The sequence below is a fragment of the Phaseolus vulgaris genome, chromosome 1 (genome assembly GCF_000499845.2).
Source record: "Phaseolus vulgaris cultivar G19833 chromosome 1, P. vulgaris v2.0, whole genome shotgun sequence".
Taxonomy (NCBI): domain Eukaryota; kingdom Viridiplantae; phylum Streptophyta; class Magnoliopsida; order Fabales; family Fabaceae; genus Phaseolus; species Phaseolus vulgaris.
Window position 1 is genome coordinate 42,276,299 of NC_023759.2, and position 72,089 is coordinate 42,348,387.

Below are 72,089 nucleotides of genomic sequence, written 5' to 3' on the forward strand. Positions count from 1 at the left end.
TAACCTCTCAAATTCAATATATGTAATAAAAGCAAAATCATGTCTTTCTACCAAAATTTGATTAGGCAAAGTAGATATCATATCAATATCAACCAACACTCTAGCAAAAAAAAGTCTCTACATTTATTCATGGTGCAATCATAAAGAGAAAGAGGAGTACCAATCTCTCTCGCTATAGAGAAAATTGCTTTTTGTTATCAATATTCCATAGAAAGACTATGGATCTTGATCCAACATTCAACTTTGGTGAGCTTCATGGAATATGACACAAAGGAAGAAAAAGTAAATTCATAAAATGTTTTTCCCATAGGAATATTTTTCCAATATCCTAAAGATTTCCAACATCCTAGATATTTCTAAGCAAGATCCAGTTTTTTGCACCCGTCCATATGAGTAAGAGGTTTGTCACCTTTAGATTTTCATGAAGGTGATTTTTACAATCTCCAAGACCATGAATATTTTTACAATCTTCCATGTAGATATTTACAATCTACGTGAAGGTAAAAAATTTACAATTTTTGCCACTCTTGACTAACCCGCTTAAAAGTATTATTTGAATAACAGTCACTATTGACTAATCAGGTGGTATTATTTTCCAAACAACACTATTGACATAGATAAATAAGTTATTTGAATAATATTCACAATCCACAGGGTTATTTGCTGGAGAGGGATAACATCTTTCTACATATACAAGATTTATGCACTTTCTTTTAATTTGCTAAGTGAACACGAGTAATGTTTTTATGAAGCTTTTTGGGTCCCATAAATTTGACTTTATTTCAATATTATGTATCATGGTCGGAGTGATTCCTCTCATTGATGAATGACTTTAAATAGACATTGAATGTTATAGTTGTTACAAATATGTTTATGTCCATTGGGTAGCTTTAATCTCACTTGAATGTCGTACTTACATTTATTGAGCTTGATTGTGAATGATGCATCAAAAAATGAACTTCATGCAGTATTAATTGCTCTTTTTTAATATCCCAATAATTGCACGCACTTATCTCTTGTTGAACAATGTGCATTTGCTTGAATTTTTGTAGAGGTCATAGTCATACAAAACATACCATCTTTCCAAAGTTGACAATGTTAGTGTGAGGGGGATTTTGAAGAAGAAAAAAATTAACTCCTCATACAAGAGATCATTGATCTGATTTGTGTTTAGTTGGTTTTCGAGTACGTGTAAATCATATGAGCATATCAAATGCTTATCATATGTAAACTAAAACTAAACAATGTTATATCATTTGATAGATGAAACACTTGGGTCTTACATGACCATATTTCACATAATGTTGAACTTTTCCCAGACAATCATAAATTTAATTGAAATTCTAAATGATAGAGTTGTATAACAAAAATCAAATTACACTTCACTGAAAAAATGTATTAGTCATAAATTAAAATAAGAAAATAAATTGAGTTAAAAGTTATTGGATCAAAGAGTTACTTTAAACTGTAAAGAAATATGTTAAAGAACAATAAAAAGTAAAAAGACCATGAATTTTAAGACAATTATGAAAAGGGGTTTTTTACCATGATGGGGTTATTTTTTTCACTTTTTACCAAAATGGGGTCCGTTTAAAAAAAATTACAAATTTAGGCAAGTCGTGCCAATTCGGCACTATTTCATATGCACAAATCGTTCCAATTTGACATGACTCTGCCATGTCATACTAAAGTCGTGCCAACTTGGCACGACTTCTGCCACGTCATAATTTTTTTTTTTAATTTTTATTGTTTATATATTGGGTAGTAAGTTATGTAATGTTAAAAACTAATTTGATACATAATTTTCTAAGAGTGTTAATTTTAAGGAACAAAAAATTGGATAATCATGTATGGATCATGTTTGAATTGAACGAATAAATACATAGATAAAGAAAATGAATGTTCTAAGAGTGTTATGAATGAATAAATACATAAATAAAGAAAATGGGAAAATTAATAATCAAACTTGAATTGAATTTATTATTAAGCTTCTATGTGCGGGCAATTGCTTCTATTGTGACCTTCCGTTCTACAATATGAACATTTTGTTGGCTTATTTGGATTTGAATCATCCATTTTGTTACGAATGCGTTGAGTGTTAGGTCTTCCCGATTGATGTCGACGCATGATGGGGTCAGGTAAGAAATTTTGTCCCGTGTAAGTAGACCAATAATCCTGATTTCAAACTGGATTAAATTGGACCTCATAAGCCTTTAAAATATTGTGCAGACTGTATATTGGGCCACAAATGTCGTTACCTGTAAATGACAAAATGAGCAAACAGTAATTACATGTGAACAGGGCAGATGTAAAGCTTGAAATTCCCCACAATCACACCACCATTCATTTAATTTAACTGTGTATGTCATTGGGTAGCGTCGATGTTCGATAGTTAGCATATCTTCAACGTCAAAGACTGAATTTTCTCGGTCATATCTTTGCACATGACACATAGCAGATTGTGCTTCATTCTTTCATAGCAAATTAATTTTTAACATTACATAATTTACTACCCAATATAAACAATAATTTTTTTAAAAAAATAAAAAATATGACGTGGCAGAAGTCGTGCCAAGTTGGCACGACTTCAGTATGACAGGGCAGAAGTCGTGCCAAGTATGACATGGCAGAGTCGTGTCTAATTGGGACGATTTGTGCATATGAAGTCGTGCCGAATTGGCACGACTTGCCTAAATTTGTAATTTTTTTTAAACGGAACCCATTTTGGTAAAAAGAAAAAAAATATGATGGTCAAAACCCTTGTGAAAAGTGTATTAATAATGAAACTAAATTCAAGTCACAGTAAAAAAAACTTGTATTTATAGTGTATAATAGTAAAAAAGTTGTACAAAGTTAGTCAAGAAAGTTTAGTCAATTTTGAGTTTGTTATCAACTTTTTCACATATTTATTAACTAACTAAATTGGTTATTGTTCCTTAAAATATTCTCTTTAGGTAAAATTATATTCACTAAACTAAGTAACAATTGTAAAATCAAACAAAACAACATATAATTATATTATCTATCAGTTAAACAAACTCTGTTATCTATTAATGTATTTTTGTTTTTTTCATGTACTCTATAAAATACTATATTTATTAGGAATGACAATGCGGGTTAACGGGTTAACTCACCCCGTATAGGTTTGTCCCGCGTTTGGTCCACAAAATGCGAACTAGGTTGTCCTGTCCCGCATAAGGTTAAGCCTGTGGGTTTGTAAGTCAGTCCGCATACAATTTTCTTTTTTTAAGAAATTCAATAAAAATGTTTGTTACTGAAAAAATGAATATAAAATAATTTAACTAAAATATTTAATACTTTTTGCATTGCTATTGAGAAATTAAATAATAAAATTGAATAATTATAAAAAAATTTGAATATAAATTGATTATAATTGAATAAAAAATTGAACTTATGTTAACATTAAACATCAATATTCTTTTCTTCCATTTCAAACATAGTCAAACATCAATAATTCAATTAAGATAAAACATCAAATATCAATATTATTCCATTTCAAACCATACCCAAACATCAAACAACTACATCACTACATTAAACATAGCCAATTCAAAAACATCAATATTTTGTCATTTGAATAACATTGGATGAATGTTAGTACATTCTTCATCCATTCCAATTCAATTTGCAAATTAAAATTCTGTTGAAAATATATAATAAACATAGAATTAAAATTAATGATTCACTCAATATGGTCATTGTACAAAATAAATGGTTATCATATAAATTAAAACATGATATTAAGGGAGAAAAAAATGATGGTAAACTAGTTCAATCCAATTTGAAGAAACATTATTGACTTTATATTTTGAATGTATTCAAACATAGTTCTTGCGATAAGTACTCCACATTTAATTCATTGTCAACCATTCAATATGTACTACCAAAATCTTTAGAATCATAAAGGCATATTTCAATCAAATTTTGTTTTCATAAGATGTGATACCACGAGGTCATGTTTTCCGTTGTTTAACTGATTATGTAAATTAAAATTAATGTTTCAATCAATATGGTCGTCCTACAAAATAAATGGTTGTTACCGTACAAAATAAAATATGATCTTACTCCCACAATAAACGGGGAGAAAGAAATAATGGTTCAACTATTGACAGGTTAAATTATTGAGCCCTCTCGAGCTTTTTACTAGCAAGCTAAAGGTCGGCCCCACATGACCTGTTCCGCATTGTCATCTAATACTACAACCTCTACTGCAAACACTGCATCACATGTTTTCCGTCCCCGTATCTTTGCCAAACCCATTCATTTCAAACTTGATCATGATAATTACCTAATCTCAAAATAATAGGTGTTAGCCACAATTCATAGTCTTAATCTTTCATCATTCTTGGAACCTCCCATTGCTCCTTCCTTATCCACGGACGTACCCTCTCTTTCTCCCGTTTGTCATCAGCAAGATCAAGCCATAGTCGCTTGGCTTCTTTCTTCCATGACTCATTCGATGCTGACCAAAATGGTTGGTCTCAAAACTTCGTATGAAATATGGCACAATCTCACGGTATACCGCTCCTCTTAAACACGTGCTCGAGTTAAAAAACTCAAAATTCAGCTTCGCACACCAAAGCGTGATTGAACAATGTCTGCATATCTTCTTAATCTTAACACAAAATTGTTGATACTCTCGTTATTGTTGGTTACCCTATCTCTTTTAAAGACCATATTGAAGCAATCTTGGACGACTTGTCTGATGACTATGACTCCTTCATCACCTCCGTTACCTCAAGACTAGACCCATACACAGTTGAAGATCTTGAACCTCTTCTTTTGGCTCTTGAAGAACGTTTTGAGAAAAAAAATTGTCTTTCTACTGAACATCTTATTCAAAGCCATAATACCTTTGTCTCCTTCCGTTTTTGTTCTTATAATAAACAAGGTAGTGAACAGTCTCGTTCGTCTTCTTCCAAACCACCTCAACGTTCTTCTCTCAACACCCATATCATTCCAAGAATACATTGTTGTCTCTTTCTACTTTTTTCAATTTTCCCAAAATCATGTGTCAGATATGCAAGAAATTGGGTCACTCTGTTGACGAATGTTGGCAAGTCAATATGATTATCGTACAAAATAAAACATGATCCTACTCCCACAATAAACAGGGAGAAAGAAATGATGAGTTTAGTCCAAAACATTATTGACGTTATATATATTTTGAATGTATTCAAACATAGTTCTTGACATAAGTACTTCACAATTAATTCATTGTCAATCATTCAATATGTACTACTGTTGGAGATCCCACATCGACTAGAGATTAGAGCATTTCATTGTATATAAGTGGGTGCAAACCTCAACCCTATGAGCCGGTTTTATGGGGTTGAGTTAGACTTAAAGTCCACTTTGTAATATGGTATCAAAGCCATTTCGAGCCTATCCTAGCGAGTGTTTGTGTTGGGCCTATCGTGTCACCCGCTATCGGACCACCCAAAATATATAGTCCCACGCACGAGTTGGCAGTCTCGGCGTAGAATTTGAAAAGAATGCTACTGCACCGAACAGAATTGGAAACTAAGCTAGAAAACACAAGGAAACACTAAGCATTAAGCAACTACCGAATGAAATTGACAAGGGATCACGCCACTTGGAGCCTTGTTCCAAGATAAGTGAAGAAATGTCACTACTTGAAGCTCACAATTGGCACACAAGATAAGGCAAAGGAAGAAGAAGACAACAAGACTCACAATTTCTCTCTAAATTTGAGTATAGTCTCTCTACTACTAATTTCCAAATCTGATTTGTACAAGGGCAGCACCTTTATTTATAGCCTATAAGGTGCTGAAATGCAAAGCCAAATGTGCCTCAAATGACACTCAAATTCGGTGCCAACTAGTGCACGAAGGAAGTGTGACTTTCCTTCCTAGTTTGGCACCTCCTAACTCCTATCTACACTCCCCCTAGCATCCCTTACTACTTACACACCTATTTATTACATCCGCACCCCTACTCTATACAAGAAATAAGAAGAGCCATCTTTTGATACTCTTGTCCCAAAACTCTTGCCATGCTCCTAGTGATTCGTTGGGCTTGGGTCCCTTGTTGGGCTTGGGCTTCATGAGCTTGAGCATCCTCTACTTGGTTTTCATCAAGTGAGGACTGTTTTGGTGGTTCAGGGGTGGAAGTTTATTCTCAAAATGAGAACGAGTTCTTAACTGATCCAGGAGAGACGTGAAGGTAAAATGAAGGTGATTGTGTTTGAATGTTGTTGATGACCTCTTCTAGGATTTTGGAGGCTGGTGTGGGAGGCATGATCGTGAATGAAAGCACCATTGTTATAATAGTAAATATGTTTTACGGTGATTAAGTATCTCTAAGTTGTACTACTACTAAAAACTAGGGTTTACTAACAATTTTTCTTCCTCATTCTACTTTCAAAATTCTCTCACTTATATATCTGAGAATTAGGTTAATATAGTTGTTGGGCCTATATGCTATTGGGCCTTCTACCAGGATACTCATGTTGTTGTTGGTTGCTCTATTTCTTTTAAAGAAAATATTGAAGCAATATTGGACGGCTTGTCTGATGACTATGATTCCTTCCTCACCTCCGTTACCTCAAGACTAGACCCATACACCGTTGAAGATCTTGACCTTTTTTTTTTACTCATGAAGAACGTTTTTAGAGAAAAATCGTCTTTCTACTGAACATCTTATTCAAGCCCATAATACCTTCGTCTCCTCCCGTTTTTGTTCTTACAATAAATAAGGTAATGGACAGTCTCGTTCGTCTTCTTCTAAACCACCTCAATGTTCTTCTCAACACACATATCATTCCAAGAATACATTGTCTCTTTCTACTTCTTTCAATTTTCTCAAAATCATGTGTCAGATATGCAAGAAATTGGATCACTCTGTTGATGGGGTTGGCAAGCCAATATGGTTATCGTACAAAATAAATAGTCATCGTACAAAATAAAACATGATTCTACTTCCACAATAAACAGGGAGAAAGAAATGATGATAAACAAGTTTAGACCAATTTGAAGAAACATTATTGACCTTATATTTTTTAATTTATTCAAACATAGTTCTTGACATAAGTACTCCACAATTAATTCATTATCAATCATTCAATATGGACTACCTACATCTTTTGTATCATAAGGGCATATTCCAATCAAATTTTGTTTTGATAAGTAATGATAGCACATCACAAGGTTGTTATCAGTTGTTCAACTGACTATGTAAATTAAAATTAATGGTTCAACCTATATGGTCGTCGTACAAAATATGATCATATTCCAACAATAAACCGTGTAAAAGAAATAATGATTCTAACTATTTCAGTTTAATTTGAAAAAATATGATTGCCTTATTTATCTTTTTATATTTCTATATTTTGAATGTATTCAAACATAGGTGTTTAACATAAGTACACAACTTTGCTTTTTTTTTTGTGCGAGTCAACGGGCCAATCCGCCCTTTCCCGTTGTTGGCCCGCACGGGATGCGAGTTATATGGACGGGCTTAAGCGGGTCGACAGGTTAAATTACTGAGCCCATCCATGCCTTTTGCTAGCAGGTTGAAGGCCGACCCACATGACATGTTTCGCATTGTCATCCCGTACTACAACCTCTATTGCAGACATTGCATCACATGTTTCCCGTCCCCGTATCTTTGCCACACCCATTCATTCATAGTCTCAATCTTGCATCATTCTTGGAACCTCCCGTTGTTTCTTCCTCATCCACGGACTTACCCTCTCTCTCCTGACTGTCATCAGTAAGATCAAGCCATAATCTTCCTTCCTCCATGACTCCTTCATTGTTGACCAAAATGGTTGGTTTCAAAACTTCGTATGTAATATGGCACAATCTCATGGTATATTACTCCTCTCAAACACATGCTCGAGTTAAAAACCTCAAAATCCAGCTTCGTACACCAAAGTGTGATCGAACAGTGTTGGGATATCTTATTAATCTTAACACAAAATAAACATTGGATACTCTTGTTGTTTGTTGTCCTATCTCTTTTGAAGACCATATTGAAGCAATCTTGGACGACTTGTCTGATGACTATGACTCCTTCATCACCTCCGTTACCTCAAAGCTGGACCTATACACCCTTGAAGATCTTGACGCTCTTCTTTTGGCTCGTGAATAATGTTTTGAGAAAACCCGTCTTTCTAGTGAGCTTCTTATTCAAGCCCATAATACCTTCGTTTCTTCCCGTTTTTATTCCTACAATAAACAAGGTAGTGGACAGTCTCGTTCAGCTTCTTCCAAACCACCTCAACGATTCTTCTCAACACCCATATCATTCCAATAATACATTGTTGTCTCCTTCTACTTCTTTCAATTTTCCCAAAATCATGTGTCAGATATGCAAGAAACTGGACCACTTTGTTGACAGGTGTTGGCACATGTACTATAGGTCCTCTTAATCTGTGATAAGTGCTAATACCTCTCACTTTGCTCCTTCAGTTTGTGATGATAGCGAACCCTCCATTCATTCTTAGTGTACCATCGCTTGTTCCAAACAATCTCTGGTATCCGAACAGTGGTGCAACGCATCTTCTCGCTCATGAAGAATCATCCTTCACAAAAAAGACACCCTACACAGGTTATGATTCTGTAACCATAGGTAATGATGTTGCCTTGTCCATCAAACACATTGACTCCGCTACCTATAATGATTTCTCCCTCTTATTCAAATCTTTTTTCTCTAAATCAATTTTTACATTTTCCTCATATCACAAAAAAATCTTTAAGCGTTTCTTAATTTGCTCGTGACAATAATGTCTTTCTTGAATTTCATTCTAACGTATGTTATGTCAAAAAGCAGGAAACAAATGAAATATTACTTCAAGAAAACCTTAAAGAGAGTTTCCGTGTGTTTGATGACTTTGTTCCTCTTTCTCAGTGTTTTGCTAACATTTCCTCTGTTCAATATTTGCCACAAACTTTTACTTTATGACATCATCGTTTTGGCCATGCACATGCTAATATCATTCATAGAATATTGAAACATTGTAATGTTTCTCACAATATTAATCACAAATTTTGTGACTCCTGCGTGCTTGGCAATATGCATCAACTACCATTTTCTAATTCTACTAATGTTTTCTATGCACCTCTTCAACTTGTTTATCTTGATATTTGGGGTCTTACATCTGGGTTTGCTTCTAATCCTTCTTTCTACTACATTACTTTTTTAGATGCTTATTCCATATATGTATGGCTATATCTTCTTCAACATAAATCTCAAGCATATACTGTTTTTCAAACTTTTCACAAATTTGTTGAAAAACAAACTGGTTCTCAATTCAAATGTATTTAGTCTAACAATGCTAAAGAATTTCTTTGTTTTAAACCTTATCATGCTACTCATGGCATTCTTCATCACCTTACACGTCCTCACACCCATGAGTAAAATGGCTCTATTTCAAGAAAGCACCACCATATAATTGATATGGGTCTTACTCTGCTCACCACTCCATCTCTTCCAATGACATTCAGGGGTGAAGCCTTCACCACAACAACATCTATAATCAATGTTCTACCTTCTTCTACCATTCACTATGACAATCCATATCATAAGCTTTTCAATAAACAACCTAACTACAATTTCTTTAAAAAAAAATTATTATGCATGTTATCCTTTACTTCGTCCATATAACAAACATAAGCTTGCTTTTCGTTCCACTATTTGCATGTTTATTGGTTACAATCATGCACATAAAGGCTACCTATGCTTATCACCCATTGGTAAAATTTATATTAGTCATCATGTTTTATTTAATGAAAATGTTTTTCCTTTTCTCTCATATTTTTCTCCTATATCTCCTACTGAACATGATATGCTTTATTCTTCTCCTACAACTCCTGCTTTAATACCATCTTCTACTCATATTTCTTCTTCTGTTGTCACTCTTGATATCACTCATCCTCTATATGCATCTCCATCTCTAACCTCTTATGCTCATTCACCATCTTCTCCTCGCATTCAAAATAACCATCCCATGATTACACGTGGGAAATCTGGCATATTCAAACCCAGAACACACAATACATATGTCAATTCTTTTTTTGTTCCCACAACAGTTAAAAATGCTATTCACCAACCTCATTGGTATGCAGTCATGCATGAAGAATACAAAGTTCTATGCGCCAACCAAACCTGGAAATTGACTACTTTACCTCCTAGCATTCAACCCATTGGTTGCAAGTGGGTTTTTAAAAATAAATACAATCCTGATGGCACCTTACACAAACATAAAGCGAGGTTGGTTTCCAAAGGTTTTCATCAACTTAAAGGTTTGGATTACTCTGAAACATTTAGTTCGGTAGTTAAACCAACTACAATACACATTATTCTCACCCTAACTTTATCATATAATTGGCATATTAATCAAATAGATAGTAATAATGCTTTTCTTTGTGGTGCTTTACAAAAACACGTCTTCATGCTTCATCCACCTAGTTTTGAATATGCAAATTCCAATCTTGTTTGTAAGCTCAAAAAAGTTATTTATGATCTCAAACAAGAACCACGATCATGGTTTTAAAAGTTAAGTTATGTTCTTTCATCCTTTGGGTTTTCATCTACTAAATTTGTTTCATCACTCTTCATCAAGTCTCAAAATAACGTTACCTTATTTGTCCTCATTTATGTGGATGATATTATCATCACAGGAAGTTCGTATACTCCTATCTAATCTCTTATTCCCTCCCTTCAATAACATTTTGGCCTAAAGGATCTTGGTAAGCTTCGTTACTTTCTTGGTGTAGAAACTTCGTGGACAACTGATGACTCTCTTCATCTTTCACAAAATAAATATACTGAAGATCTCCTACATAAATCTAGCATGCTTCTGTCAAAATCTCAACCCACACCCATGGTCTCTTCTCCTCGTTTATCTCGGGATGGCACCACTTCGTTTGACAATGCCTCGCCCTATCGCTTTGTTGTTGGCTCCCTTCAATATATTCTTACCACACATTTTGAACTCTCATATAATGTCAATAAGGTTTGCCAATTTATGCATCATCCTCAACAACATCATTGGAAGGATGTGAAACAAATTCTACGCTACCTTGCAGACTCTCAGACTCGTGGTCTTCTCCTTTGCAAGTCTTCACACCTTCATCTTCAAGCCTATGATGATGTTGATTGGGGTTCAAATCTAGATGGTAAAAAATCCACCACTGGGTAAACAATTTTTCTTGGTCTCAATCCTCTAACTTGGTAATCTTGTCATGAACTCCAAACACAAAACATTTTGATTTAGACCTTCACTTTGTATATGACTCTATTCAATAGAAACACCTTCATTTTACTCATATTCCTGAAACCACTCAAATCACTAATATTCTCACCAAGTCACTAACTACTACTTCCTTTCATTCCTCATAGTTATTCCCTATCCAACCATTAGTTTAAGGGGACATTAGTTAACAACAACAAACTTTGTTATCTTTTAACATGTTTATCTTTCCATGCAACTATAAAACACTATATTTATATTTCTTGTTAATAATAATACATACTCTATTTTCAGCTCTCAGTCTCATCTTCTTTGCCTTTTGCATACCACTCCTTCTCCTCTGTTATTTCTTACGTTATCAATACATCATTGTTAAGAACCACATTAATATCTAATAATACACAATCAAAATATATTTATTATTCAATAAAATAACTAAGTAAACAAATTATATTTACTATACTTAAAACTTAATTTAAATTCATAGTTTTAATCGTGATAACCAAAAGTTTAATTAAAACAGTATAGCTTAATGTTGAGTTATTCATATGATAAACTTTATCGAGAAATCAATCTTTAACACGTAACATCATTAATAAACCCACTTAAATTTAAATTTGAAGCATACAAAATCGCTTTTATACCTCAAATTTTAGTTGTGTAATTAGTTTGACTATAGTTGAACCCTTTGAAAATCTTAAAACTGCTAGACGTAATTTGGTTTTAATATAATGTATTTAGTTATTTTATGTTTCTATATTATTACACAAGTTTTATGTAAAAAAATTAAAATTTAATTCTAATAAGTAGACACATCAAATGGTCAACCCACATCTATCTTTAGAAAAAAATTGTAATAAAGTTTTATATTATCTATTCAACTACTTCTTCTAAAGTTAACATCTTATTTTAAGAGTATATTTGTGTAGGTATTCTTAAATTGATATGTGGAAGTCCTGAAAGGGCAGTGTAGTGATGAATGTAATCAAGAATAAAAGAATTAAGATAGTGATGATGGACCATGAGTCTTCTTTGATAAATGACATAATGATGTGGAAAATGTAGATTTAGTTGATATACATCATGTTGTATGTAGTATTATTATATGATGTTGTGACATTTATGAATGTGGACATTGAAAATCCATTACGTCATATTATTTTTAAAAGACTTACACTTATTTATTTTAATGTGTAAAATATTAAAATAAAAATTGTGGTATAATTTTTATATGAATAAAATTGTGACCACAAAGTAATTAAGACAACATTTTATAATCCCCACCTAATTTTTATTTGAAATTAAATAAAAAAAAAAAAAGCAGGGTAATATTGTTATTATTATACGGTACATGACAAGGAGAGTCCCACCACGAAGAGATGTTCCCCAATGGCGCGGTTTGAGGAGAGGAATTGAGAATTGAGAAGCGAATGAAACGGCGGGGGGCAGTGTCGTTTCGTTAAATAACCCTTTTGTCTTCCGCACGCTACGTGCGGAAGACATGCGCGAAGGAGTGTGTGTGTGAATGAGTGATGAAGTTGAACAACACAAAAACTGAATGCATCATCGCTCACTGTATCACTGTCAACAACACTCCCACAAGCATTAAAAGCTCTCAACTCCCCCACCCCACTCTTCTTCCTCTTCCCTTCTCCACTCACCTTCTTCTTCTCTTCCGTTTCAAAACCCTCTCTCGAGATCTCTCTCTCTCTCTAACTCTCCGCATGCACACCGCTTCCCTCGGCTAGATCTTCCACCGCGTTTCATGGATCCGGAAACGCACCCTCCTGCATTGTCTTCTCTCTCCTAGGGTTTCGCGTTTCACGTTTCGCGCTTTCAAGCGATGCGTTCTCTCCCTCGCGCTTCGGCCTGCTGCCGTATCCGTCATGACCGCCGTTGCCGGATGCCCTGCCCGAAGCTCGCCGTTTGCCACTCGCTCTTTCAGCCTTCTCTCTCCTCCTGACGATGCTCAGCGCCGGTGTCGCCTGCGGCTAAAGAGAATGCCGGTGTCGGTCCTCTTCTTCCTTGCTTTTCTCAACTTGCTTTTCTCTTCCCAGGGTACTTTACTTTCACTTCCTTCCTCTTTCACTCTCTTCACGCTCTACCAATTAAAATTGAAGTTAATGTTGAGTAATGGAAGAACAGCTTAACTTAAGGAGTTTTTCTTATATGGTTCTTTAGCTCTAATTCTGTGCTACTGTTGTTTTTTTTACTTCGTTGCTGCCACGTGTGCTTTGTTGATGAGATGCTAATGCTTTCTCTGGGCTCACTGGTAATTAATATGTAGCACTACCTGCCAGACTGGATTTGTACATTTTTGCTCGTTGTAGTATGGCGGCAACTGAATTCTTGAATGTTATACCTTTTTTGTGCTGTGTTGTTTGAATTTTAGCAGGTGGTTGTTTTTTGCTAAATCAGTTATTAATTTAGGCTTTGTTTCAATCCACTTATCCACAAGCACTTGTAGAAGAAAATAATAAAGTTGAGCTTTTATCATAAGCTAAAATCAACCTTTTGGAAAAGTGAAATGGGAGAGTCTCTGTGAAAGTTAAGTGTATAAGTTTGTTTTAGCTTGAGAGAGAAGCTCAAATCATTTTGCTTTCATTCTGTTCATCTGGCATATCATTGTTTCACCTTAGCATCTCATATGTCGACACAACCTGGACTTCACTTGCCAAACCTAATTCTTTAATGTAGCATTATGTCAGATTCTTTTTATTTGATCACTGTATATTTTTTCCTTCATTAGGTACGTAGTTCATTTAGTATTTTAATCCAATGGCTCCTTTCCATTAAAGCTGAGCTATAACAATTTCATCCACATGCTAATATACCCTCATGACGTCTATCTTCTCTATGTTATACGCTACTAAACCGGGCATTGAATTGCACAATCAAGTAACACATCTTATCCGCTTCTCAAATCTTGAAGAATGAATTGAGTGATCTAATCCCTTTTAATAACTATTTCTTTGTGACTAATCTGGTTATTATGTGTTCAGTCCCTGTTATTAATTGTACAAAAAGGTCCTTTTGTGAATTGGTTCTTTTATAGTATGTTGTGAAGTATACTTGAGTATTGGTTGACGGAATACTGTAAAAAATCTTTGCCTCTTTGGTTGATAAGCTTCTGTCAGAATGAGTCCAATGCGGTATTTATGTGTGCGAATGCTCCAGCATATGTTGAATTTTACTCTTTTTTGGTTGTACAAATGGTAAGAGAAAGAAAAGTAATCTCAATGTAACTACTAACTACAACCAGGAAAATCCATGGAAAACATTCTCTCATACCCAGATTGTCCAAGACACATCATGTTGAGCCCCTCATTTAGCTAGAAAATGTATAAACTGATTGTTTTCCTAGAAAACATTATTCAAACTCACTATTTATCACACTTTCTGTTATAAATGAAAAGAATTATCAGTTACCATTTTATTTTCAGGACATTCCTAAAGGTCCTCTATGGATGTTAGTGTTGAGTGTAATGTCTGACATAATAGGTTCTTTGCATGCAGTGAAGTCCTTTTCTTTGAGTGTGTCATTTGCTTCATCAGAACAAGCTAAAATGTGGTTCGTTAAACCTTCTTCTGGACCTTCTTCTGCACCCATTCCATCTCCAAATCATCAAGGTATATTGTTTTATCATATATTTGAATAGCTTCATGTTTTAACCATAAATTAGCTTTGTGTATAAGGGATAATATTCTCTTATTTTAGGTCCTTACATGACTCCAAGACAGAGACATCGTTATCGTCACCATCACCATCACAGCACGAGACCTTATGCAGTGGCTCCACCCCCTTCAAAAGACCAAGGTAGCTTTTGGAATTTAGACAATCATCCCCCCTTCCCCTTACACTTTTTAGGGCAGAAATAGTTTTAAGGTAATATCCCCACCTTTGCAGTGGTGGTCTTCTCTTTTCCTTAAAAAGAGAAGCTGGTCAATGGCCAAACAGAATTCTGGAGAATCTCTAATATTAAAATAGAATTTCTTAATGAAGTTTAAAGCCAAAAGCAGAAAAGTAGAGAATGTTTTTTGTCCAAACACTACTTTATTTTATAATATTTAAACAACTATTGTTCTTTACATTTTTGTGTTTATTATATTTTTTCTCTATATGTTTTTCTGAACTCTCTATTTACTCAAATAAGATGATCAACAGAAGTGACTCTTAATTATGTATGTAGTAATATAAATTCTATGATTATGTTGCTTTCTTAGTTTTTTTAGTGTATGTAAACCATGGTAAGATTAGGGCTGGCAAAGTGGGCTGAGCCACCAGCCCACCACTAATTTGGTGGGGCAGGTTGACATTTTGAACCAGCCAGCCGCTTTGACTGGTGGGACAGAGGTAGGATGGGGTAGGCTATCCCACCTGTCCGTTTTTTATATGAAAAGTTAAATAAAAATACAGTTTAACATATTGCATTTTTTTATATTGTATTATTTGAAGGATGTGAATATGCAATAATATTATAATTTAAATCATAACTTACAAAATTAAGTTCCAATTATTAGTTATAAATTATAATGGAGTAATTCAACATGTAAATGTTATAATTCTATTAATTTATCCAATTAGAGACATTAATTAACCAATTAAAAACTTAGAAAATGTTACATGATTAAGTGTTTTTTATTAAACAGTATATATATATATATATATATATATATATATGCGTGTGTGTATGTATAACATTTAAAAAACAAATTAAAAAATAAGAAAAAAACTAGCAGGCTGACCTGCCTGCTCATCCTCTTGTGGGACAGTTCAGGACTCTCTGCCTGCCTAACCCTAGTGGGCCATCGTGCCCTGTCCTGGTTTTCATTGCTCCCAGGTGGACCTAATCGGGCTGGGCTGGTTAGTTTTGCCATCCCTAGGTAATACACTATAAACAGAAATGATTTCTAGAACATAATATTTGGTAGAAAATTCTTACTGGATCAGTTTTACTTTTCGATTAGACACATCTTATGTTAGGAAAATTTTATACAATATTTGCCTCTTGATGTTTTTGAAATTGTCTTGGTGTGTGATAATGATTGCTCAGCTCCCCCTCCCCCCATTTTACTGTAAAAATGAATTTATATGGTTTTTAATTTTGGATGTAGAGTAGCCCCCTTGCAATGTGAAAATTATGCTCTAGTTCTCAAAGTTGTAGGATGGTTTAATGATTTAACTAATACCATAGGCCTCATTTTTCGTGCAAACTCAAATTAGTGATTTCTGTTAAATAAAGCCTTTCACTGATTGATTTGGAGTTCTGAACTTAATGTTTGATGTTTTTGGCTCTCCCTTTTAGTGTCTCATACTATATACTCATTTATACTGAAATCTCTGGCAGCTTGTGACCAAATCTGTACTGAACCGCTTACATCAACTCCCTTTGGTTCACCTTGTGGTTGTGTATTTCCCATGAAGGTCCGGCTTACACTGGATGTAGCACCTTATGCTGTTTTTCCAGTAATGACTGAGTTAGAGAATCAAATTGCATTAGGCACGTATCTAGAGCAGAGTCAGGTGAAGATAATGGGTGCCACTGCTGACAGTCAAAATCAGGGAAGAACTGTTGTTGATATTAACTTGGTTCCGCTGGGAGAGAAATTTGACAATACAACTGCAGCTTTGACATATGAGAGGTTTTGGCACAAGAAGGTTCCTCTAAATAGGAGCCTTTTTGGTGATTATGCTGTTGTGTACATTACTTATCCAGGTATTTGTGTTTCTCCTCACAACATTTTACTTTAATAGTATCATGTTTCTGTTTGAGTCTAAAGCTGTTGGTATCAGGAATGCCATCTTCGCCCCCATATGGATCTTTTGTTGGGAGTGGTCCCAGCCAAAGTGTTGAGGGCATTCTTCCGGTCAGTGCCAACTTTGTTAGCAAGAACCAGAAAATGAATGTCAAGACCATAATCATCATTGCTTTATCTTCATTTGTACTCTTGCTGGTTTTGGTGGGAGCATTTTCAATTATTTTGAAATGGAGGAAGACTAGGAGACCATCGAGTGCTGTTGGCCCTGCATTCACATCATCTCTGAACAAGAGATCAGGTATACTTTTGAAAATATTTTCACATTTAAAAATAGTTGTATGATGTTTAAATTGGCAGATTGGCCGAATTTTTTGTTTGGTTATTAATAATTTGTTGTTTACACAACTATGCCTTTTGCCTGAATACTTTTTCTCTGGTTGATTGTTGCTGCTTTTGTAGTTTTTTTTTCTTACTTTCTATGCTACTCTTGTAATGTGAAAACAATTACATTTTAAGCTCTATTTTGGCCAAGTGAATTTATGTGATTTGAATACAATACGAGTTTGAAGTGTGGTGATCTGTTTTACCCGCAAGATTTTCTACTGTCATTTGTGTTACATTTGTACTACACATCAATTAGGTTGATTTATGCCTTAATTTCTGTATGTGTTTTAATTTTTAATATGAAAATTGGACAGCTGTAAATTAGACTTGTCATACCAAATTCATCCTATTATTGTCGTGTACAGAATCAATACTACTAATAATTTTCTCTGCCCTTGGTGGTTGCTGGTTTATATACATATCTGCTGCTCAAATATAGTAGCAAAGCAATGAAACATTTTATGTTTGCAAATTCCTTTTTCTCTAGTTATTAAACTTGTATTATGAGTGCAAGTCTGGTATTTACTTGTCCTTGTGTAATATTTAGTAATTTTATTATTTTCTTAGCTATATATATTCTGTTAGTTATAACATAGATTTAAACATAAATGGGTTGATGCATGCACTGCAGGCTTGGGGTCTATGTTGTCAAGCAGTATTACAAGCTCAACATCAGTGTCACTTATGTCCACAATGGCTACTTCCATTCTCTCTGTTAAAACATTTTCACTTTCTGAGCTTGAGAAAGCAACAGATAAGTTTAATTCAAAGAGAGTACTGGGCGAAGGAGGATTTGGACGTGTTTATAGTGGAACATTGGAAGATGGGGCTGAAGTTGCAGTTAAGCTGCTAACAAGAGATAATCAGAATGGAGACCGGGAATTTATTGCAGAGGTTGAGATGCTAAGCCGTTTGCATCACCGCAATCTAGTGAAACTGATTGGTATATGCATTGAGGGTCGCAGGCGTTGCTTGGTGTATGAGCTTGTTCGCAATGGCAGTGTCGAGTCCCATCTGCATGGTAGCATTTTCATCAGCTCATAACACTCAGCCCATGTACTAGTGTTGTGTTATCTGTTAAATAATTTAAATGCTTGTTAATGATCTTATAGGTGATGACAAGATGAAGGGGATGCTAGATTGGGAAGCACGGATGAAAATTGCCCTAGGAGCTGCAAGAGGATTGGCCTATCTTCACGAGGATTCCAATCCCCGTGTAATTCATCGAGACTTCAAAGCTAGTAACGTGTTACTAGAAGATGACTTTACTCCCAAAGTTTCTGATTTTGGATTGGCAAGAGAAGCAACTGAAGGAAGTAATCATATTTCAACACGAGTGATGGGAACTTTTGGGTAAGTAGTGTATGGACAGACTTTGTCTGCAGCATTTTGATGAAGTACAGTCCTAAACATTTTTTAGTGCCAAATTGTAAAGTTCTTCAATGATTTCCAGTGTCAATATTCTATTAGTTAACACAAATCTTCTACATACTTCATATTAACCATGTGGAGATTTATCTCTTTAAATAATTTAGCTTTATGAACTATAGTTCATTCGTCTAATAAATTGGGGTACAGTGCATTCTTTTTTCGTTCATTTCAAATTCCAGACTTTAATTTTGATGCCTTTTCTATCTGATGTGTTCATTTTTGTAGGTATGTTGCCCCAGAATATGCAATGACAGGGCATTTACTCGTCAAAAGTGATGTTTATAGTTATGGTGTTGTGCTGCTTGAACTTCTCACAGGCAGAAAACCAGTGGATATGTCTCAACCTCAGGGACAGGAAAATCTTGTAACTTGGGCACGGCCAATGTTGACCAGTAGAGAAGGTCTAGAACAGCTGGTGGATCCATCTTTGGCTGGAAGTTACAACTTTGATGACATGGCAAAGGTTGCTGCAATCGCTTCAATGTGTGTTCACACGGAGGTTACACAGAGACCTTTTATGGGTGAAGTTGTGCAAGCTCTTAAGTTAATATACAACGACACAGATGAGACATGTGGAGATTGTTGTAGTCAGAAGGATTCCTCTGCTCAGGAGTCCGATTTTAGAGGTGACCTTGCCCCTTCTGATAGCAGTTGGTGGAATGCGGGAGGGTTAACCCCTCGATTAACTTATGGGCAAGCATCTTCCTTCATCACTATGGAATACAGTTCTGGTCCACTTGAAGAAATGGAAAACAGACCGTTTTCAACATCAAGCTTGATTGGAGATGAAATATCTTTAGCATTTAGGCATGGGAATAGATCAGGCCCCTTAAGAACAGTCCGAAGCAAGCTGTCCTTACATAGATTTACAGGAAGTCGGAGTGAGCATGGAGGACCTTCTTCCAAGCGTAATTGGAATGATGGTTACTGGGTTTAAGAGGTTTGGGGGATTTTCCAGTGTTTTTTAAATGTACAGTTTCTAAAGGGATCAGAACTAATGATTGAGTGACTGATTTAGCTTAGGCATCTCAAATTTCTGCAGTTTTCATGTTATGGTTGGGGAGATACAGAGACTGACAAATTTTGAAATATTGATTCATTATACAAGGAGGAAATGTAATTTAAACTGTGTTGTAAATGCCTTGAATTGTATCTCATGGCGTCTTTCCATTTCCATGTCTATCAGAAAGGACGTTCCATGTAGTCAAAATGAACTCACTACGACAATTCCTTAATACCTATTCCATTTTCATTTGAACTCTCCTCTATCTCTAATACTAAATGTTACAATCTAATTTAACTTCTTAATTCTTTTATTGGCTCTTTTATTCCTAAACAGGATTCAATTATACATATTAATTTCTATTTCAATGATATAATATTTGGATTCTTATCTTATTATCAGCGAGTTATATTTCTTTTACTTGTGCTGTGTAGGAACTCTAATTTTATTTAACATTAATAATTTATATCAGTTTGGCACCTTCATTTCATCTCTGCACCTCTAATCATCCTCAATTCAGTTTCTTCTACTACTATATATATTTATATATATAATCTCACTAATTAAGAAAATGTTGAAGTTAATTTTTAAATATTTTTTATATAATTTTTAATTTGTATGTAAATTAATTTTATCTTATGAAATTCGTTTATTCTTTTATTTTTAAATATATTTATAGAGGAACTTATTTTCTAAATTGTCTTAGTCTTTTAAATTTTCGTTGTCTTGTCTTTTACCCTTTATTTTTTTTGTCTTTTTTATAAGAATCTTATTAGGAAATTCTCTTTTTAAGTTTAGAGTGTCAATTCTATCTTTTACACATATAAATAACCTAAAAATATTAATATAATATTATTTATTAATATAATATTTTATGTTAATTCTTATACAATTAAATTTGAGTAATTATTTTTTAAGTTAAAATATTTTTCAATTCTTGTTCTAAATATAAATTAGTCATATCTTTTAGTTTAATTAAAATAATTATTTATATAGTGTATGGTATAAAAAGTTTTAATTATAATAATTAACGTTTAAAAATATTAAAGCAATAAATATATATATATATAAATTTACGTCTATAATAGAAGGTTCCCTTTATAGTAGTTAACGTTTCAAAATATTATAACAATAATTTTATCTACTTCTCGAAAATGGTTAATATTAACATTCATACGGAATAATTATAATGATTTTATATGTTGAATTACTTAAATCAACATTTATCTTAGCTTATCAATATTTGTCTCTTCTCCTTGTTAATTATTAAAACATTTACTATGTCGTTATTCTTGTTAATTAATTAGTAAAAGATGATTTCAATTGGAATTCATTAAAAAAAAAGCACAATGGAATATATAATCATATATGATGAATATTTTTACATTAGTATAAAAAGTTTGAGGTAACAATGACGGGCAAATATTTTAAAGGAAACTGATGGTGACTTTGAACAATAGAAATTGGTCAATAAATAGCTTTCAGCATTTGAGATTCAGTTGGAGCCAACTAAGAGTGCCTCCCAAACAAAACCATGTCCCGTGACTGCGAAAACACCGTTGTTGTTCGTCTTCTTTCTTTACTCTACGTCTACCCTTTCATTTTAGAAGCTGAAAAAATGGAATCTTGGTTTGTAACTGTGTGTGTGTGCAGGTGGGGTGTGGAGCGGTGTCGGTGGATTTCTTGGCTACTGTTGCAGCTTATCCAAAACCAGATGACAAAATCAGAAGCACTTCCTTCAAGGTCTTTTCAGTTTTATCTTCACCTATCTTATTTACCAATAATCTCATCCTGTCATCATAATCAATAGCTATATATAGCACCTCTTTCTTTCTTTGGAGTTGAATATGTGCGTTTTTGTTTAGGTTCAAGGAGGTGGCAATGCAGGCAATGCCTTAACCTGTGCCTCTCGCTTAGGACTCAAACCAAGAATAATTTCCAAGGTTTTTATCTAACACACACAATGTGGGCATGTCTTTTTCTTTTCTTTTCCTTTTTCCTTTTTTGTATTATGTTGTTTCATTTCCACAAGGTTGCAGATGATACTCAAGGAAGGGAAGTATTACGTGAGCTAGAGGCTGATGGGGTAGATACATCCTTCATGGCTGTAATTTTCTCACGCTTTCAATCTTCTCATTTTTTCTTTTTTCGCAATACAGTACCGGGGTTCGCACAGTTTGACTTTCACATGAGACTTTTTGAGTGGAGATGTTCACTGTTGAACATGTATTAACCTTTTAATGCTTGTAGAGTTTTGACCATACTGTTCACTCAATAGTAAAGAATGTAATGAACTGAAGAGTGTTTTTGTTTTATCGCTTGTTGTTAGAAATTGTTTGCATTGAATTTGCTATCATTGCTATAGGAGCCACTCTGTGATCCGAAAACTCCTTGCAGTTGCTTTTTTCATCTATTCACACAATCAGCATCTCAAAATCATTGGATGAAAGGTCAGAAGACTAATATTTTAGCTCACAAAAAGAACTTAGCTTTTGCAATATCAGCTGTGCGGTTTTCATCCAATAGTTAAATATGCTGACTGTGTGAATGTATGGAAAAGCTGACTACACCTATCTGATTCCTTCTATAATCTGCTGCACCAATATAGCCTTTTTTGAAGCTTACTGCACTGAGCTACTATATGGAATTGACTATGTGTGATCTTAAATTTTTAAACACGCTGTGGTCAAAGTTTACTGTTTGGCTCTTTTCCTATTTCTGTTTGTTTTTATATATATTTTTCATGTATATATTAGTGTTCACTTATTGCCATCAATATTATTTTATCCATTTACAGTGCTTGCTCTTATGCGCAGGTTTCTCAGGAGGGCACTTCACCATTTACGTATGTCATTGTGGACAGTCAAACGTAATGATCATTGACTTATTGTTCCTCTTATTTTGATGTCTATATTTTCATTCGTTATGTGAAAATCACCTGACATGAGGTTCCTGCTCTGGTTGTTTCTTTCTTTATACTTGTTTAGCCCATGCTTTTAACTATATTTTCCTTTTCCTTTTCAGTATTGTGGTTCATGAATGATTTTTTCTCTATAATACAGCGAGTTTTTTACTCTCTCCTGTGTGCAGTTTAATTCATAGTATCCCATGCATACATGGTTTCATCATCTTCCCTGTCTCCATTGAGTAATATAATTATCCAAATTTCAGAAGTAAAGGGAAATAGATTAGGTAGAGTGGATCTACTTGAGATTCTGGCTACAATCTCCTGCTTGGCATTGAACATAGAAGAGTGGATACTGCAGTATAATTTTTAAAAAAAAACTAAATGAACTAAACCTCTTAATCCATACTTCTCTATTTCCCCCTTTTTTGTCTGCTCGTCAACTTGAATACCTGAGACTATTGTTTTACTCCGCAGTCAGTGCATGCATGAGAAGGAAAGTAGTTAATCCTTAGTAAGGATAAAATATAATGGTTCATAATAGTAAGGATCTTCAAGCATTTTCTGATAATGAGAAATTATATTTGTAACTTGACTAACTTTTATTCTAATTTTTCAGTAAGTCCCGTACTTGTATACATACCCCAGGATATCCACCGATGAAGCCAGTTGATCTTTCCGAGTCAAGTTTATTAACTGCATTGAATGGAGCAAAAATTGTTTATTTTGATGGGAGACTGCATGAAACGGCTCTAGTTGTTGCACATGAGGTTATTCATTTTATATTGTGAACTCCAACTCTAATCATCACCATATGAAGTTTCTAATCCTCAATTCTCTTGAAAATAAGAAAAATAAAAGTAAGAAGGTGAAGCGTGCAAAATTTCTATATTGAATTCAGTGAAAAATCAACTTCGGTAACTTCTAATAATATTTTATTAAAATGGTTCCAATCATTATATCACTATTGCTTGACCATGATATAACGACAGCTTATATGATGGACAAATTTATAAGGTGAAAACACTGCAAGGGATAATAGATTTTTGCAAGTCCATCAATTGCTATAACATGTTTTGTTGTTTCAATTGTGTTGTATGTTGAAATTTCCACTTAATGTCTTTTAGTTTGTTTTCATCCGGTAAAGGAGATTCAGAATGAAAGAGAACATCATCTGATGGGAAATAAACAAATTCTCATATTTTTCAGTACAGGCAGTTAAGAAGAATATACCTATCTTAATGGATGCAGAAAGGCTGAGAGAAGGGTTGGATGATCTCCTGAAATTAGCAGATTATGTTGTGTGCGCTGCACAGTTTCCACAGGTATGTGCATTTTTTTCTCTGGAAGTCGTATACAATAAGAATGTGCAATATAGAGGTCTCCCATGAACCTTGTATTTGATGTTCAGAAATGAACTGATTTTAATATGCTGCCTTTTTTCATTTTAATTGTCAATCAATAAGTGTGTTTTTAGCCGAGTCATATATTAACTCAGTCTTAGCAGCCAACGTCTTTAAGTTGTCTTCTGAAATTGTGTTGTGTATTCTTCTATAGACATATTCTTGCATAAGCTATGTTTTCCTTAATCGTATTTTCCTTTTTGTGAAGATGAAGGGATATCACTTTCTGATACCAAGGATAAATGGATGTTCCTTTTCTACTTGCTTTAACTAGTATATACTATAGTTTTGGACAAACATCTCTCCCTTACTTTTGCTGAAACCTTGTTTCATTTTCCTTTGAGCATCACTATACACGTCTGATGTACCTTTCTTTATGACAGGCATGGACAGAGGCATCAACAGTTCCTAAAGCATTAGTTTGTATGCTTTTAAGGTTGTCGAACATCAAATTTGTGATTGTAACTTTGGGAAAAGATGGTTGCATAATGCTGGAGAGAAGTTTTAATGGTACATTCCCATTTCTTCCATTTTTTATTTTCTTTTAATGTTAGGTTTTCAAGGGTGAAGGGTGTTTAAAAGGTTATCTTGAAGAACCTGATCTTATGCTAACACTGGACAGAATTAGAATGTTTACATTGCATATTAAGTGAATGTTGTGTTTTCTTTTAATTTAAACAACTTCACACTTACTATGATTTATTTTTTTTCTGACAGAGGGTCCTTCCACTGAAGAAATGGATGTTGACCAATTACTGGAATCCCTGGAGATGAGAAAGAACAGAAGGACACACATCCCAACCTGCATATCATCAGTATTCACAATGAAACTTTAAACACTTTTAAAGTTTGGTATTAGTACTACTGAAGTAAAATCCAGTTTGCAAATAATGCAGCAGATACTCGAAACTGTGACCATTACCGATATGTTTTCTGTGGACAGGAATGAGGTCCTCATGGGTGTCTTAGGCCCTTAAGCACTAACAGACCCCTTTTTCAATAAACTAATCTTATAATAACCTGTGTAACTCATTATTTGTTTCTTTATGGTACTAAAAGAAAAGTCTATTTTAGTTGAAAATATAGAGGTTAATGATCTAGCAAATTCGAAAGACATTCAAGTGATACCAGTAAAACCTTTGCAAAAATAGTTGGTCCTTTTAACAGTCCTGCATTCATTTGCCAATATTTGACATGTATTCTGAAATTTGTGAACAGCTAAGGAAATCGTTTTAGAAAAATGTAAACATCATATGCAAGCTTAAGGAAATCCTTGTATAAATTAGCATTTATTTTTCCCTGTTATGGTCTTTGTTTTAGTATATCAATCGATTACAATTACAACTGTTTAACTTAATTATATAAATTATTTTTCCGAGCCAAATAGTCAACTACCTAAACTGATGAATGAGTGCATGACAAGAGCAAAATCAATCTTCTGGGTATTAGTTGTGATATTGTGGATTACTTGCATTTTTAAAACTATGGAAGGGGTTGTAATTTGTAACTTGAACATTATGTGCCTATGTGTTTGGTAAAAAATTTATTTATATCTTTCTTTTCCATTTACTTTCCAGTCAGTGACAAAATTGCATGCAGAAGGTATAGGAACAGTTTTTGGGAAGTTATACGTTGGAACAGCTGAGAATGTACCTCCATCAGAGCTTATTGATACAACTGGTGCTGGAGATGCATTTATTGGATCTATTCTCTATGGTAATTTACCAAATTTATTCTATATCTTTTCCTTGTGTCCTTCAAAGGGACACGTGCAAATTCTATACTTGCCATTCTTGCTACATCCTTTACCTTTTGATAGTAACTTGTCAGTCTTCATTAAGGTTTTCTGGTTCTAAAAGGTTGATTTGGAAATAGATGGATTCTTTCTTCCCCTTTGGTCACAGTGCTGTAAAATAAGTAGTTCAATTTTTTATATTAAAAATACAATAAACTGTTCTGCTTAAACATATATACTTGCTCAATACCATTTCAGTAATTGTGGTTCATTTGGTTTTGCTTTTATATCCTTTCCAATTTCTGTTCTCCAAATTCTCCACCACCTCCTCCCCAACATTTTGTTATTTGATTTTCAAAGTGGTTACAAGAACCATGATAATTAGTGAAATAATGTGTGCTGTTTTCTACTGGTTTCAGCTATCTGTGCCAACTTCACGCCAGAGAAAATGCTGTGCTTTGCTGCTACTGTGGTAAATACTCATGTACTCAAGTAATAAATAATTAATAGAAATGGATAGTACATGCCTATTAAGTTTATTGCAAGAGGCTTATGCATTCATGTTGTTGGTAATTACAGGCAGCTTCCAAGTGCCGAGCTATAGGAGCAAGAACTGGTCTCCCTTACCACACAGATCCATGTCTGGCATCCTTCATGAACTAGCATTCTTTACCACTGAAGTGCGCCATATGGTTTAGAATAAGGTTTTTGGTCAGAGGAAGTGATACAATATTGGACATTTCTTCTACGTTCTTTGTTTCATCAAATGTCAATTTAGAAAGCAAAGCCAACGAACTCCCTTGTTTGTGGTGCACAAAATTTACTCCAAACTCTTTTCACATAATTAATCCCTGCTTATGTCTATGCAAGTGCCAAGATACCATTCCACTTTTTTTATAATTTATTCCCATCTGAAGATTATAATGCTTGATGAAACTTTCCAAATTTCAATTTCACATTATTAATTAATTTCTTCACGAGGCTTAAGTTGGAAAAAATAACCGTATTGTAGAAAAGAAAGAACAGATAAGGAATTTTAGATATATTGAAGAAGAAAGAAAAAAAATCGCCGTTGCCGGGGATCGAACCCGGGTCACCCGCGTGACAGGCGGGAATACTTACCACTATACTACAACGACTTCGATGTTAGTCTATTTCTCATAACAGATGTAAAAGATAACTATTGCATGTGTTGAAATCAACCCATCTTCGGCACTCTCTCCTCACAGTTTGCATTGCAACGAGTCACAAACTCACTGAATTCCAACTCAATCATTTCTGTCATGTCGAAGCTCTTCGGCGTAATCAAAATGGCCTCCGACGCGCTTCCTCCTCTTCCAGAAAATGTCATCGTCGTGCGTTGTTTCCCCATCACACAGTCGGGTACGGAACGAAGGCTGAAAAAAGTGGTTGTGTTAGCATGAGTTGAAACACTTTCCAATAATGTAGTTTTGTAGAAGGGTGAGAGGGAGAAATGGATGGTTAACGTGCTTGCATTATCAACTTCTTTAGCTTCAATCACTCTTTAATTTTTCAACTTATTCTGGAATGTTATGTTGCTTCTTGGGATCTTCCTCATCAAAAAAACAAAAAACTTACTTAAATGTGCGAAAGGTGCAACACACGTTCTACAAATAACATTACTTATATTTCTTCAGAAGAAAGAAGACTTGAACAATAAAAAAATATGATGATGCATGATAATGATTATTGAGTACAAAAACACGTGTTTCGATGCAATTGTGCAAATATTGAACCACAAAACTCTCCTTTAGATAGATGCCCACACGTCGCCCGGTTGGTTTAAGGAAAGAAATATCACTTTGACTTCTTTTTAAAAAATGGAATCAAATTCAAAATATTCAAAATAATACAATGAAACTGAAAATTCATTTATAAATATGGACAGAATAAGTTGTTAAATATTATTTTTATTATAAAATGTAAAATAATTTTTTTTTCTAATATAATTATAAAAAAAGAAGGATCAAAACATCATCCTTCAATTTGTTAATACTAACTAATTAAATCTTAAGCCTATTTACCCTATACATAATTATAAAAGATATACACTTTGTTGTTTAACCAATAATAAAATAAAAACTAAAATTATATAATTATCTTTATTCAAAATAAACAAGTTAATTACTAAATTATTAACAAAAAATATAAAATATTAAATTGAAATAAGAGTTCAATAATGAAATTTTATTTAAGTAGTATCTATTTTGTCAAAAATTTAAAGTAAATGTTAAAAAAATCATAAATATTTAGAAAGTTATAATTTCTTAAAGATTATAATTTATTCAACAAATATAGAAAACAACTGTATCATAAGACATAGTATAATTGACTTACACATACAATATTTTAAAAAAAAAAATTAAAGAGATATGAAAACTCTCATCCTCCTAGTACATCATAGTATAGTAATAAACCATAGTTTAACACCCACATAAGTTATGACTTATGCCTATTCTGTAAAAAATTTAAAATATGTAAGAAATTCATAAATATTTAATTTAAGAGAAAATTTTATCCAACAAACATCTAAAACAACTAAATCATAAAGCATAATATAGATGACTAATTCAATAATTTCATAACCATAAAAGGAATATGAAACTCTCATGATAGTTTAGTCCATCCTATTAAATTACCATTCAAAATTTATATTAACAAACATTCTTGACCTGGTACCTAGGTTGCACTTTTGTCATTTAAAAAAGGAGAACTGAAATAGGCTTTCATTCAATATTGATATTTGCTAATCATGTTTTTCTCACATAAAATTGAGTACATTTATGTTTTGTTTGAATGAGGGGGAGAGTGGAAAGGGAAATAAAGTGAAAAATCTTGTTATTTGAATGTAGGAAAAATGAGTTGAAAGTGAATAGATTTGAGTAGGAATATTGTAGATGATATGATTGATATGATTTTATTGAAAAATGTGTTATTTAATCATTTACAAAAATAGTCTTGTCTCTAAATTCTCAATGAGTTTCAACTAAAATATATGTATAATATGAAGGTTGAAACATGTATTTATATATTGGAATAAAAAATTGTAAGTAAAAATAAATAATTTTTTGTAATACCAAACTTTTTTTAAACATCATAATTTTAAATTAAATTATAAAAATTATAAATTTAATGGGGAACACATTAAGGTTTGATAAATTTCTAATTAATATAGAAACCCCACAAAAGAATTTAAAAATTTCTCACAAGTGCAGGTATGTAAACTAAAACTACCTAAAAAATACTACAATAAGTTATATTAAACAATTGATTTTAAGTTTTTCTTAAAAGTTGTTGGCAATTCAAAATCTATTATTATTCTATGCAATATGTAAGGATTATATGTGTACATCATGTTTGTTCATAAAAAAATTTGGTAAATTAAAATAATTAATATGAGCTCCAAAACATCATAATCGATTAAGTTTGCCTTCAAACTTAATCGATTATGCGGTTTTGGGGACTCATTCAAATCTTAGTATTTTGCCAGGAAAATAATGTAAATTAATTTTTCATGTACCCCATGCACATTCAAAACTAATTTTTCATGCAAAGGCATAATGGTCATTCACTATTAATATCCAAACTTTCATCCCAAATCACCACACCTTAGAAGGGTTGTCTCCTCCTCTTTCTTTATTTCTTCACAAATCATCTCAAATCGACATAACCGAACTGTTAGATGATATTCACTCTCTTAACCTTCAAATCTCGTTAAAGAATACTTCAACCCTAACCAAACACCAAACACAGTGTTAGATGTTTTTTTTAAACAAAAGACGGTGATAATAGAACATGTCAATCAATTAGTACAAATGTATTGCAAAACACATGTAATGTTATTAAGAAACGATATCTTATTTTTACCACTTCATATTTATGCATGATTACATGACACAATCACATTCACTATGATATTTATGATCTTTTACGAATTCCATTCTTAGCCACTTTTAAAATAAATACAAAAATCCTAAATGGAACTTAGGAAGTTAGGACTTCAAAATAACCTAAACAAACTCTAATATGTTTCTATTAATGACATTATATGTTTATTTTAGATTATAGCATAATGTATCTATTAGATTCTGGAAGCCACTTCCTCCCCCTTCTTTACTCCAATCATATTCTTCAACGAATAAAAAACATGGAAATTGTTACAAGTTTTGTGGGTATTAAATTGCTAGAAGATATTAATAAATATATGTGAGTAAAACGTTAAATTTGTTCTTTTAAGTATTATCGATCAATTTTCTTCCAATTTAAGTGATTGGAAATGAACTTTTGTGTGTGGCGAAATTTTTTTCTTATGAAAATTAAAGGGGCACTTCTATTCATTCATGCCATTTTACATTGAAAGGTGCAAACATTACTACTGTGCTGTAAAAAGTATATTTAATTATTGACATTCTGCAATTTTTTTACTCTATACAATCATCAACTAGTTAATCCAATTGCAAGCAAATATTTAATTTTAATTTTAGCTTTTTTATATTATAATCATGGTATAAACTTAGTCTCTCTTTTAAATACATTTTAACTAATCCAATTGTAAGTAAACATTTAATTTTAATTTTAGCTTTTTTATATTATAATCATCGTAGTGTAAACTTAGCCTCTCTCTGTATTAAATACATTTTCACAAATTTCATCTTCTAATTATTTTAATTACATAATCTTAGTCTATCCCTTAACTTGATATTTATTATTTAATAAAATACTAACACACAGAAGAAAAAAAATCATTAAATAAAAAATAATTTTAAATATCAAAATAATTAGTTACTATTTGACTAGATTAAAGATTATTTTATAAACTAAAAAAAATATAGTATTTAAAGTAATTTATATTATTAATAAGAATTTATAAAAATAACATTAGCTACCAAAATTTTAAACTCTATTAATATTTTAGAGATTAATTTAAAATATAAAATATTAGTAACTAAAACTTAGTTAATTAATTTCGAAACTAATTTGTAATTTTTTTATTAATAATAAAAATCACTTTAGATACCAATCATTCTTTACTCTTTAAAATAATATATAATTTAGTTAATATAATAATTAATTATTTTTAGTTTCTAAATTTAATATTATTTAATAATTTTCTTGTAGTGAGATCATACGGTATACCATATAACTCAAAATGACAATTTTGGAAAATAAAGTAAGATGTAAAAGAATATGACAATAGTTAAATCTAAAATACATTTAATCTTTAATATTAATAATTATTAATCAAGTTGGTATTTAAAATCACTACTACCATTTAATTTATAAACATTAGTTCTGCCCGAATTTTGGTTCTCAACCGCACTAAATTAGTGAGATCTATATTAGAATTTTAGATACTAAATCAATACTCTTCACTTTTGATTTATTTATTCATGTCTCCACAATTTATAAACGATTCGACAATTAGTGAGGGAAAGTAAAAAAATTTGAAATAAATATCTAGGTTTTTATTTACACACTACAATGAATTTATTTTTCTAAGGCTTAAATGTCTACTTTCTATTATCCCGAAAACTTTCGATTAATACTTTTAAATTTTTATTTATTTTTAATTTCTACAACATACTTGTGTCATGCTTCATCCTTTTCGTACAGTGTATTATTTTCCTATTAAAAATTACTTATTAATTTACTTTAAAAGTTAATTTTTTCTTAACATACATTCACAAATTTCAAATCTAAGTCTTAATCTTTTTTACATCAACATAGAGTAAGTCATGATATATGTTTAATTTAATTAATATGAATAGTTTATTATTTTTCTTTTACAAAAAGATTACCTTATGATCAAGTTAATTTTTGATTTTGGTCGATTAATTATCTTACATCCTGCATAATTTTATCTCTAATCTTTCTCTTTTTAATCCTATACCCAAACCACATATCGTACAAAACTAATTTTACTGGTAGAAATTATAATTGTACTTGATAAACATATTTTTCATGCACATTAAATTATATATTCTATTAAACATAATCACTCTAATTATTTTACCTTATGAATTTAAACACACAATCAAATCAACTTAAATTGACCAAGTTGGTGATTTGTTTACAAATAAAAAAAATAGATTATGAAGTAACTTTACAGTACAATAAAATCCTTAAATAAAAATTAATTTTAAATACAAAAGATAATTAGTTGTTATAGTGACTAAATTAGAGACTATTTTACAAACTATTTTTTTTTGTTTGTAAATTAATTTTTATTATTGTTAATTAGTTTTTAAGTTGGTATCTAATAATTAGCTACTAAGGTTTTTGCTACCAAATTTAGAATCTGAATATTTGGTAGTTAAAACCTTAGTAACTAATTAGATACCAATTTTTGAAAATTATTTAACAACAATAGAAACCAATTTAGAAACAATTTTTTTTAGTCTCTAAAATAATATTTAATTTAATCATTACAACAACTAATTATTTTTTATTTTTAAAATTAATTTTTTTAATAATTTTCTTGTAATATTATTAAATATAATTAAGTGTAAAATAACAAAAAATAAACCATCTATGGATCAAAGAATCTCATACGACTAAAAGTCTATGTTATAAAAACGAAATCTAGGGAAAGACTTGTCTTAAATCCAAGTTAAAAATTCTTATTAGAAGAGATATTGTATTTAATGTTTAATTATGTCCAATACATAAATAATTTTAGAGAGGACGTGTGTGAAAAATAAAAAGTAATTCTTAATTTTCAATTTATTGCTACTAATTAAAATAATTAATAATTATCTGTAAGGCTATCTAAAAATAGCAAATAATTTATTTATAATAATTTAACAAAGCAACTCATGTGATGTGAGTTTCTCTTTTCCTTTTTTTTTATAATAATCATTTATCACTTTAAATAATTGAACTAACCCACTCTGTACCCAGGACTTTAATATTTTGATATTCGTATTAGTTTGAATTCAATGTATTTTATTTGAAAGTAGAACCTAAAATATTAGTGAAAAGATGGTGAACATAAAAAAAATAGATTCATATTGCATTAAAGTAGAAGTGAGATCCAGAGAAAATAGAAAGCTAATAACAGTTGTTGAACAAAGCCACTCATTGTTTTCTGAATTGTTCTCCAAAGAATTGGAAACTACTCACTACACAGAAAGTTTTGGCTTGATATAAAAGGAGAGACCAACTCCATTCAAAATGTGTCTTTGGTGTGACTCAACCACACCCAAATTTGTTCTTTCTACTGGTAAAAGGTCATTTTCTTGTTAGAAGAAAGATCTTCAATACAGTTAAAAAATGACAAATGAGTCAAAGAATTAGAATTGGTGTTATAACTTTATCTAATTTGATTAGATAGTTTAACAAAATTGATATATTATGAAGTTACTGTTTCAACTCCAATGTGAATTCTTACAATTTATAGACTTAACATTCACAATATAAATATAGTGTTATCCAAAATCTTGAATGTGGATAATATTGGTATTTCTGTCTCAAACATTATCATGATTAGAACTGTTAAAAGAAGCAAATATTTGTCAAAAATTTGGAAATTTGACTGCTAAAAAAAAATGAAAACAAAATCCATGCAAGTAAGGACAAAAGAAGAGGATTGAGGCCACTAAAGCGGCATCCGAAGATATTGGTGACCGCGATAGGCGCCTCAAATATTTTGATTTTATAATGTAAGATTGAGAGAGAGTAACGTTTGTCAAAGGTTTCGTAATTTCGTAATTCATTCCAACATCCAGGGGCATTTACGAAATGCCACCCACATAAGCAAGCAAAACATTTCATTTACCTACGATGCTGTGCTTCTAAATCCAAATGTCACCAACATCATCGTCTTCTTTGTTTTTTTACCAATAAACCATAAACTATTTGCCCTTAAAGCCAAAAAGAAGAGGAGAATACAAATTACAAACAGAGAGTGTAAACAACACAGCATAACATAAAACCCATAACCAAAGCAAGGTCTGCCGTTGAACCACTAACAGCAGCAGGCCAGGGGCTTAATCTCTTCTGCAAAAGTTTTGGTCTTGTTGAAGGGTTTTAAGCTTCTGTCGTTTTTTTTTTCTCGGCATTGTCTCTCAGTTGGCATATATATAGGAATATATTATTTATATATAGATACACCCTTTTGCTTTTTCTGCATTTGGAGTTGTCAAACACCTCTTTTTGTGGAAGTTGTGGTGAAGGGGGAGTGGCAAGATCTTTCATTTTGATTGGTGGAGTAGCCGTTGGGTGTATTGGCAGTAGATCCGGTTGCTAGCTGAGTTTTTGATCCGATCTCTCTCAGAAATGGTATTCATTTCTCATTTGTTTGGATATTGTATTGTGGTATTGGTCGAGTCAATTTCAAGTCTTGCGTTTGTTTGCTTTCAGTGACGTGAAGCTGACTTTGTTGAAATGAGATTGTTGTTTTTCCTTCTTTCTTTTATTAATGAAAATGGGGTTCTTCTTTATCTATGTTAATGGACTGATCTGCTATAGCATAGATGGTAGGTTTGGGCGATTCTTTTACATAGAACCGATTACTTATAGTTTTTATGAACGTGTTCTTTTTGCCAGCTGACATTGTAGGAGTCCAATTCCATGGCGGATATTGTTTTTTATGTTAATTTTGTTCTTTGAAGAAACATGAAGCCACAAGGTCTAAATCTGGGAAGATGATAATTTATTTCAATTTGCTGTTATTTTAACTGGACTTGTAGGATAAAATAATCATATTGTGAATGCTGTCTTCTGATCTTCTGTTCTGAACTAAGTACTGCAAATTTGCTATCATTATATTGTTGCAATGTATCTTTGATTGATTTAGATGATTTTGCATTGATTTAAGTGGTAGGATTGTTTTGAATTTGGTTCAAAATTATAATAAGACATTACTGTTTTTTGTGTTGAGTAAGCTTAATCGAATAGATCTGACCTTACTTTGGCAATGTAGGTGCTTCACTTCAAAGTAGCGTATTTAATGGGTTAATGTGCCTGTCTATGTGATTTAGGAGGCCTAGTTTATTTCCTTTCCTATGCTTGTTACTGTCTGCGTGGTGTAGCTATTGCTTATTAATTCCCATTGGTTGATATTTTCAATTAATAAATTTAATTGGGTGATAGTAGCTTTTGAGTGCTTCCTGGGTTACTAATGTTCCAGTTAATATAAATTATTTCTAATCAGTGTTTCCTACCTTGTTATCTGAAAAGCTTGACTAGTCCATGAATCTTTAGTTTGTTTGTCTTCTATTTCACTTGCGTTGTTTTATATTTTGGTCAATATCGATATTGACTAAAGTAGTAGTTGTGCATATGTTTTCTTCTGATTATGTTGCAACATGCTTTTCATATAGCTGTTAGTTAAGCAACTTTGATTGACCTCCTTCATTAAATTCGTTATTTTCTGCTATTGAAATTGTAGTTAAAATTCCTTAGATGCTATTCCACAATAGAATGTAGTTAAGCTCATGTTTGATTTCAAGTCTACAATTCATGCAAATGAAAAAAATTCATGTCAAATCCTTCAATAATGAAAAAGTTACCCTCTTTTGCTTCTCCTTCAACTTGAATTCTTGCTTGTAGTATGTGCAACTAGACAAGCTATAATACGAAGATGAACTGTGAGGAAGAACTAGAATTTCAGTGGTCTTCTCAAACACATTGTGAAATACTGCTGAATGTTTCTAACAATGGGGTGTTTAGCTACATTTTCAACCACGTGGGTTTAATTTAAACTAAACCCATATTGCATCTTCAGTCTAAGGAAAATTATGGAATGGTTACTTTACATGCTGGTTGAGTCATTCTTGTTTTGACTTTCTGCAGCAAAGTCAGGGGATTGTTTATTTTGAGAAAATGTTTCTTCTTTTACTTTTAATTATAAAATTCCAACTTATTGTTTTCATTTCCTTTTTTTTTTTTTGTTTTCGAAGATTTGTATACTAAATAATAAGAATAACTTTTTTCTGTTTACACTGTTTTTTGTTTTTTAATGCGAAATTTTGGGAGAAGTTGTTTAAACCCGCTCTTTCCTCTGCAAACTTTGGAAACAGGAAGCAAAGTAAAAACTAGGTGACATTTGTAATTAAAATTGAAAATAGAAAAGGAAACTAAACAAAAAAAATTTCTCACAACAGCGAACCCTTACATTTTTGTAATAAACTAGCCAATTATGTTGTATGACTTCTTCTAGTTTGTATGGGTGGACTTATATTTCAATTCTGGGGAATTGAAGACTTTAAAAGATAGAATTTTACTTTTCCTTTTACCCACTGTTTGAGTCTCACTCTAGTTATTTGATTATGTGTAAACTATTATTTGATAGGTACTTAATTCTGTGTAGTTAGTACATTTAAGTAGTGATACTCTTCATATTGTAGGCTGCTACTGCCAATCCTATAGTTGGGTCCCAGATTTGGGTGGAAGATCCTGATGTGGCTTGGATAGATGGTGAGGTCTTGGAGGTTAAAGGAGAAGTAATTAAAGTCCTTTGTTCTTCAGGGAAGACGGTGAGTGTACTCTGTAATATTTGCTAAAATCTAATCCTCAGTAATGCATTTTCATGTTCTTGGAAACTTATCGTTTCTACTTTGAGTGCTTTGATTTCTTTAACATGAATAACTGCTGCAAATCTTTGAGGCATAGTGTAATGAATATATGTGCCTTATTGAACGTTTTAAACTATCCTTGTCTTACAGGATTGCACTTTTATTCTGTATGTTAGATATACATTTTTCTAAATTTGTAATTATCAAATGTTTAAAATGTGTGAAATTTTACCTTGCTTTTGTTTGTCTTGAAATTTGCAGGTTGTTGCTAAAGCTTCCAGTATTTATCATAAAGATACCGAAGTTCCACCAAGTGGAGTGGATGATATGACAAAGCTTGCATACCTGCATGAACCTGGAGTACTGGATAATCTGAGATCAAGATATGATATAAATGAAATTTATGTATGGATTACAGTTTCCAACTCTTCAAAGTTTGTGTCTGTTGCATGAGGCGAATGGTTCCCTTTATTTTGCATTTGTTAGTATCTACATAGTATTGATAAGTGCTGACTAATTTTTTTCTTCCAGACTTACACTGGGAATATACTGATTGCTGTGAACCCTTTCATAAGGCTCCCTCATTTATATGATAGCCATATGATGGCCCAATATAAAGGAGCAGCTTTTGGCGAGCTAAGTCCACATCCCTTTGCTGTTGCAGATGCAGCATATAGGTAGTTTTCATATCTGTCCTGCAGAAGGATCGTGCTAATAGGATAGGAGTCTGACTACACTAATTAATATGTATTTATTTATTTAGGCTTATGATAAATGAGGGAATCAGCCAATCAATATTGGTTAGTGGTGAAAGTGGAGCTGGTAAAACAGAAAGTACCAAGCAACTCATGAGGTATCTTGCTTACATGGGTGGGAGAGCTGCTGCTGAAGGTAGAACTATTGAGCAAAAGGTCCTGGAGGTAAGAGAATTTGACATTTAGGAAGCTGATTTATCTTGTTAACCTTCTTTCTGCATCTAAACTTCTTACAACCTTAAATTCTCTTCATCAACTTAAGCCTTATGTTTTCCCTTCATTGATTTGCAGTCCAATCCTGTTCTAGAAGCCTTTGGCAATGCGAAGACTGTTAGGAACAATAATTCAAGGTGGGAAATAATAGTAAGTTTTCTGCTTATGTAGTTACATCGCAATTATCTTGGTATCGTGTCTTATTTTGTTTTCTCACCTGTGACTTCCGCAGTCGTTTTGGTAAGTTTGTGGAGATTCAATTTGACCAGAAGGGAAGAATTTCAGGGGCTGCTATCAGGACTTATCTGCTTGAAAGATCACGTGTTTGCCAGGTGTCAGATCCAGAGAGGAACTATCATTGTTTTTACATGCTCTGTGCTGCACCTCCAGAGGTTCTGAAGCTATTTTTTCTCAATTAATTTGTTTCTGGATTCAATAATAAATGTAATTAAATTACGATTAGAAAAAACTGTCTGAAAATTGACTTATAGAGGACGTTGATAGAAAATAAGAGCTGATTTCCTTTCCACTCATAATTATTATGTATGCTCTTTTATGTTTTTTTTTTGTTGTTGTAAGATATGTGTTTGCATTGGCAAAATGCTTTCGAAGTTATTTATAGGTATAAGTTTGTGCTCAACTCTTTTTTGATTTTGCTTACTTCTAATTATCTGGTCCTCTCTTTCTGACAGGATGTTAAAAAATACAAATTAGGAGATCCAAGAATGTTTCATTATCTGAATCAATCAAATTGCTTTGAGTTGGAGGGGCTCGATGAATCTAAGGAATATAGGGATACAAGGAGAGCAATGGATATTGTCGGAATAAGTGCTGAGGAGCAGGTACTTTGTAGAGATTTTATTTATATTTGTTTTCAGTTTCTTAAAGCTTGACATATGATTCAATGCTTCGTTTTTCCTTTTCCCCCATTGCTCTTTAGGATGCAATTTTTAAAGTTGTTGCTGCGATTTTACATCTTGGAAACATCGAATTTACGAAAGGGAAGGAGATAGACTCATCTGTGCCCAAAGATGAAAAATCTTGGTTCCATCTGCAGACTGCTGCTGAACTTTTCATGTGAGAAAGCATTGTGCACTTGCATTGTTTCACGGTTTTGCATTGCATTTCGGCCTTGGCTCATAATTTTATTCAGGTGTGATGCAAAGGCACTTGAAGATTCTCTTTGCAAACGTGTAATTGTTACTCGAGATGAAACAATTACGAAATGGCTGGATCCAGAAGCTGCTGCACTCAGCCGAGATGCCTTGGCTAAGATTGTGTACTCAAGATTGTTTGACTGGTAAGCCTGTGAGCAGATTGCTTAAAAATATATATATTTTTGAACCCTATTACAGTTACCATGTTAATCTCTGTTTCTTTAATTTTCTGTCTTGATTCTGTAGGTTGGTTGATAAAATTAATAATTCTATAGGTCAAGATCCTGAGTCAAAATCCTTAATTGGTGTGCTGGATATTTATGGTTTTGAGAGTTTCAAGACTAACAGGTTTGTAATCGCACACCTTTTGTTATGTAATTAACCTTGGTGAATCTTGATGTTAACACTTGCTCCAAGAAACTTATAGATTGTTTGGGAGTCAATGATGTTCTCCTCCACTAGTTGTCTTATTCTAAGATGCTAGATTGAATTTGTTAGCCATTTAGTCCATCCTTAGTTCATTATTAACTTGGTTTGTACTAGGAATGCTTGTGATAAATCCATTTGTTATTTTGGTTTGTTGTCTACCTTTTTTTTATTGTAAAGATGCTGATTTTGTATGTTATGCCTGGTTCTTATGTGTACTTGCAGTTTTGAACAATTTTGTATTAATTTGACCAATGAAAAGCTCCAGCAACATTTTAATCAGGTTTGTTGTTGAAATTATTTTCTTTATAGTTGAGAGCACCTTTTGCTTGTATATTTGAAACTATTGGAAATCTTACATCAACTAGCGATATGACCAAAACTATAGTATATAAGTGGATACAAACCTTATTTTATAAGCCGGTTTGTGAAGTTGAGTTAGATTTAAACTCCACTTTTTATGATAATATTGGATTGTGCCATCTACTATCAGACGAATCACAAAATCTAGTCCTTGGTATGATTATGTGTTGGAGATCCCACATTGACTAAGGATTTCACTAAATAATAGTATATACGTGGGTGTGAACATTACTTTATAAACTGGTTTTGTGAGGTTGAGTTAGGTTTAAAATTCAATTTTTTAAGAGAAACAAAGAATAATCTCTCTCTTTTAGTTTACTTTCATGTTCTTGTAATGCCCAAATATGTTTTTCTGCAGCATGTTTTCAAAATGGAGCAGGAAGAATACAAAAAAGAGGAAATTGATTGGAGTTACATTGAATTTGTGGACAATCAAGATATTCTGGATCTCATTGAAAAGGTTTCCCATCTAACTCTGCAATCCTTGGCTTGGTCTCTTGTAGGTTGCTTGGTTTTGTCGAAGATATTCGTTCATTTCGGTTAAAAATTATATATTAAATGTCATGGTGAACACGACAGAGATGTAATTGGTAAATTGGCTTATGGACAGATGGTGCGGTGGCACATTTTCATTGGTTGAGACATCTTGAGCTTTTGTCTGGAAAATGCCTTTGATGTTTCTGTTGCTATATTGGTTATTACATTCTAAACAGTAGTTAAACTGAATAACATCAAATGTCAGTCATGTGAGATGTGAACTAGTACTAGCTTAAGTGAAAATAAAGTATCATGACATAGCATAAGTTGCTTGATTTAGTTTTCTTAGCTATATCATTGTTAAGTGATATCAAAATAAAAGGTGTAAACCTCGTGAGTCAATTTGGGTGGATGAAATGTTTTAGTTGGCTGGCATTGCTGATTGAAGTGTCCCTAAACAGTACACTTTTAGAAAATCTAATTATTATTATACATAATGCTGGAAATCTTAACAGCCTTGTGTTCAAACTGTTGCAAACCTAATTAATAGGTTTGTGGAGCATAAGCTAAGTGTTGTGGTTAGAATATTGCATCGGTGGGTGGACATACAAATCAAGGTTATAGAGAAAGAAGCAGTAAATGAGGGGAATCATTTTGAAAATCAGTTGATGTGGAAAGCAGCTGCTTGAAAATTTGCCCTGAAAGCAAAAGAGACATGAAAGGGAGAACGTATTTTGTTTATAGGGGGTTAAATGAATGAAAACATTGAAGTTATGATTTTTCTGTCTTTTCAGAGACTAGGTTGAATTTATGAATGAATTAGAGAAGGCAAATCTGATTACCTTGAAATGATAATTGCTAGTTGAGTGCACCCAAATTGACCCTTGTTTTGCTTCCCCTTAAATAGAAAAAATATCATGTACTTTTTCAATGCATTATTTTTCCATTATTTCTGTTAGCACACTGATATCTTAGTTGTCTTTGTGCAGTTTGCTATTAGTGAATTTATGATTTACAATTAGAAATTTATTTTGAGTCTTGAATTATCTTGTATTCATTTGCAGAAACCTGGTGGCATTATTGCTCTTCTGGATGAAGCTTGGTATATTTTATGCTGATAGCCCACATATTCTATCGATTATTTTACTGAGTCTCTGATAGCTATGTTTTTGTTCTGTGCAGTATGTTTCCTAGATCTACACATGAAACTTTTGCCCAAAAGCTGTATCAGACCTTCACAAACCATAAAAGGTTTAGCAAGCCTAAATTATCACGTAGTGACTTTACAATTTGCCATTATGCTGGAGATGTAAGTTGGTTATTTTGCTATTTTTTCATCCAGATATAATAAGTAAATAAATAAGACACATTTATAGTATAAGCACATGCCGGAATGCTTATGTGATTTAATCTGTCATTTGTAGGTCACTTATCAAACTGATTTTTTCCTCGACAAAAACAAAGATTACGTCGTTGCAGAGCACCAGGCACTTCTTTATGCTTCAAAATGCCCCTTTATATCGGGTTTGTATCCTCCTTCACCTGAGGAATCTTCGAAACAATCAAAGTTCTCCTCCATTGGCTCACGATTTAAGGTTGGTTATTTGAAACCAACTCTTTTGTTTTTCTTGCCTAACCTAAGTGTTTGAGAAAACAATTTAATATGTCTTGCAGCAACAATTGCAATCTTTACTTGAAACTCTCAGTTCCACTGAGCCACACTACATTCGTTGCGTTAAACCCAATAATCTTCTCAAGCCAGCAATTTTTGAGAATAAAAATGTTTTGCTGCAACTACGTTGTGGGGTAAGGCTGCTAGTATTTTATTGTTTTTCTTTTATGATAATATTATATCGCACTGAAATGGAAGTTAAACCTGATATCATGCAAGTTTATACTTATTGATGTAGTTCGTCTGATTGTAGGGAGTTATGGAGGCAATTAGGATAAGTTGTGCTGGATATCCTACAAGAAAAACCTTTGATGAATTTGTGGATCGATTTAGTCTTCTTGCACCTGAAGCATTGGATGGAAGGTATCTGAATCGTGCATCCTTATTAGTCATTATTCTGAAAGTGCTTACCTTTTTTGTATTTTTACTTTTAGTTCTGATGAGGTCACTGCTTGCAAGAGGATTCTAAAGAATGTTGGACTTGAAGGTTGTCAGGTAACTACTATGTGAGAGAATCTTTTATCCTTTGGGAGTCTTTTTCTTTCCACTGGGAGAAGTGGTATCGTTTCCTTTTCTCCCATCCTTGTGTGATTCACTTATACTACCATTATATCGCCAGTAAATTTGGATGGTGTAGTTTAGGTTTAGGAATGATCACAAATGCATGTGTTTATCAAGCATATACAAAAATGAAATGCTATTAATGCTCATCTGTACTCACTGTAATGATATCCACCATTGCATTAGATAATTGCATATTGGTGATACAAGGCTTATATTATCTTTTTCTAATTTAGTGGTTTTGTTTATTGCCACAGATTGGCAAGACAAAGGTGTTTCTTCGAGCTGGTCAGATGGCAGAACTAGATACCCGTAGAAGTGAAATCTTAGGAAGGTCAGCAAACATTATTCAGAGAAAAATTCGTTCATATTTGTCACGCCGAAGTTTCATATTGCTTCGTCTGTCGGCTTTGAGGATTCAAGCTGCATGCAGAGGTATCTGCTCTTTGCTTCTTGAAATATTAACTCACATGTTGCAATTGGGAAGAAATTTTTGTACTTTGTGAAGTCTGATGACTTTCTTTGTACTGACTGCAGGACAACTTGCTCGGCAAGTATACGAGGGAATGCGGCAGGAGGCTTCTAGTTTGGTGATTCAGAGGTGCTTCCGCATGCATATTGCTAGGAGGGCATACAAAGGTTTGTATACTGCTGCTGTCTCTATCCAGACTGGTATGAGGGGAATGGCTGCACGATGTGAGCTCTCCTTTAGAAGGAGGACTAAAGCAGCAATTGTCATTCAGGTATTTTGAACATTTTTACTGTTTCTGTTCATGCATTCTAATGCAAAATCATTGTTACCGAGCTTTTGAATTTTTACTTTGGGTTCAAATAGAATGTTATTTCAACATTGATGATTGTGTATTGTAGAGCCACTGCCAGAAATACTTGGCACAACTTCATTTCACCGAACTAAAGAAAGCAGCAATTACAACACAATGTGCATGGAGAGGAAAAGTTGCTCGGCAAGAGTTGCGAAAGCTCAAGTTGGTATGTACTTACTTATGATTTACTCCTTAATCCTTGGCATCCATGCATGAAAATATGTTTTAAACTTGTGTTGTGACCTGTGAGCTCATAAATATCATCATGATAGTACCCAGGGAATAGTTTTTATGGAAATTGAATTTAGATTTCAGTGAATTCATAGGTGTATTGAGACAATTAGTTTGCGGTATATGCCCTTTAGAATTTGTAGCATAATGTTCTTTAAGTAGCAAGTAATTACTAGGCAGTATTTTTTACTGCTTTTGAGCCACAGTCAAAAGAAAAACATGTTAAGTTTTGATATGTAGAAATTGACTTGTACATGAAAGCTTTGTAATGGTTCCCTCATCACATTCCAAGCTAACCCATAATCATTGTAGTACTGTACAAAACTTCATTATCCTGCACGAAATTTTCACTTCATGTAGCAACATTGTAAAACTACATTAATTATACTCCTCCAGGCAGAGGTTTTTCCACTTCATGCATTTATCATAGGTACTGCCTATATTTTTACTGCAAGGTTCTCATTTTCACTACTCTATGCCTTCAGCCAATAATATCCCACTTCGCTTTGATCAATTGTATCTATGATATGGATAGCATGTAGTTGACTACCTCATTTATGAAAAATGCATACCTAACCTAATATTCCCATCTCAAACTACTACATGCTTATTTGAATTAAAGCTTCAAAAATACTTTAATTTCAAAAGCAGCAAATATTTCTTTTCCTTTCATGCATTGAAATTCACAAAAGCATTTTGTAACTTTAAACTAAGAATGTATTACCTATAAAACTTTTGCAGAATGCAGTAAAATAGCATGCATATTAGGGATATTGTCTGAATCTGTCTGCCTTTTCATTTCGAGTTTCTAGTTAGCAAATAGGAAATGTATAAAATGTTGACGAGGGAGCTAATCTAAGGATGCATTGGACATATTTTAGGGCTCTATTAATCCTAAATGCCAAAAAGGAATGGAATCCTTATACCAGGAAAAATTTCACAGAAAATGTGGATGTCAGTAAAATCTACATGGTACACCATTATGCTACTAAAAATCTGGATTCAACTTCAGCTTCAGCAGTAGTATTATTTGAATATTCCTCTTAAGCTGTTGATTACTCAATTTCCCCTTCAAACAGTTTTTATTCTCTTGCTTTGACTGCCACTGGCATATACTTCACTTTAAGTAATTGAACAATGTTATCATACTTCACAAAGTCCAAAGTAGATCAACCACTGACCTTTTCTCATCTTTGTCCCTACTCTACTGTATGCTTGCACCTAACTAGATGTATAATCAGATTGCATATCTCAGCAAGCAGTATGGTTGCATATATTGTTTGGGTTTACTTTTTTGTATGAAGAGGTAATATGTTAGGATCAACTATCTGTGATTGTTGGGCCTTAAAAATGCTAGGTCAATTTTATACACTTTTTTTGGCGAGGGGAACTTTTTCAATACTATTACTTCTTCAGATTGAGTTTTCACCACTTTTTGTGTATGATTGAGATTTTTATTTTTATTGCAGTCTGCAAGAGAAACAGGAGCTCTCCAAGCTGCCAAAAGTAAGCTTGAAAAGCAAGTTGAAGACCTTACATTAAGGTTGCAGCTGGAAAAACGTTTGAGGGTAAGATACCATGGATTTTTCTTTACTAACTTCTAATAAAACAAAATGTCGTAGTGCGCTTTTTAGCACCTTAGCAATACTTGTTTTAGAAACTTTTCTTACTGGAGTGAATTTGATTTGTGTAATTAATGAGAAGGAACTTCTTTCTGCACTTTCTGAGAAAGATGTAAGAAATTGATAAACATTATTTAGTTAGTATCTTGGAAAGCTTCTTAAGCCTGCATTATTGCATATAGGTTGACATGGAAGAATCAAAAGCTCAAGAAAATCAAAGATTACAATCTGCTTTGCAAGAGATGCAACTTCAGTTTAAAGAAACTAAGTTACTTCTTGAAAAGGAGAGGGAGGCTACAAAAATAGCAGCAGAGAAAGCTCCCATTATACAGGAGATTCCAGTTGTTGACCATGCTTTGTTGGAGAAGCTCAATAGTGAGAATGAGAAACTCAAGGTAAAGTGGTTATGGCATGGATATCCGTGCTTCATTTCAAGAAAGTATTTGTATATTGATAATATCATCACATTTTGTGGAAGATCTATTGTCATATTGTATTATTAAGATAGTATTTCATGGATTCTGTTACAGAACATGGTGAGTTCACTGGAAAAGAAAATTGATGAAACAGAAAAAAGGTACAAAGAGGCTAACAAAATTGGTGAAGAAAGGTTAAAGCAAGCTTTGGATGCGGAATCAAAAGTAGTCCAGTTGAAGACTGCTATGCAGAGGTTGTATTTGTGATTAAACTTTGTTGATATAAGAGAAATATTTAATTGACATCGTTTGATGTTTTGAACCCGTTTTTGTCTCCTGAGTTGTAAAGGTTATCATTCATACTCTATTTGCTGTAACAAGATGTCTGTCATCATGACCATTTTTTAATATTTATAGGCTTGAAGAGAAATTCATAGACATGGAATCTGCAAACCATATTCTTCAGAAACAATCACTACTAAACTCATCTGTGAAAACAATAGCAGAGCACTTGTCTTCCCCAGTGGACGAGGTAATTTATTGTTGCTAAGGTATACAAGTTCTCATGCTCTCCATGTAAATATACATCTACTGAAATGCTGACATTTTTTTATGCAGAAATTAGAAAATGGTCACCATGTGGCAGAAGAGCAGAAAGCTGTTGTAAGTATTCTTTACTACTACTGTTTTTGTGTGCCTTCTGTAACACTTGACTGTGTCCAATGGATAAATTGACTGACCTTTGCAGGATACATATGTCACGCCTGTGAAACAATTTGGTACAGAATCTGACTTCAAACTGAGGAGATCTTACATTGAACGACAACATGTATGTACTTAAAATTAGGAATTTAATTCTGTTTGTTGTCATGGTACTTCATGCAAAACATATCATTCTCAATGTAAACTCTTGTTTACTGTAGGAGAATGTTGATTCGCTTGTTAACTGTGTTATGAAAAATATTGGCTTCAATCATGGAAAACCCATTGCTGCATTCACCATTTACAAATGTCTTCTCCACTGGAAATCATTTGAAGCTGAAAGAACCAGTGTATTTGATCGTCTGATTCAAATGATTGGTTCTGAAATTGAGGTAGTGTAATTACATTATTCTAAATTATATTTTATGGCACATGATAAGATAATATTAGGAGAAAAGCCTAGTTGAAAATTTTGAGCATAGTACAGGAGGATTTAATTATGTTAAAGATAATATGATTTATCCCATGTATTTTCACAATTTAAATTGTATATCATGTTAAAAATGTAAAAACTTACTTTTCTGCCTTTTTTTTAAGCATTTGTAAGTTTGATATAATTTTTTGGGGTGCAATGGGAGTATGATTAAAAATTGAGTGTATTTTTTGCTGTTTGTTTTGGGGAAGGGGGAATTTAAAAGAAATTCATTACTGCTGAGAAGATGATTACAAAGAGTTTGGAGGATAGCAGATTCTCTTTCAAAAGGAAAACAAGCTGTAGAACAAAGAAAACCTAGATGAAGCAAAGCTACTCAACATATCTGTTAAAGAAACCCCTAAAAAATATTTGTTTTACACCAATTAGAAGCCAAATCTGCTTGTTCAAAAAATTGCTGAAACATGTTAGACTTAAATTCCTTCGAAATGTGCCGTAGACTATGCATTACCACAAATGGACGATTCTTTCTTTCTTTCTTCCATAACCAATAAAACTAACTAGTTAATAAGAAACTCGTAGAAATTAGACTTTAAGTCTATTGGAGATCCCACATCGACTAGAGATAATTTACAATATATATAAGTAGGAACAATTCTCATCTTACAAGTCAGTTTTGTGAGAATGACTTGAGCTTAAAGTCCAATTTTTAATTTGGTATCAAAGCCTACCCTAGCGAGGACCTATGGTAGATTTGCATTTACTTATATATTATAATTTTTTAGTATTTCAAGTGTAAGAATAAAGGGAGGTTACACGATGATAAGTACAACAAACCTCTTAAGATAAATTTGATACTATCATAGTAAATGAATTTTAAATTTAACTCAACATCACAAAATCAACATGTAAGGTAAAGTTTGGACCCACTAATATAATTTCAGACATATATCTAATTTATGTGTAAGATAGAAACTGGTCACTTTCAGTGGTTATTTTAATAATATATGTTTTCTTAATGCTTTAAATTAGAGTAGGTTTTGTTAGAAATGTAGGTTTGAAGATCTAGAACTTCTAAAGATGTTAAAATCTGCAGCAAGCCTAGATAATCCAAAAATTAAAAACTTCAATCCAGGGAAAGCAAGTGCATCCTAGTGAGAAAAATCATACTTATACCAAAAAGATTTTGTTTTGTCATCAACTCCTCATCCTGCTAAGGGTGTTTCATGGATTAATGCAGCCTACGGAAAACTGAATTGTACATCATAACTACGCAGATTATTTTAATGTGGTCTATTACAAAAATTACTGAATATGCAGTCTAGTGGAATGTAATGTTCATTATCAGTTAATAACTATTGTATTGGAGGAGGGGATGTCTCGTTTTTTAGTTTAATTCTTTTTCCAGGATATTCTTACTGTGAAATTATTGGTGTAAGAAGTAGCATGTAAGCAGGCTTGAATGCTTCTTTGGCAGTTTCATAGTTTATTGTTGTGGTTATTCTTCCCTCCATTTCTTTGTAGAGTTTATGTTTTTATGAACCTGTTTGTATTATTCATTGAGCGATGAATTATTTTGTGGGTACTGTAATGTTAAATGTTTTTGAATCTAATTTTTTGTGATATTCAATATTAATTATGTTTTTGTGATAACTAACGAAAGTGTTAGTGCACTCTTCAAAAGTAAATAAATATTTGACTTTCTTCTTCCTTGCTCTCTCTTTTACGTTACAGAGTCAAGATGGCAATGATCATATGGCTTATTGGCTGTCGAATACATCTGCGTTATTGTTTTTACTTGAACAAAGTCTTAAATCTGGGAGTTCAACAAATTCTACCCCAGTTAGAAAACCACCTAATCCAACATCCCTCTTTGGAAGAATGACTATGGTAATGGATATTTCTTAAATTGTATGCAAACTGATTTTCATCTAGCACTTGAACAATTACAATGATTAATTCAAGGGTATAAATTGCAGAGTTTTCTTTCATCCCCCTCTTCTGCCAACCTTGCTGCCCCTCCATCCGATGTTGTGCGCAAGGTAGAAGCTAAGTACCCCGCCTTGCTTTTCAAGCAGCAGCTCACAGCCTATTTGGAGAAAATATATGGCATCATTCGGGATAATTTGAAGAAGGATTTAACTGCAGTTCTTGCACTATGCATCCAGGTGTGTTGAAATCAATTTATCAATTGTTACAACTCAAGTTTCCTGGACAAAGTATAATACAATGTCTTGTTCATGTAGTTATAATTATTTACCAGATATTTTCTATAAATTCCCAATGATTCTGAGCCTAATATTATTTTTGTTGTATATTTTTTCATTCTATATGTTCTTTATGCAAATCTCATGTTGATATGTAGGCACCAAGAACATCAAAGGGAGGGTTACGTTCTGGTCGATCCTTAGCTAAAGATTCCCCAATGGTTCACTGGCAGAGTACTATTGAATCCCTAAATTCCCTCCTCTGTACATTAAAAGAGAACTTTGTAAGAAGATAAAACTCTATTAACTTCTGATTACTGAGCAATTACCTCTGTTAGCCACGTCCATTCCATTTCTCAAAATTGCTAAAGTGTGGTATATTTTTTTTCTATTTCAGGTGCCACCAGTTCTTATTCAAAAGATCTTCAGTCAGACATTCTCATATATTAATGTGCAACTTTTCAATAGGTAAGTAGTTTTTGCATACATGCATAACATTTTCTTTTTGCATCATAATTTTTTTTTCCTTAAAATGTGGGAAGGCTAACACCTTTTTTCTCAAATGATTACAGTCTTCTTCTTCGACGCGATTGTTGCACATTCAGCAATGGGGAATATGTGAAAGCTGGATTAGCTGAATTAGAGCTTTGGTGCTGCCAAGCAAAGGAAGAGGTAAATTGTTTTTGCTTTAACTGTAATGCGTTTATCTCAAGTTATGGTATTATATTACTTGGCTTTACTGACATATGGTGATGATGACTTGTTGTTGTTATGCACTTCTACGTCCTTTTGAATTGTTGTACGCATTTTAATAAAAGCTCCAACTAATTGCCTCGATCACAAACTTGCAGTATGCAGGGTCATCATGGGATGAACTCAAGCACATAAGACAGGCTGTTGGATTCTTGGTAAGTGTGTCTCATTTGATAATTTAGAACCTTTTCATGGTTTTAATGTGCTCATATTTTGCTGGGGCTTCACTATTTAATGGTGAATGATGATTTTGTGTTGCATTTTCTTTTGTTTTTACCTTATCAAAAAAATCTGGAAGTTTCATGAAATGAGTAGTTTTGGTGACAGGATAAATCTAGCAAATATAAAGGACAGAAGACAGATCTGCTTTAACTTTTAGATCAAGATTATCTTTAAATGCTTTTTCATGTTTGAAGTAACTACTATCATTGTAAAATATACTATATTGGTCACGGAAAGAAAATTATGCCCCAACAAATCCCTAGGAGACTTAGTCAGATTTAAATTTAACTAAAACAAAACAGGATGAAGGATAGGCACGAGACAGCTGTTGGAAATACATGGATTATTCATCAAATCCTTATGCATCTATGCAATATGCTTTATTTCATGAGAACAGTACCATATTATATACAAGACCAAGAGAATCAATCCTGTGAATTTAGGAATTAGAATCATTTTAGAGACAGAAATAATAGAAATAGAGCAGTTCTAGTTACATAAATGGAAAATATTTCCCTTATTATACCATATATCTCAACAATATTTCTCACAATAGCTGCACACTAGCTAAATTTTTCTAAGATCTAAGCTTGTTACAATTAAAGCTATTTTTTAATAGAAAACAAACAAGCCCTAAACACAGAGGTTGGGGCAAGAACAATTCAGAAACTGAGCACAACCACCAAACACCTAAGGGACACAACAAACCAAGTAACCTCTAAACAAGACGAGGAGCATAGCAAATTAAGCACAATAGCCAAACAAGATGGGTGTAACAGACCAAGCGTAGTTGCAAAACAAGTAGAAGAGTTTTGAAAATCAAGTGCAGCCACCAAACTAGCCACCAAGCTATAAGAGGGGGCCAGCAATCTAAGTTCAAGTACCAAAGAAGAAGAGGAGCAGAACAAACCAAGTGCAGCCTCCAAACAACAGCAAAATAAAAACCAAGAGCACGGCCAAAAATCCATTGGACGCAGCAGGTTGTTGAGAGAAATAGATATGAAAACTTGTTGGAGGATACACCCTGATCAACAATATTTCCATGATCATACCAAATTTCTTAACAATATTTCCCTAAATATCTTCAGGGAAACCTTTTTGGAAACTCTAACGTACTTGTTTATAACCGTGCACATCATGTGTGTTAACTTCAAGAGATAAACATTAGACCTTGTAACAGGCCTTGGAATAAATATGTTGAATAAGACAAGAAGATGTATTTTATTTTCTTTTCTTCATGAATATTTCTTTTATATGAAGTGATTAAGATCAAAACTGTCTTAATTGTTCCCATCTTGTTTAATTGTTGTCTATGTTTATATATACAGGTTATTCATCAGAAGTACAGGATTTCCTACGATGAAATCATCAACGATTTATGTCCTGTAAGTCTTTATCTATCTCAAACTTCCATGTGAGTGAGTGAGGCCTGTATCTCTCATCAACATAATGGTCTATGGAGTTTTTTTTTTATAAAATATTTAGAGATGCAAGCCACCTGGGTAGCAGGGTGGTGATGGGGGTAATCGCACCTGAATCTTAAAGCTTGCCCTAGAGCCAAATTGAGCTTTTGACTATGGATTCACTTGTCTGTTTCTTCTGCTAGTAGCTGTTGAACATGGTTGCCCAGGTTGTTAGTTTGTTTAACCTGGGGAGTGAATGAGGTTACTTCTGGGACTGAAATTCAGATGTATGTTTGCATTTAGTTGCTATAAGAGGTGGATTAAAGGAGACTAGGGATATTGATATGTGTATGGTCGCAAAAGCTTGCTTTTCTTTTGCTGATTAATTCTCAATGTCTTTTATAGTGTATATGTTTCTTTTGATGCATTTTCCTTCATTTTTCACCCCCTTATCTTCTGCTTCTCCAGGTCTTGAGTGTCCAACAGCTATACAGAATATGTACACTTTACTGGGATGGTAACTACAATACTCGAAGTGTATCTCCAGATGTAAGTTTGTGTGTATATTTACCAATATCAGCAAAAGTCATTGCTGAAGTTGTACATGCTTGACTAATGCGCTCAAATCTTCCTCCAGGTACTTTCAAGCATGAGGATGCTAATGGCTGAGGACTCCAATAATGCTCAGAGTGATTCTTTCTTGTTGGATGACAGTTCTAGGTAAGGGCTCTTTTAATAACATTAACTTTTGCCATTAGAACATAGAACTATGTAGTGGGGAAATATGATCTTTTGATTTTATTGGATAATTTTCTCAACAAGTACAAGAAAAGAAAATAAGAAGGTAAAATAAATTAAGAAACTTTTATTCACAAGGTATAACTTTCGCGTTTCATATTTATGGAAGCTCACTTCTTTAACTTCTACAAAAGTTGTATTGCATAAGCTGATTTTAATTTTAACAAGAGGGAAGAAGTTTGATTCACTTCATCTTACTTTTCCCTCCTGAAGTAGTACTTGAGGATAAATTTATTCAAATAGGGCCCTTAGTTTATTTGTAGTGTAACACATGCCAAAAGTAGGTGATATTCAATTTGTGATCTTTTGATACTTGGTCAATTATTATTGCAATTCTTTGATGTCAATCTTCTGGGTTTGTACTTGACTAATTAGAACAAACGTTTTTTGCTTCTTTACAGCATCCCTTTCTCAGTGGATGATCTTTCTACATCAATGCAAGAGAAGGATTTCTCAGACATGAAACCAGCGGATGATCTTCTTGAAAATCCAGCCTTCCAATTTTTGAATGAGTAGGCCTAGAAAACTTGGTATACTTCTAAATTTGTCTTCTCAAGCCTGACAACAAAATCAGTTGTTGGTCCTTGCCATTGTTGGTTGTAAATGCCTTTCATTTATTCTCTCTACACCAGAAAAAGAAAAAGAAAAACTTTACACCCTTTTGGCCATATCCCTGCATTCTGTAAAGTTATTTTTTTATTCTTTTGTTAGCATTCAATTGTAAAATGTTAATTGTTAATAGGGGCAAGGGATATTTTTAGCATCAGTGAGCTTGCCTTGTATTTTCCTTTTTTTCCCTCTTTTCTTGTCCTTCTGATCAATTGAAGCACTTGTACTTTTTTGTTTTGTGGGGCCAAGCTCACTATAATTTTTGACTTTTTTATATGGAAACACTTGCATAGTAATGAATCCTATGATCTGAACTCTAGTTATTATTTTCCTAGCATCGAAGTGTCACGTTACTAGTAACTTCTGGAGGTGACATTTACTACGTCATCGTTAACTGAGATCTATTATATTTCATGTTGATGAAAACTTGCCTAACTGTCCTATAGCTGTTATTGAAGAGTACTTCAAACTGTACTTGTGCTTTATTCAAGTTATTTCTTTTTAAAGCTTTTGGTGTGTTTTGTTATTCATATATCTATATGGATATTTTTGTCCATCTTACGTTAAAATCAACTATTTGGGATTGTCCTTCCGTTATTTTATTTGTCTTATAACCACTGTTTCATCCTGTATGGAACCTTTGGGATTACAAATTTGACACCAGTTAGGGTTTTCGTACCTTAACTAACTAACGTTGGTCAAATCATGACTTAAAAAAGTCAAATTTGATTTGGAAGTAAAAATGAACAAGTGGGGTTTAGATAATTGATTTAAAAGATCCACCAATGTTATACCTTAAATTGAAAGGGTTAAATATGTTTTTTTTTTTTCATGAAATTAATTTTTTTTCTAAATTTTAAATTTTCTAATAAAAAAATTATTTGAATTGGATTTTGTTAGTTTTTTTTATGATATAAATTTTTAGTGTGAATTATAATGTTAAAATATTTTATAGTGATTTGACATAAATATTATAATATTATAATACTGTTGAAAAATCGTTTATTATTTAAAAAAACATTGGACTCATTCTAGTCATTTCCTTATTATAAATATCTAATAGATTGAAGTTTTAAATAGAGACTAAAATCAATTTCATGTAAAAGACACGAATATATTTAACTTGATTAATATTTTTTGGTTAAACAAAAAATAGAATAAGTTCATTCCTAACTTGAGTGTAGCTAAAAAATAACTCAATTTTAGGCTTAAAGATGCAGGCTTATGTACATTATTTTTAAGAGTTCAATTTTCATGTATACTGTTAACGTAAAAGTGTAAAATTTCTCCAGTTTGAGGCATGCATTATTTTTCACTATTCCAAGAGTCAAGTACGCTAGAACTTGTGAACCATGCAAACAAAATTATGCAAAATTTGAGAATGGAGTTTGAATTTTTTGAATAAAATTATGGTCCGATATTTTGAATTTGCACAGTTGAAACGAAAAGGTGGAGTGTGTTGGTTTGCTTACGCGTTGTTTGTTCGTAGGAAGTCCAAACCCTGATTTTTGCCCTATTAGGGAGTCAACACAAGATTAATGAAAGGAACCCATTTGTTGTCGTAGAACATGTTTGCTACAATAATTTAATGTTTTTGAAAAAAATAATTATGCAAAGTCTTTGGATTGAAACTTTTTTCGGCCAACCCATTTGGAATTCACATGGCTCTGGCCCCAAAAGTTTCCACCTATAGTGCAGGCACAAGGGTTGCAACCCTAGTAGCTCTGCCCCAACAAAGCCTTTGGGACCACTCTTCAATTGGACCACCCTATGGCTACATTTCATTAATTTTTCTAATTGCATAAACCAATGGTCACAATGATGGGGATTAAGATTAAGACATTGGATTTTTTTGATTTGGATAAGCTTTTGTGAAGGAAAAATTGACAAGAGTTGGGTTTGTTCTAGGTTAATTTTCTGGACCACCATTTTTGTTCCACGAGGTTCCCCTGAAATGCTACCCAACATTTTGGTCCCTTCCAATGCTTTCAAGGTCCTCCCCCTATTCTACCTATAACTTCAAAATCTCTCACTATCCTACAACCTCTACTTCTTCAAACCCCTTCTACATTCATCCTTCACATTATCATCAATTCATTCGATGCGTTGTTGTTTAAATTGCAGACTGATACTTACTATAATTACTCTCAATGGGTTGATAGTGTAGAAACTCAAATTGAATCAATTTCACATATAGAAGGACATATTTCAATCATTTCCATACTACAACTTGATGGTTAAAAGTTTGGATTAGAGACGAAAACCAATTTTGTATAACAGTTGTGTTGGAGATCTCATTGTATATAAGTGAGTACAAACCTCACCCCATGTGCCGGTTTTATGGGGTTGAGTTAGGCTTAAAATTCACCTCTTAATATGGTATCAGAATCATTTTGAGTCTATCCTAACGAGTGTTTGTTGGGTGTATCAAGCCTCCCACTATCGAGTCGTTATCGAACCACCCATAATATGTTATCCCACGCACGAGCTGGTACTCTCAACGTGAGGGGTGTGTGTTGGAGATCCCACATCAACTAGAGATGAGGAAAATTCATTGTATATAAGTGAGTGCAAACCTCATCTCATGAGCCGGTTTTATGAGATTGAGTTACACTTAAGTTGAGAAAAAAAACATATTTAACCCTTAATATAAATATAAATACTTATATTATAATAATTATACACATAAGAAATACAAATATACATACGAGAGAACGTCCACTTTTGATATAAAAAAAATTTAGTTCTACACTAGCTAATAGTGCAATATAATTTACATTCTCATTTAATCATAAAATTATGATGGAGTTAAATTTGTTGACGTTTATGATAAATATTTTTAAAATTACGACAACATGTGCAATTTTCTAAAGATATTATGGGATTAGAATGTTCCTATTAAAAATTTAGACAGAAAATGATTACGGGAAACAAATGTCGACAAGTCTTAAATACTATCCATTCATCCAATGAAGTTGAACAAACCATAATTATCTGTAATAATTTGTTGTCATTGAATTAGAGAAATGGGAAAATTACATGGGCCAATGGAAAAAGATTAGACATTACATCTATCAAAAAAGTTTTCATATTGGTCGACATGCTATCGACAATTTATCATTCATAAACGATGAAATTTCTCGACTTGGACCATCATAGATGTTCAACCTTAATTTGACGAGGATAAACAGTTTTGTAAGCATTAAAGCAAATCGCAGAAATTAATGATAAGGAAGAATAAACACAGGTTATGAAAATGACACCGATTGTAACATTATATATGTTTTTCTAAACTTATATTATTATTTGTTCAATTAAAATGTAAAAATTCTAACAAATAAAAATCGACTACATAAACACGTGTCATAAAGCTTTTAAAAGTATCAAAATTGAATCTTCAATGTTAACGTGTATAGATTCTCAACAATCAAATAGTACATTATTGCAATAAAAAATTAAAAAATGAGTTTAGACAAATTTTACTGGTAAATATTAGGTTTGATAATGACTCAGCGATTAGTTTTAATTAAGAAGCTAATTTTGATTCATTTATCAACGCAAACTAGACAGAAAACACTCTAAATGTAAAAAAACCTTTAATTAAATATCATTTTAGAAAACTATTTTTGTCAGCATGTTCTAATTAGTTCACATCTATATAAGTGGAAAAAAAATCAAATGCATTTGTAAGTTAAAATTAATTTAATTTATGCAATTTAACATCTGTAACTTTTATTAATTTCTCCATGAATTAACAATGTATTTAGGAAAAAAAAAATATTTCACCTCTACAATGCATTATATTTTTCCCAATCATTAAAATTGGAAATTTGACATCAACTAAAGATAAAAACATTTTATTATAAAAGTGAGTATTAGTAGGAAATAGACTTTAAACTTAACTCAACCTTATAAATCTAACTTATGAGGGGAGGTTCGTACCTCTCTATATACTATGAAATGATCTAATCTCTAGTCAATGTGGGATCTCTGGTGTAAATCTGGATCCTATAAATCAATTTTATAAAATTTAAAATTATTTTTTTAAAAAAAATCAATTTATTTTGATAGTGGATTAAAAATAAGAGCTACTGTAGTAGCTGTTTAGCAGATAACAATGAAACCCTAAAATTCTGGTATGATGAAAGTGGAATATGATTAAGTAGGTAGGTATAGTATGGTATTAATAGTTATGTGCTTAGGGTTTGTGAAAATGATGGCACCATAATCTATAATGAACTAGGTAGAGAGAAAAAGCAATCACTGTCATGAAATTCCTTGTCACAATAATAAGAGAAGCAATCCTTTTGATCACTTAGCTTTTGTCTTATTCGTGATATTAATTAATATGGTGATGGGAAAGTCCAACTTGGTCATTTTCGATCTCCACATGCCACCAAAAATGCCTCTCCAGCTACGACTTTCCAGAATACATTTATGAAAGATATATCCCTATCTATATAAGCACACACACACACATCTTATTCTGCATTCACACAATTTGTGGCTCAGCGTTCAAAACAAAATCACAAAGTGAATGTGTTCCCATTTTTTTAGTGTCAGGATTTGACTTGGAATGCCTCAAGAGTTCTCCATCTGGGGGGCCATCGTGCTTTCTCATCCACTTTCATGAACTGGTAAACTTTTTTATCAGATACAGTGATGAATCACTTTTTATAATATTCACTTAATTAAGAAACAAAGACTGTGAAAGGTGCATGACATGGTATCACAGATCAGTTACTTTCTCCATGATTTTCAATTACGTGTATTCAAATTAGTTATGATTAGAAGGAAACTGAATTTCTTCAACTAAAGTTAACAAAAAGGTAAAGACACATGCATAAAGAGGTATTTTTAAAACTATTTACGTAATTAAGACTGTTATAACGTGGAATTGAGAATTTTGGAGTTTATAAAATCAATCTTCAGGTAAGGTTTTGTTATAAACAGTATATATGAAAGTATATTTCAATGCAACATTAAGTATGTATTCTTTATTGTTGATAAAAAAAATATTGGTTTAATTATAACAATATTGTGCTATATATTTTTTCTATTTAAGGTGCATGTATTTGAATGAAAATCAAGTCGAAGCAATTTCATGTCTAAATATTTAATTAATTATTAATTTAGTTAAGTTTGAAGTTCCTGATATATTTTTGAAATTTTTTATTCGAGTCTTTAATTAAAAAAATTAGTTTTGTATAAATAATATTCATTTATTTTTATTAATATTGATTATTTATATTTGTTTCTGTGAAAAATGAATATTAATATTAATGACAATAATAAAGATAAATATCTCAATGATAGTGCAAATATTCATGTAAGTATTAAGAATAAAAAAAAAATCTCTAATGTGATGAGAAGACATTGTTAGTACTATATTTAATAATACAATTGAAGTAAAGAACATGTTATCTATTAACCAAACTAAATTTGGTGTGTCGTGAGGCATTCAAGATCTTTTATGATCTAAAAAAATAGTTGAAATTTTTAATGAAATCTCATTAAAAAATTAAGAGATTCTTCATTCCAAAGATTTATTACACAATTGAACATAAAAAAGTATCGAGAATGAATATATTACAATGAAAATGTGCAAGGTGATATTTCTGGATCAATACACCTCTTATGCCATTTATATATTTTATGATTTTAATTGATGCACAAACTAAATAGTAACTTGCTTGTTTGTTGTTAACTCCCAATCAATTTCCCATATGACTATTAACATTAATGTTATTATTATTAATATTAATAATACCACTATTATTAACAATACATTATTAGAAGAAATTAAACCAAACTTTATTAATATTATGTTATTAGAGGAAATCAAATCCATGTCTTATGAATATACATAAAACTAATAACTATTATTAATATTATGATTAATATTATTATTCTAATTATGATTATGACTATGACATGATTATTAATTTTAGTAATAATATTAATATTAATAAAAATAATTTTAATAAGATTAATATCAATATTATTATTAACCATAATAATAATGATATTAATAATAATAATATTAACAAAAGTTATGAAACGTATCTATGATTGATATTTCACTATCGAAACATCTTGAGAGTGAGAGACAAGAAAGACTGTGATAAAGAGTGAGATATCGTACTAAGAGTGAGAGACAATTGATAGGAGATTGATAAACGAACAATGAGAGACTGAGAGATTAAATGAATTAAGAGTGAGAGACGAGACAAAAATATGAGACTAAGAGTGAGAGAGATTATGAGATTATAGTGAGAGAGATAATATGAGATTGAGAGTGAAAGATACCATGGTACTGAGAGTGAGAATCATTGAGACATTGACGAAGAGATTGAAAGCGATTGGGGAGCACCAAAAAAACATTATTTAGATACTAATTTTAGTGACCAAAATAAATTGGTCACAAATTGTGACCGAAGACCGATTTGGTTTTGGTCACTAAATCAATACTAATTAGCGATCAATTTTATTTTAATAGTTAAATCAATGCAAATTAGTGATTAATTTGATTTTGGTCGCTAAATACAAATAAATCACTACAATTAGCGATTGATTTCATTTTGGTCGTCAAATCCCTACAAATTAGCGACCAATTTGGTTTGCATCAATCAATACAAATAAATCACTACAAATTAACAACCAGTTTGATTCTAGTCACTAAATCACTACAAATTATAATTATTTTATAATTATTATTATTATCGTTAATATTATTATTGTTTTGATTTATTAATATTAGTAATAATATTAATTATAATAATACTTAAATCAATAATAATATAATAGTAATCATCATAATATGATCACAAAAATTCTTTGTCTAATTGATACTATAAGTTCTATGTCTACTCACACCACCTAAATTACATTCCCTCTAATACATTGTTAATTTTAATAATAATAATAATAATAACATTAATAAATTTTAATAAATATGAATAATAATAATAATACTTTTGAATTAATCACTATATGTTATTTTATTTTAATTATTAATTTTAATTCTATTAACGACCAAATTTCTCATCAATTTTGTTGTTGTTAAATTAGACTTCTAGAATTGGGTGACTAAATCTTCTATGACCAAAATAACAACTAATTTTTTGGGTCACAATTTTTGCAACCGATGAAAAAGTGGTTGTTAAGTGCTTTGTGACTAGGGTTTTTGTTACCACTGTGTTTGATCATTATTTCCGTAGCAAATCGATTTAAGGATCAATTTTTTAACTTCAGCAACCGATTTTGGTGGTCACTAAAATACTTTTTCTCTTTTTTTTTGTAATGGAGCACAACTACAAAGATAGTTTTTAGCACATATTAGGTTTTGCATTGGAGTGCTGGCGGGGTTTGAAGATATTAGTTTTAAGATATTCTTTATGCCACACTTTTTAATGTGTTGGTTATTGGTCAATTACAAGCAATGTCTAAAAATGTTTAACTTAAAACATCCATGACTTATTATCCATGGCCCATAATATCTATAAATCATATTTATAAAAATGTTGTCTTTTCATTTTTATAGTTGAGAAGAGACCAAATTTTTATTATTTTAGACAATACTTATCTTAGTGTCGTTTATTTATTTCTAAAGACAACACCTTAAAATTGTGGCTTAAATTTAAAAAATCATTAGTATGTGATGGTTCATATGTCACACTTAGAAAATTGTTGTCTCTTTCACGTTTAGGCAACACTTATTTATCCAAGGAGAAGTTTTGTCCAAGAAAAAAATGTTACAATTTAAAAAAGTGAACTAAAATAATCACATTTTAATGACGGTTGGCTATATTAAGACGGATTTAATTAAATATGATATAAAATATCCACAATCAAATGTCACATTTTTATTTATTTTAAGTCATACTTTTTTATGGTAGTTTATTTTTTTTAAAAGACAAACTCTAAACATTCATTACCAAAAAAATATGTTCTAGAGTAATTCTTTAGTCACATTTATAAATTTTTTTGTAAAGTAATAAATAATGTAGCTAATGTCACAACTGGACAAGCTAATATAAAAAGTAAATTTCAAACTCTGGAAGTGTAATATACATATTGATTCAAAAAAAATAAAATCCTCGTATAAGAAAAGTAGCTAAAAGAAAAAATAATCCAACAGAGAATATGTACTTGAAACCCCTAACGATACTAAAGAAATATATTGACGTATAATTACACTTGAGATATTTAATTAATATAAATGGACGACTTTATTTACATTTCTTGAAAATGATATTTATATGGTACTTTATCTAGAAGTGAAAATTATAAGAAAAGTAGCAAGTGTTTGTTAAAATAAGGATATACAAATTACCCTATATGCTCTTGCATGAAAAAAATTGAAAAGGAAAATTTCATAATTAATGTTTATTTTCATAGACCTCATTAGATCTTCTAAAAGCTGCAAAGCAAATTAAATTTTCAAAGAATGACAATGTTTGTTTAGGGTTTAAAATTTGAGTATTTAAAAAAATGTCACGATACTAATATAATATTGGAAGTGCTTAAAATGTTTTATATGAAGAAAACATGCCCATTACAGACTCTAATGGTTATATATATGGTCTTAAAATGTAGATAAAGAACCTTTTTAGAGAACTTTTTGACCTAAAATATCGTATCTTATTGCTATAGGAGCGAGCACTAATACAGCTAACTACAATTGACCTTATATAACATTTGCTGTGAATTTATTAGCAAGATATAATTTTTAATTTATAAGAAGCATTGGACTCAACTAAAACTTATATATATTAATTGTCTTAAGGATACTAATTAAGAATGAGTTTATTTTTTTTCAAATGTTTCAAAATTAGATATATTTGATTATACTTATGCATGCTATTTATCAAATCCTAATAATGAAATTTAGGTGAGATAAAGTAAGCTGTGCGTGTATCTGGTTGTAATATTTTGTTCGACGTATACAACAAACTTGTGATTTATTTTTTAAACAAAATTATCAACAATTATATGGGAAGATAATTTCGTTTGCATTGCTCAACTAAAAGAAATATAGATTGAAAGAATTGTACTTTTTTTAAAAAAAAATTCACTCATAATCTTTGAAAGATTGATGATATATACAAATTCATTCAAATATCATTTAGTAGATGTTTATTACAAAGTCATTGCTAATAAATACTTATGAGAAAAAAATATTAAATGAGATACATGATAATGTATTGAAGGATAATATACTACTTTTTCTTTTGTAGGTTTTTAGTCCTCTAGCTTTCTCAAAGATTTTATGAGACATTTATCATATAATCAACATCTAAGGAGGAATATTATGAATAATTATTACAACCTATTAGCTTTTCATATTTCGAAATTTAATAATATTAAGTAAATGATAGATATTTGAATTGTTTACAACCTTTATATAATTTAAGTTATATTTGTATATTAGAGAAGTTCCATTTGGATGAAGAAAATCATTTGAATGGATTCTAAGTATCCATTTAAGTTTATATCTTTTATATAATAATTGTGTTTGTTTTGATGTTGAACAAATTATTTAAAATAAATTTAATTTAAATATTGTATTATATAGTGTCGAAACGTTTTAAGCAACATCGTGAATATTTTGAATAGGTTAACTGAAAGTTACTCTTAGTATTTGACTGAGTATACCTTAGCATTCCAAAGACAAAGTTACTTAAGTATAAGATTAGCACATAAGTTATACTTCGAGTCAAACTAACACTAAGAATAATCATGAAATTTGTACTAATCTAGACCCACTAGCACGAGGGTACAACTCATCTCTATAAATAAACATTAATTACCTATAACTATCAAACATTGACTAATGACTTAAGCATTAGAGGACCTTTTGCAGTACCTCCACTCCTAATTAAAATAAAAAATTGAGACATACTAGACATCGTCACCAAAGAGCATTCATAATTGGAGGGCGCAAAGTCCTTAATTCAATCTATTTACTCTTCCTCTTCAAACCCACTCCTTTTCTTTCCTTCTCATTCTCAAATCTAATTTATTCAATTCCTCTTTCTTCTCCAACAACTTAGATTTCACTTCTTAATATGGTATCAAAGTTATTTATAACATATCCTAATAAGAATTTGTTAGATTGATCAGATCACCCGTTATCGGACCACCCATTATTTAGTCTCATGCATTAGCTGACAACCTCGGTATGAGAAATTGTGTTGAAAATCCCACATCGACTAAAAATATAAAGACATTTCACAATATATAAGTGAGTGCAAACCTTATCTCATAAGTCAGTTTTATAAAATTAAGTTAAACTTAAAGTTCACTTTTTACTACATTACCTTAATTTATGTTTGACTTTATCTTAATTTATGTTTGACTCGATCAAATTGAAAATTAAATGTACAATATAATCATTAATAAATATATTATTTTTCTTTGATATATATATATATATATATATATTAAATTTGAGTTGAAAAGAAAAGAAAAGTGGGAAGATATGCAAGGTAGGTCATAAAAAGCAGAATATTTTATGAGAATATTGGAAGTAGCAACTGCACATGTATAGTTTCTTAATAAATAAAAATAATGGTTTATATTAAGTTTAAATATTCCAAATTGTAATTTAATTAAGAAGCTCTTCCATGTGATATCGTGTTTCTCCGGAGAGTCCACACATTTCTCCACTCATCAAATCTTCTCATATGTCTCTGAGGTCAAACAGGTTTCATAATTAACATGCATTTAATATATAATTAATTACTTCACAACATCTAATCCTTCACCCATGTTCTTTCTTTTCTTTTGGTAAACGCCTGGTCATCTTCTACCCATATTCAATTCCTTTCTTCCCAATTAGTTCAGACATGTATCATTAAATACTACAAAAATCTTCTTCATGCTTCTTTTTAATTAGTTTTGTATAAATCTCTTTGCCGTTATGGTGGTTATTTCGTGTTTAGTAGACACTGTTCTATCATTAATCATACTGTTCCCGGGAACCCCTTCTAATTCAATTAATTAATGCAAGCAAATCAACTTCAAAATTTAATCAATCATTATTATATATGCATTTTTATCCAACAACTTCGTCTAGCCATTAATATTTTCTGCCAATTTGAATATATAAAATTTAATGACTTTTCATAAAATCAAATTATAATTATATATATACCTAGCTTAGTGTGGAATGAGAAGAGAGAAAAAAAAAAAGAAAAAGTAATAAGTATGGCAATAAAATAAAGAATAAAGTTGTACTGGTACGACCAAACGACTCGGTGAGTCGACCAACACTTGAACCAAGTCACCGCCCACACAATGTCGATGTGGCCACGTGACGACACGTGGCCGACCAACCCTTGACGTTTAGTCAAGGGTTTAGGGTTGACCAAGTCAGCATGATTAATTTGTGGTCAAGAATTGTTTAGCGTAACCCTAAACACGAACCAAATCTCTAATCCAGTCCATCAATGAAGGCCCATTATGTGCGCATTTCAAGGAGAAAGATACGTCATTATGTGCAGTACTCTGACATCCGAACGCTAACACCCCAACTGACTTGAGCGTTGGAATGTCTTCTGCAAGTACCCTCCCCACCTGTGGAGCCAAATAACCAAGAGAAGGAAAGGTGTAAACAGAAAGTTTAGAACATCGTAGATCAATCGAAGGTGGAAGTTGAAACAATCGTTTTTTAAGTTCCAAACCCGTTCGAAAACAAAAATCAAAAGAAATTAAAACACAAGACATATAAATGTTATTATTATATAAATGTCGGTCTATTAATTTATATTTGCATACCTTTAATATAAAGGAAAATTATGAGTCTAAAGTTTGACCGTTGAACTATATATCATACACAATTTTGTGAATTTGAGCTTATCTCCCAAAGTTAAGGGGTCTTTTATTAATTAATTCAAAAGATGTTGCACTATTTATTTTTCTTTGGTTATTTAGATCAAAAGTTGCTTTCTTATAATTTGTCTTAAAAGCGCATTAGGAGTGTAAAAGCAAAGAAATTGATGGAATAAAATAAGAAGAAAGAATGAAAAAAAATGTGATAAAATTTGATTAGAGTGTTGAAAAGTGATGCGTTTACAATTATATTCCTGTCGGTTGTGTGGATATGATATTATTATAATTATAATTATTATTGTTTTTTTTTTCATTACAAATTTATTTTAGAAGAAGTTTTCTATTAGGACGCATTCAAGTATTTATTATATTGCCCACATTTCTCTTTCGTTTTGATAATGACTCGATATGAGAAGTTTCAGTGTATGAATTCATTCATTCATACTACCTTTTGTCTCAAAAGAAGTTTTTACTTTTATTTTTTTTAATCCATTTGAAATTTTCAATTTTAGGGAAATATTAATTATTAATCTTTCATTCAAAAATTAACTTATAACGCGTTTTACATATTTAAAGACACAATTATGTACATATATTCCGTTTCCGCAGATAAATGTTATACATGATTTTAATATTATTATTGATGGAAGAACTAATTCGTATTAAACTGTATGCATAATGACATTAAATTATGTACGCATTAATGGAATAAAAAATTGTGACAGGATGACCAATTATAATGTTTTTGAACGAAACTGATTATTGAATACATTAATTCAAGGTTTGGTTAAATATTAATTAAATTTAAATCGAATTAATCAGTATTAAGAAAAACATTATAATAATTACATAATATATGATACAGTATTAAAATAATACAATATCATGATTTTATGATGTTACAAATTAAAAGAAAACATAAATATATAGTTATATATATATATATATATATATATATACACACACACACCATTAGATACATTGATAATTTATCTTTTAATTGAATAATTTTTATATTTTGATAAAAAATAATTTATTTATTTAATAAAATACGTAATAAAAAAATTCTCTTTCAAAAGAATTAAATAACTTTTTTAAAATAATCACTACATACTTTTGTCAACATTAATTTTATAAAAATATATTATTTTAATGTAATAAAAACATAAATATACAATATTTTTACTAGTATATATAATTAAAATATTATCGTCTTTAAATTGAAATTCAATTTTAAAAATAAAAACTATAAGTGGTGACTATATTCTATGACAGAAACTAATCCGCATATTAAGACAATGCTGTGATTAGTATATTTTATTTATTTATTTAAAAAAAAACTGTAATATTAAAATAGCTTGTAAAAGAAATTATGTTAATTAAGTTTGTAAGTTGGGAAGTGTGAAAACAATGGTTTTGGCAATTGCGAAGGAAATGGATCGCATGCATTAAGAAAGTGAAAGGACGGTTACGATTGTTTCTAGGCCACCACACACATTCCTCGGATAATGCCCTTCCATGTGCTTCCAAAAATTACGCCTCCTCCTTCTATATATTTTTTTACATGTACAAATTAAGTATATAACAAAGTTTACATAATTACAAAAAAATAATTAAAATTATCTTGATAAGAGAACCTATGTAAATATCAATTAAAAATTATTTTTATCAAATAAAATATAAAAGCGTCAATTAACATTATTCAAAACTAGCGGGAAGATATGCGTTTTCCCATTCATACTTTTTTAATTATGTAAAAAATTAAAATAATAAAAAGAGATAATAACTAAATCAAATGATAAAAAAAACAGTTTTCAATTAATTATAAGAATAATTAATTATTTAGCAAATAACTTAAAAAATAGAAAATGATTGAAATATTTAAAATAAAACAATAAAATATTAATAAAAATAAAATATGAATAAATTTATGTATACCAAAAATAGATATAATGGAAAATAGTTAGAAAATAACGTTAAATTATATTAATAAACATTCTAGATAATATTAACTAAAAATAACTCCAACAAATTTAACTTTAAATAAAATTATTTTGCATCAATCAAAAGATATTATTGATATTAATTAAAAAAATTCTTACCAAGGTTAACAAATAAGTTATTTTAATCTGTTTATCAAGACGTAGTTTTACAAAATCAGTTTGAATTTTTTTAAGTGATAGACTGAAGAGTTATGTCCTACATATACGGATGAATCTATCATATTGATATTTTCTTATAAGAAATCAAAGTATCTAACACTACAAAACTATTAAATAGAAACTATTTAAAAACTGTTGAATATAAACTATTTAAAAATTATTAAATAGAAAATACTACTATTTAGAAAGTATTTATCAATTTTAGATAACAATAATTGTTTTAGTCTCTAAAATATAATTTAATTTAGTCAATATAGCAATTAATTTATTTTTTGTCTTTAAAATTGATTTTTATTTAATGATATTTTAGTAGCGTAAGTTTTGGACTGGAAAATGAGAAACCATTAAGTAATTATGAATTAGTTCAAACCTTCAAGAGACCGAGATGTCCTCCTAAAGTTTGAGTGAAAGTCAATAAGATGACCTCTAACACAAGTTAACCTAAGGAAAAATAATGGTAGTAATATGCAACAATATCATAAGATTTTATTACCGTTGTTGAAGACCAATGAGGGTTTATCTAATTTGATTTTTGAGATTCAATGATTTTTTGTTGTTATTTTGAAATTTTTTATTTTTTGGAACGAGAAAGAATGAATAAATCAAATGGAGCGATGCTCCGATCTGTATAAAAAAACATTAGAGACATGTGTCTCTCTCAAATTATAAAAAGCATCTCCAATTAACAACATTCATGTAACAACTATATCTGATGAAAATAGAAAACTATTACAACTATTACAATGCCTACGTCGATTATAGAAGTAGATCCTACACTATTATTATATCTCCAATATATTCAAAACACTCATCATTGTTTCTTTTGCACACTCAAGACCAAAGACAATTTACTATGATATAGCATATTTACTGGAACTACTCTTTGTTGTTTTACTAAGATCTTTTAATTCTCAATTCTCTTTAACAAATATTTCTCTTAAGCTATATTTCTCTTCGAACTTGGGTTCGTCTTGTATCAACTTGTCTTTTTAGAAGCTACGAATCAAAGAATATTCTTTTATTTGTTTTCTTGTTTCTATTTTTTTTTAACTTCCAATATAACTGTTTAGATTATTATTTAAAATTTCTTTGATTTTTGTATGAATTGCATTTCGTCTTTATATTTTTATTTTTATTTTAGTTGTACACTATTTTTCATGGGACGACACATGCTATCTTACCTAAGTTTTAGTAAAAATAAAAATAGAAGAACAATTATTTGATGGTTTAAAAAAAATACAACTTTACGAAGATGGATTCAGAATTCACCGAAATTATATTTTGATAAAATTGTTTTTAATTCGTGTGAATACGGAGGTATAGAAATAATAAGTAATATATCTCCGAAAGCTTCTAAACATTTTACCTATCATAGTTTTCTGCATCTTGTCACGCCATATTATAAATATATATATATATATATATTATAACTGACTAATAATAACCCAAAAAAGAGCAAAAGCACAATATATAGCCTTTCACACTTGGGTTGGTAACGTCACCACCCTTTCTGGTCAACTCCTTTCATCTGTAATCTTAGCCACTCTCATCCATATATATTATTATTTTATCATAATCTCAATTGACTCCAATATACATATATATATATATATATGTATATTTCATAATAAATTCTCATCTTTTATATATATATATATATATATCATCATTTTTGTTGAGTTGCAGATTTAATGAGAGTAAATTAAATGACATAAGTAAATACAAATCTCATTTTAAAGTCTATTCTATTTAAAATTAAATTAAGTTTAACATTTATATTTTTAATAAGTTATTAAGAAATATAATCCTCAAGTTTGTTGGAGATGTTGTGTAATTAATATAATATATACTTGTCCTTTTAATTAAAAAAAATGCTTTGAATAAACCACCGAACAAAATAATGATCATCGTGATAATAAAAAAGTAAACCAAGTGCATGAAAGTGGGTAGTGATACGTGGAACGTGCATGAATCTTCTTGCACTCATAACAGCCACGTAGACATCATAGAGTTCCAAACTTTCCATCTCTCAAAACACAGCCTAGAGATTCTATCATCTACGTGTATTGAATCATGTTTACTTACTCTCTTTCACTGCGTTGGCTCTGACACACTGAATTTTCTAGGGAAACAAACACTAAAAAAAAAATTCTTACGTTGCGGATCGAGAAAGTATATGACCTACAATAATCTCGTTGTTTCCGATAAAAAAACAATAATCTCGTTGTTCAATGAGTTGGTAATAGTAATAAGTAAGGTATACATCGGTCTTATGGAACTGCACATGTTATGAACAACTTAACCCAATGTTGTACCAAGAAAATATACTAAAAAACATAGATTAACCAAAGTAGATAAAGCTTAAGTACTGCTCCCGACATGCGGGAAGATTAATCAATATTAGGCTCACAATATAATTAAGCTTTATGTAAATAGGTCTTTGGTATTAGGAAAAAAAAGGAATGTATTAGTTAATGGTATTTCTTTTCATGTATTCTATTCTTTTTTTAGTTTAATTATTGTACTTGTATAGATTGATAAGATCTAGATATTATCTGTTATTAATTGGAACAATTGTCTTTGATTTCTCAGTTGTTTCTCTTGTTTTTTTTTTCATATTCATTTTTTGATGTTTTCGATCCTTTTTTCTCTTCTCGTACTCGCTCCTTCGTATTCAGTTGGGAGAACCTTTTGCAGGTTAACTATCAACGATCAAGATGCATTTGATAAAAACGTAATTTACTCATTTGTAGAGTGTTTATTTATAGTATTGATCATGAACTGTCTGTTGTGATTGATCAAATATTAGTGTTAATTTATTTTTAATGAGGTTCTTTGATTTTCTAAGATGTTACCCAGATTTAGTAGGATATGCTTCTGATTCTTAGGAAGTCTCTGAAACTACCTTAACTATTATTTATTATAACTGTTTTAAATAATGTATTTTGATCCAATCAGTCGATCATTAGTGACATGACTTATATAGTACCAATCGATATCATTATTAAGAATAAACTTTAAAATAATTTTATAAAGTGAATTTGTATTTAGTTATGTATTATTAAATTTGAGGATGGTCTCATGATATACTCTAAAATGTAGGCTTGAGCAACTTAAATGTTTCCATCTAAATTCAGCTAGGTGTTTTAATGTTAGACTTATTTAAAAATCTTCCTAGTAAAAAAGGTTAAATATTGTATTTATGTATAAAAGTTGGACCACATCAGGTGATTCATATTTTAATAAATATTCTAGGTAAATACATTAAGAAATGAAATATTAATTAAAGTTTAAACAAGTAGTTTAAGCTCAAATTAATCGGAAAAAGTGGATGATTTGAAATGTGTGTGCATGGAACGTGAGGATTTTGGTACAGCCATGGAAGAGAGTCTACGAGGGCGGCACCTAGGATGTTGTGACGGTTGATTTAGAAAAAACAAAATAAAAAAAATTATGAATGAAAGCTTAAAATGATGGGAATGGCTGCCACATGCAAAGCCATGGTTGTGCCAGGTGCAATGCCCCTAACGTGCTAATGTATCACTAACTGCAACAACACTTCAAACTTACTTCAAACACTAACATTAATTACCATATGTCACCAAACTCAATACATCTATAAATTATTATAATTATGAAAGAATATTTATTTTAAAATATCCACTCTGACATCCACATTTCTTTTCACTAATTTTCTGCTGCTTATGTCATATGCACCCATATGTCATTCGTCAAAAAATTGCCGACACATACTATTATAATTTTCTTCACCTTTTTTTTACCATTTTAGGGGAATATTACAGAAAAATATATTTAAAAAATAACTTATATACCAATGAGAGAACTAAGAAAGTGGAATTTTAAAAAAAAAATACAAGTATAAATAAAATTTGCTGCCATTCCCTAACTCGTAAATGAAACCTGACGGCGGAATAAAGTCACTCTGACTAATTAATTAGTCGTTTGAAAAATAATTTAATTTTATATATAAATTTATTTTATTTCTTATTTCAGGCTGCATCACTTCTTTCACGTCTATCTGGTTAAAAAATGAGGAGTTCCTTTTGACTTTTGCAAAAATAATGAATGTCAATATTGTGCATATGATTGCACAAAGAAAGTATGTAGACAACTTTATTTTAAAAGAGAAGAAATTTTGAACAAAAGAATCAAAGACTACTTTTACTAATATATGTTGGAATTGAATATTTACGAAGCATTGAAATGGGAAACTATTTTGATGATGACAAAGACTTTAATAAGTATGAGAATAATAATTGAGTGTTAGAATGAGAGTCATGTAAAGAGAATTTTAGCGGAACTTTGGGGATTTGAAAGGAAAATAGAATTATTTAGATTGAATAAATATTTATTTTTATATTATAGTCATTAAAAAAAGTTATTAATGTTATATATAGATATATTAAAATATAATTTTATATATAATCAGTATATAGTTTATTAATTTTTATAAAAAAATAATGTATAATTAATTTTTTTAAGTGTCTTCATGAATGGAAGAAAGTTTGAAGTGATTAAGCTGTCTCGTTGTTTCTGCTTTTCAATATTTTTGTTTCTCATTTTTTTCAACTTTTATTGTAAGTTTTTCATCTTTGTATATTTTTGCACCTTGATATAGAGAGGTAGTAATTAGATCTAATATAAAAAGGAAGGATGAAAATAGAAACTTAAAAAAAAAAAAAAACAAAATATTAAAACATGAAAAATAAAATAAATAATTTTTTTTATTAATAATAAATAAAATAAAATAAAATATTTTAAAGAAATTTACTTATAACCAAATCATATCTATTGGTCCCCAACAATAATAATTATCTTCAGTTTTGTATGTATTATAAAGGAAAGAAGGTATGTATTATAAAGGAAAGAAGAGGATTTGAAATCAATTCAATCAAAATATATATATATATATATATATATATATATATATAATTTGTTTATTAACTATTTAATTATTTATATTAAAACATGAAAAATAAAATAAATTTATTTTTTATTAATAATAAATAAATAAAATATCTAAAAAAATTGATATATTTTAAAATTTAAGATTTAAAATTTAAATATATATATATATATATATATATATATATATATATATTTATTGAATTGATTTCAAATCCTCTTCTTTCCCTTATAATCCTACATACAAAACTGAAGATAATAATAGATCCCCTCCCCCACATTTATTCCTCCTTATAGGTTCTAAGATATAATTTGGTTATAAGTAAATTTCTTTACAAATCTATTATATATATATAATTTGTTTATTAATTTTTACTATTTTATTTATATATTAAATGAATAATTAAAATAAAATAAAATAAAAAAATTGAAATTTTTTATATTTTGTAAAAATATTTTAATTATGATTTTTTATAAATATTTTATAATTCCTTTTCAATTTAAATTTTATTTTATTTCTAATTTATATTATAAAATTAATTATTTATATTAATTTATTTTATAACTTTATTTTATCACATCAATTGAATTATCTATAAATTTTCATATTATTTTTCACTTCAAATTCACTCACTTTTCTTACAACGAAACAAACTTTTTAAGATTTTTTCCATTCTCTTACAATTATCACCCTCAACCAAACAAAACTTAAGAATATATATATATATATATATATATATATATATATATATATATATAAAAGTATATATTTTTACTATCTCATAATTAAAAAATTCTTCACAAATATATATAATGTTTTTTTATTCAATACTCTATTTTTGTCATTTACCGTCGTTGTTACTTTTTCTATTTGTCTTCTTTTCGTTTCGCACTAAACTTTTTTTTTTTTTTACTGTTCTGTTT

At 31.1% G+C, this 72,089-nt stretch overlaps 3 protein-coding genes and 1 non-coding gene across 5 annotated transcripts; 3 read left to right on the top strand and 1 right to left on the bottom strand.

The window, feature by feature from the left end:
- The first annotated feature begins 12,620 nt into the window (after positions 1 to 12,620).
- On the top strand, positions 12,621 to 20,072 carry LOC137814354 (receptor-like serine/threonine-protein kinase ALE2). Its single transcript, XM_068617047.1, has 8 exons — positions 12,621 to 13,297; positions 14,756 to 14,869; positions 14,958 to 15,056; positions 16,588 to 16,956; positions 17,034 to 17,297; positions 18,015 to 18,404; positions 18,496 to 18,736; positions 19,040 to 20,072. Exons 1-8 carry the CDS (start codon positions 13,126 to 13,128, stop codon positions 19,749 to 19,751), a joined length of 2,361 nt encoding a protein of 786 aa, XP_068473148.1. The 5' UTR covers positions 12,621 to 13,125; the 3' UTR covers positions 19,752 to 20,072.
- Positions 20,073 to 21,205: 1,133 nt separating this feature from the next.
- LOC137814355 (uncharacterized) lies at positions 21,206 to 26,724 on the top strand. 2 transcript variants are annotated; one of them, XM_068617049.1, is made up of 12 exons: positions 21,206 to 21,381; positions 21,471 to 21,560; positions 21,683 to 21,760; positions 21,850 to 21,903; positions 22,634 to 22,686; positions 23,342 to 23,492; positions 23,937 to 24,047; positions 24,509 to 24,635; positions 24,843 to 24,940; positions 25,703 to 25,841; positions 26,280 to 26,332; positions 26,440 to 26,724. In XM_068617049.1, the coding sequence occupies exons 1-12, from the start codon at positions 21,352 to 21,354 to the stop codon at positions 26,521 to 26,523; spliced, it is 1,068 nt and encodes a 355-aa protein (XP_068473150.1). In that variant the 5' UTR covers positions 21,206 to 21,351; the 3' UTR covers positions 26,524 to 26,724. The 2 variants fall into 2 exon arrangements, with proteins under 2 accessions (XP_068473150.1, XP_068473149.1); XM_068617048.1 differs by having other exon boundaries at positions 21,243 to 21,381; positions 21,850 to 21,924.
- A 203-nt stretch (positions 26,725 to 26,927) lies between these two features.
- Positions 26,928 to 26,999, bottom strand: TRNAD-GUC (transfer RNA aspartic acid (anticodon GUC)). Its single transcript has one exon. It is a non-coding gene; the product is annotated as a tRNA-Asp (tRNA).
- Positions 27,000 to 33,660: 6,661 nt separating this feature from the next.
- Positions 33,661 to 52,576, top strand: LOC137814356 (myosin-6-like). The gene is made up of 39 exons (XM_068617050.1): positions 33,661 to 34,161; positions 36,231 to 36,359; positions 36,660 to 36,803; positions 36,930 to 37,075; positions 37,162 to 37,318; positions 37,445 to 37,503; positions 37,599 to 37,758; positions 38,059 to 38,208; positions 38,307 to 38,443; positions 38,520 to 38,666; positions 38,770 to 38,871; positions 39,175 to 39,232; positions 39,671 to 39,772; positions 40,854 to 40,891; positions 40,972 to 41,098; positions 41,214 to 41,384; positions 41,464 to 41,595; positions 41,715 to 41,824; positions 41,896 to 41,956; positions 42,280 to 42,457; positions 42,560 to 42,765; positions 42,893 to 43,012; positions 44,547 to 44,645; positions 44,882 to 45,094; positions 45,230 to 45,369; positions 45,533 to 45,647; positions 45,734 to 45,778; positions 45,864 to 45,944; positions 46,039 to 46,209; positions 47,985 to 48,140; positions 48,230 to 48,418; positions 48,616 to 48,741; positions 48,855 to 48,925; positions 49,030 to 49,129; positions 49,309 to 49,365; positions 50,761 to 50,817; positions 51,304 to 51,384; positions 51,473 to 51,555; positions 52,035 to 52,576. The coding sequence occupies exons 1-39, from the start codon at positions 34,159 to 34,161 to the stop codon at positions 52,147 to 52,149; spliced, it is 4,536 nt and encodes a 1,511-aa protein (XP_068473151.1). The 5' UTR covers positions 33,661 to 34,158; the 3' UTR covers positions 52,150 to 52,576.
- The last annotated feature ends 19,513 nt before the right edge of the window (positions 52,577 to 72,089 follow it).

Bases quoted from the DNA above. Each gene is read 5' to 3' on its own strand.
- LOC137814354 (XM_068617047.1), top strand. From the start codon at position 13,126: ATGACCGCCGTTGCCGGATGCCCTGCCCGAAGCTCGCCGTTTGCCACT. The intron at 17,298-18,014 runs GTATACTTTTGA...CATGCACTGCAG, and splicing joins ATCTCTGAACAAGAGATCAG to GCTTGGGGTCTATGTTGTCA. The intron at 18,737-19,039 runs GTAAGTAGTGTA...TCATTTTTGTAG, and splicing joins CGAGTGATGGGAACTTTTGG to GTATGTTGCCCCAGAATATG.
- LOC137814355 (XM_068617048.1), top strand. From the start codon at position 21,352: ATGTCCCGTGACTGCGAAAACACCGTTGTT. The intron at 21,561-21,682 runs GTCTTTTCAGTT...GTTTTTGTTTAG, and splicing joins TCAGAAGCACTTCCTTCAAG to GTTCAAGGAGGTGGCAATGC. The intron at 21,925-22,633 runs GTAATTTTCTCA...TCTTATGCGCAG, and splicing joins TAGATACATCCTTCATGGCT to GTTTCTCAGGAGGGCACTTC.
- LOC137814356 (XM_068617050.1), top strand. The intron at 41,957-42,279 runs GTAACTACTATG...TTATTGCCACAG, and splicing joins TTGGACTTGAAGGTTGTCAG to ATTGGCAAGACAAAGGTGTT. The intron at 45,779-45,863 runs GTAAGTATTCTT...TGACCTTTGCAG, and splicing joins CAGAAGAGCAGAAAGCTGTT to GATACATATGTCACGCCTGT.